The following is a 72,089-nucleotide window of genomic DNA, read 5'->3' as shown; positions in this document are numbered from 1 at the left end:
ATTGTATTACTATGGTTTTGGCTCGTGGTATTGAGGAGGGCCTAATGATATATAAGGAGAAGAAGATCATTAGGCTAGGGCATCTGAAATGTCTTGAATATCTGAGGAAGTATTAGATCCAGTATGCAGGTTATTGGTTGATGATGCATTGCTTGATTTGAGCTAAGGAGGGATCTCACCGGAACAAGATCTAAGGAGAGATCGGGATCAAATGGTTTGAAATGAACTATCTTTATGATGCTTATTCTAGATCTACATACTGACGCATGTATTGTTCTATAAGTGTTATGAGTATGAATGATGTCTGGTACAGCTGCAAGTTATGAGAAATTATTTTTAGATCTGTACGCGGGTTGTCTTTGGCAAAAGCGCATATACACGCGGGTTTGATTCATCGAAGTAGCGTATACATTGTAAAGTTTGATATTTGAAGTTGCAGATGGGTCTGATGGTTATTACAGAGTTCTGTGTCTTCTCTGTGTTCTGGTGACGGTGTTGTTAACAGGGTTTCAGTGATTCAGAGTTTGATGATTGTTTTGAGCTTCAATGATAGTTATGGGTCCAGTATGAAAATTGGATGAAAAGTGGCCTTTCAGATTATGTGTTGTGCTTCAGTGTATCCAGTCTGAAAATTGATGAAACGTGGTACCTGGAGGAGAGAAGATTGTAGGCAAGCACCTACGTACTAGTATCTAAGCTAGTACAAAAGCTAAGGGAGATCTTTGGAGCATGGTAGCAGGTAGCAGCCTGTGTACTAGTAAATGGATCGGCTAGTACAAGAGCAAAGGGGGTTGTAGCTCCCGTACTGGTATAAGACTGCACCAGTACAAATATTGTAAAACGATTTTCTTATTAAGAAGAAGATTGAGATGAATTGCAGCAGGTGGTTTTCACCCACATTGGGTTTCCACCTTATATCTTTGTGTTCATGTGTGTGGCTTTTGTGTGATGATCTGTTCTGTTATACTGCACCGGTTTACTGTTAATATGGTTAATAATGTTCTGATGCATTTACTGAAGATAAGCTAACTGAATCATAAGATTTCTGGATATACGCTAGTTGCTTTAGACACAGCAGCGTGTACATGCAGGTTCACTTAACTGAAGTAGCGTATATGTTTTTGAGCATTGAAAAGGTTTTAATGATCTGATAATACTGATTCACCCCCCCCTCTCAGTATTATTTCCAAGAATTGGTATCAGAGCAGGTCCTTTGGTAGAAGCTTGATCGCTTGAAGGAGATCCGTGGAACAATGGGAAAGAAGCTTAAGAAGAAAGCTCATAAGAAGAAGAAGACATCTCAGAAGATCTATGACAGTGGGAAAGTCGATTGGGGATTAGGTATAAGAAGTTCTTCGGATTCAGAATCAGATTCAGAATCATTATCAGGTATGAATGTGTTATCCTCTGATGTTCCTGCTATATTTCCTTGTGAAAGTGATGGAAGTGATAGTGAAACTACTGAACATGCTTTTATGGGTGAGCAAGAAAAGTATCAAATAGAGGCAGTATTTAGAAGGCTTGCAGACAAAGTTAAAGATCAACAAGATCTATTGAACAAAAGGGAATGTGCTTTCAAAGAAGAAGTTACCAAACTAAAGGCCCAACTAGAAGAAGGAAACAAGGTAAGAAAGCTTCTCAAGGACAAGGAAGACCAATGTCAAAATTTGCAGCATGAAGTGACATCATTAAGAAAAGAAGTCAACGAAAGAAGCACAACCATCAAGAAACTCAAAGATAGATCCAGCTACTATGAAAATCTTGAAGCTACAATCCTCGCACTAAAAGGAGATCTTGAAGAATCAAAGAAGAAGAATACAGATCTACTCCAAGCTATTGCAATACAAGAAAACGAAGCCACCAGCTTAAAATCTCAACTAGAATGTGCCTTCCGAGTTTGTCAAATGCAGCAGGATCTGAATGAAGAACAAGAAAAGGAGATTCTCAAACTAAGGGAACAAATGGAAGAAGGAAGGAAAGATGAAGAAGATTTGAAAAAGCAATCTCTTGAAAAGGAAGAACAGCTTCAGATTGAGGTAAATATCTTGAAAGGTAAACTAGAAGAAAAAGATAAGCTTTTACGATTTCAAGATAGTTCTAAAGTCTTGGATGATATTCTTAGTAGTCAAAGGTCTCCTGCTATCAAGACTGGTCTTGGTTTTCATGAATCTGTTGAAGGTGAATCTAGTTCACAAGGTGAGGCAAGGAACTCTAAAGAGAAATCTAAAATGATCAACAAGGATATGAAAGGTCAACCCCATCAACAATCAAGGAAAAAGACTCCTCAAAGAAAATCTTTTACTCCTCCTATGAATAATGTTGAATGTTATGTATGTCATAATCTTGGACATGTTGCAGCTAGATGTAGAAGAAGAAGGGTTCAAGACCATCATGCAGAAAGATCATCACACTCAAGGTACTTTAATGGATATTGCTTTGCTTGCAATATGTTTGGTCACAAAGCTGCTGATTGCTACAGGAGGAATATGAAACATGTAAGATGTTATGCATGTAACAAGCTTGGACATATAGCAAAGGAATGCAGGAACAAAGGATGGACATCACACCAAAAGGAGAAAACCTCATCACACTTGAAGATATGGAAGAAGAAGGAAGTACAGTCAGCACAATGTACTGAGACACAGCACAGCACAGACATATTAGACTCAGGGGGAGCTGAAAGTGTAAAACTTCAGCGTTCTGAATCTCATACGCAAGTTCCTTAAAGGGAAGTCGCGTACATACGCGAGTTAGACACTGCAAAGTCGCGTATATGTCAGTCTGAGGAAAAGCAGTGGGGTCAGGATCAGAAAAAGGATCTGATATGATTCAGTCTATTATTTGCTCTATTGGTTACAGTCTGCTGAGGATGTGTGGAAATGTTTTGTTACTTGTATGATTCCTAGAAGTGTTTTGATCCTAACTTGAGGATGATGATGTTTTGATGCCTATTTCTGATATATGCATGATCAGATCTAACAGATGGCACTGGTTGAGGGGGAGCATATGCCTTTAGTAATTCATTGTTGGCATTATGGTTAATAATCCTTGGTGATGATTCTTATATGGCTAAATGATATATCTTGTTGTGATATGATGTTGTGAGTTGTCTATGATAAACTCTCATATGATTCTTGAAGTTACATAGTAGATGTTCAGACCAGATTGATGATGCTTACATGGTGATCTTCATAAGGATAAGGAGAAGTACAAAGCTTGAATACACATCTTCCTCACTTGATGATGAGTCACTCATATACATAAAGATCATACAGTTATGATGCAGGCACTCTTGTGGATAAGGATTGTTGCTGTTGATGACATCAAGAAGTTTTGTCAAATGAGCTTGAGCTCAAGATACATAGTGCTGATACATAGATGACTACTCAAAGTTTCTTTGTTGGAGACATGGTGATGAGTTCTTATCTATATGATGATAGGTTGATACTTACATATGTTGATTGATGCAGATGTTCCCAAGTAATGATACTTGGATCATGTAGATCTTGACGTTGATGTAATGGCTATGGTGTTTTCACATGTAATTTGAATGATTTCATGATGATGTTTAAAAGGAGGAGTTGACATCTATGTTCAGACATACCTTGCTGCAGGACATTTACAGGTTTCTGATATGAAAATGGTTGTACGCGAGTTTCATAAGGCCTCTCCGCGTATATATGCTTGTTTATGTGGATGCAGACGCGTATATGGAGTTTTTGAAGGAAATCAGCAGGGACAGATGTTGGTTGCAGAAAGTCTGATATGGGTCCGACAGAGATCATCAGGCACAGGTTCAGGGGGAGCAGATAATCTTCCAATGATGCATTGTTGGCATTATCTTAAAGCTTTTGGTTCTAGTTCACATTTGTTGTTGGTTTCATGTGGAAGAAAGGCGAAAGGAGAAGAGAAGGATCTCTTGGTTGCTGATCTGAGTGGTGATTATCAGATGCTACTGGTGACTTTCATAAGTCTTGGTCTAGTTCTTTCGTCTCTATGTCATATATCTCTTTTGTGGTATCTCTTTCATGGTGTCAAGGTCATGTAACGGCCTATTTTGGTTTCCCCACTATGCCTGGGATGATTGATGCAATATGATTGGTTGTCATATGTAAACTTTTGATGTATCCCCACTTGGTTCGGTGGATGAGTCAATTTTTGTATATCGTCACTTAGTTGAGAGATGGATGTATGTATGAGTCTTTGGTGATAGGAAGGTCGTTTATGATGTATAGAGTCATGTTCTTCTTGAAGAACATCTTTTGCAGATCTTGCCTACAGTCAGGAAGAGCATGAAAGCACACTTCAGCAGTACAGAGACTTGGCATGTACTCAAGGGGAGCATTGATAGATTGGTACACCTTGGCATATACAAAGGGGGAGATCATTCAGAGATTTTAACAGATACTCAGGGGGAGTATGGACAGTGAAATGTTCAGCGAAGGAAGAGAAAATCCTGGTCCACCCTTTGCCCTTGATGTCAAAGGGGGAGAGTGATTTGGTGTTGTTGCCATCAAGTCCAAAGGGGGAGATTGTTGGCATTATGATGCATGTGTTGTACTTGATGGCAACCCTCTCATAGAAGAATATATCACTTATGTATAACTGGATGAATCTTCGGAAGAGATATCAGATGTGACTGATGGAGGACAGCTCAAAGGAATCAGATGATAGTTCTAAGTGTGACAAGTTAGCTTTGCCATCAAGTCCAAAGGGGGAGATTGTTGGCATTATGAGATAAGTGTTGTCCTTGATGGCAAACCACACTGATGACAAATCATAGTGCAGAAGGTCAGCAGCAAGGAATTGATGATCAGACTATAAGAAGAAGAGAAAGTTCATACACGCAGGTTCATTAAGCCCAAGTCGCGTATACAAGCAGGTTCACTGTATACCAAGTCGGGTATACGCAGGTTCGCTATATACCAAGTCGTGTGTACACGCAGGTTGGCTTCAGTAAAAGCGCGTGTATGTGGAAAACTTATCTTTGGTCCACGACGGTTATTCCTTGGAAGTTGTGCCTATGGTTTTGGACCTTGGTGTCTCGACGGACGTGTTGATCCCTAGTTTTGAAGTTGATGGTATTGTATTACTATGGTTTTGGCTCGTGGTATTGAGGAGGGCCTAATGCTATATAAGGAGAAGAAGATCATTAGGCTAGGGTATCTGAAATGTCTTGAATATCTGAGGAAGTATTAGATCCAGTATGCAGGTTATTGGTTGATGATGCATTGCTTGATTTGAGCTAAGGAGGGATCTCACCGGAACAAGATCTAAGGAGAGATCGGGATCAAATGGTTTGAAATGAACTATCTTTATGATGCTTATTCTAGATCTACATACTGACGCATGTATTGTTCTATAAGTGTTATGAGTATGAATGATGTCTGGTACAGGTGCAAGTTATGAGAAATTATTTTTAGATCTGTACGCGGGTTGTCTTTGGCAAAAGCGCGTATACACGCGGGTTTGATTCATCGAAGTAGCGTATACATTGTAAAGCTTGATATTTGAAGTTGCAGATGGGTCTGATGGTTATTACAGAGTTCTGTGTCTTCTCTGTGTTCTGGTGACGGTGTTGTTAACAGGGTTTCAGTGATTCAGAGTTTGATGATTGTTTTGAGCTTCAATGATAGTTATGGGTCCAGTATGAAAATTGGATGAAAAGTGGCCTTTCAGACTATGTGTTGTGCTTCAGTGTATCCAGTCTGAAAATTAATGAAACGTGGTACCTGGAGGAGAGAAGATTGTAGGCAAGCACCTACGTACTAGTATCTAAGCTAGTACAAAAGCTAAGGGAGATATTTGGAGCATGGTAGCAGGTAGCAGCCTGTGTACTAGTAAATGGATCGGCTAGTACAAGAGCAAAGGGGGTTGTAGCTCCCGTACTGGTATAAGACTGCACCAGTACAAATATTGTAAAAGGATTTTCTTATTAAGAAGAAGATTGAGATGAATTGCAGCAGGTGGTTTTCACCCACATTGGGTTTCCACCTTATATCTTTATGTTCATGTGTGTGGCTTTTGTGTGATGATCTGTTCTGTTATACTGCACCTGTTTACTGTTAATATGGTTAATAATGTTCTGATGCATTTACTGAAGATAAGCTAACTGAATCATAAGATTTCTGGATATACGCTAGTTGCTTTAGACACAGTAGCGTGTACACGCGGGTTCACTTAACTGAAGTAGCGTATATGTTTTTGAGCATTGAAAAGGTTTTAATGATCTGATAATACTGATTCACCCCCCCCTCTCAGTATTATTTCCAACATTAACAAATAAAAAAAGTGAAGAAAGACAAGGATGAAGGGAAACGAATTATAACTATGAAGGTAAGAAAATTTTTCAGGTAAGTAGAATATCCCCTCTCATACCACAGTAACCCTACAAGGATATTTACTTTAACCAGCAAAGGATTTTCCATGAATCACACCAACAGTGAATGAACGACCTTTAACTAGTTCACCATAGATGGGTGTAGCATTATTGTTTCGTGGAGAAACTAGAGTGAGCCAGCGAACAGTTGAATGGTTATGGTGGTGATCAAGACAAAGGCCACCTTGCAAAATTTCAACACCTTGGCCTAGACAAGATTGATACCGAGCAAATGAGGAATAGTGGAGTGTAGATATATTTAGGGTTGTGAGGGTATAGCACTCCATCATTGATTGAAATCAATGTGATCATAACCATTGATTCAAGACGAGTACCCAAGTTGCTAGATATACCAAGGAGGAGCACAGGAAATCACATGCGAAAGGCATCATGGAGACCCCTAGTTGGGGTTCAGTTCCTAGTGCTTCACACTTGGCACATTATCGCAAAACCCAAGCTTTAGCAATGAATGCAAGTGTGGTGCATAGTAGTTTAAGTAATGCTTCAAAGGTACAATAGGACGAATTAATTAAATGACGCTAATAAGGTGGTCATTAAGAAATTTTCCAGCTGCAATTAACATATTTACATATATATTGAACCATGATATAACATCTAAAACCTCAATGCACTCAAGTCATCACATAGGGTGAGATTAGATCGGCCAATACCTTGGCTATGGAAAGAATATATTTATGCCGAATGTCTAGTTCATACCCAAACATTAATACAAAATATTAATACTTGGTGAGTAATCTAGATATAGGTAAAGTGGGTGAAAGATCAAAGGCTAGTGATAAGAGAACTTAATTTATTAACGAATTTGATATATATATATATATATATATATATATATATATATATATATATATATATATATATATATATATATATATATATAATGAAATGTTATGTGGACCCTGGGCATTTGTTACAACATGGATACTATTCTACAAGGTCAATGGAAAACAAAATGTAAAGGAATTCAACTCATGAGATCAATTTTGGTGGTGTAAATTGAATAGTCTAGAAGACTTTTTGGGATTTTGTGCATATGGGTTCATGTTAAGGGATATGTTTATTCTCTAATTCATTCCCATTTAATTTCAAGGTACATGCTTGGTCCCTTGCGATAAGACTCGAAGGGTACGCTACCCCTAGGGTAAATACATCACTATGATGATAGATCCTTTTAAAGGCTTGATCACGGGCCTTGCCCAAATTAATCCAATTAGTTACCAATTCACCATGATTTAAAGAAATGTAGTGAGTAGTAAGGTATATATAGTACTATAGGTTAGTTTTATTATGATAAAGTTTTTAAGGTGAGGTGTAAATGTACTTTATCAATGATGTAATTTTGTTGGAGAGCATGTTCAGTGGATCTTCTAGTGCTTGTCAGATATAGTTAAACATTTATGACATCTTCAATTTCTCAAGGTAAGGTGCTACATAGATAGTTTTCTAATGTTAGATTGCAAGGGAAGGTTTTAGCATCTCATGGAAATGGGATTGATCTTAATGTTTCAAGCTCATGTTTGTTGAGACATAAATCCCTAGCAAGGGAGTATAAATTATTCAAAATATTGGTTTAACATTTGGTGAAGTTGATTTTCGGAATAGTTTAGGTGTTAGGGTTGGTTGCTTTAGTTAAATTTGAAGGAGATATTGGACTTAAATGATTTAGAGGTGGCTTCTACCTACAAAATGGATTATGCAACACAAATTTATGAAAGGTTGGATAATAATTAAAGTGTATAGGCTTTTTTGACAAGAATTAATTTTGCAAAAGGCAGGCCAACACGAGACTTAGATACCAAGAAACAGTTTAGAAAATTTCTTTTATGTAGTGACTATGAATTAATTTCACACCGCACTAAATCTTTTTTAAGCACTATGAAATGATTTTTCAGTGATCAGTTCCAATTTTGTAGGCAATACAAAATGTTTTCAAGGTTCTCTTTAAAAACTTTCTACTTTTAGTTTTAAAAAGGTCAAACAAATCAAATCATTTCAAAATCAACTTTCCATGGTCTTAACCTGCTTCCTAACTAGGGGAATGATCCCACTAGCCTTTCCTCGTTGAGGATTTCACAATAGCTCAAAGCCAATGGCTAGAGATTGAATCTAAAGGACATGACATCATTCAAAATAGAAATGTTCTGCCTCAATGCTCAGTTCACTATAACTACCTCATGTTCCCACTCCTAAACATTGTGGCACATTTCTCTATGGTTTATGATACCATTTCAACAAGGATACACAAAATATATGAACCAATCAGAACAACTAAGGATTCAATGATCAAATTCTTAATGTAATTTGAGTGAATAAGCACATACCTTTAAAGATAAACAATGCACAGGAATAAGTTTATGATTAACCATAGTTCATAAGAAGACAACAATTTTCTTCAAACATTGGATTTCGATTCAATTCAAAACCACATCAACTTACAATCCCATTGACCATTGAATTGTGCCATTCACATAGAAAAACACTTCCCTATTCACATAAAAGGAAAGTACAATTCTTTGCAAGCTACAGGACTACAATTTCACAAGGAAAAATGAGTCCTCTCTTCTCATCTTTCTCTCTTTTCTTCCATTCATTCATTCTCTTTAAAAATAAAGCTAACATGGGACAACCAAGAGTCACAAGAGATGAATCATTTCATCTTCTATAGAAACAGAGAAAACTAAAAGCCATATTTACAATGGAAAATGTCTCTTCTACTTATTAAGGAAAAACAAAAAATATTCCGAAATTAAATATTTACAACTTAATAACAAGTATCCCCCCTATAGCATTTCCATGTGACCATCCCATCACATTGGCAAGATTTTTTCCAGTCCTCATCAAATTTTGTGCTCGATCTATGCACCTTCATTAGCGTTTTGAAGAAAGAAAATTTTATGAGCTCTAATTCATAAGGTATTGAACATAATATTATGATTTTTTATAGCTGCAACATTCATCCAAGGAGAATCTTCAACAAGTTGACCTTTCCACTACACCAAGCATTCGATATATTCTTGTCCTCTAGCCTTCTTCACAACCTTTGTGTCCAAAATAATTTTAGCTTCGAACTTTTTTCCATAGGAATTTGTTTTACCCACTACTACTCATTGGATTCACCACTATATGTGTTTGTTGTAGATGAGTCGTTTTCACTAGCTAGACAAGGATAGAAATCACTTACATTGAAAATTATTGAAATAACTATGCATGTAGGTGACCCAGATTCATAAATTTGTAGAAATATTGTGAAGTATCTTGCAAGAACCTATCTTATTCATCTTAAATTTAATATAATCCCTTGTTGCAAACCTCCTCTTTCTCAGGTGATACAAGGCCATGTCACCCACCTCAAATTTCACTTCTCTTCTCTTTCAATTTGCTTTTCTATTGTATTTGCAGATGTTTTCTTGTAATCTATGATTTGCTTTCTCATGTAACTCACTCATTGTTGCTACAAACTCTTCTCCTTCAAAACTTCTTCATTCCATTATGCCCAAATATCGCATCTCACAAAGTTCCCTAGGATGAATTCCATACAAAATATGAAATAGAATTTTCCCTATGCCCCTATTTGGTAAATCATTATATGTGAACTCTGCTTGAGCTAACACATGATCCCACTTCTTGGGATGATCACCCGCAAGGCTTCTCAATTTATTCCCAATATTTTTGTTCACCACTTTGGTCCATCCATTAGACTTGTGTTCACCATTGGAATCATATCCTACTTGGAAAAGGTGATTGAATTTAGGCAACTTCAACACTTGTTTCTCAGGTATCTTCTTCTTCAATAGCTATAAAATCTCCTTTGTTACTCTTTTCCAACAAAATGGCTGAGCCTCCATCCTTATTTATTCATTTTCCTTGGGTGTCATTTGAAATGGAACCTTATTTGGAAGGATTTCTCTAGGTATCAAATGTATATGGTGGTTGATACTTCTTCTAGGTGGAAACACACTTGGAAAATAATCTACTATAATATCATTAAATTCATGCAACATTTCCTAAATTTAAATATGTAAATATGCGATTTTAGTGAGCGAAAGTATTACCTTTTGTTTGCAGATTACCACATAGTTGACCTCCTCTTTCTCCATTTTTAGTAGAAATTATTTACGACTGAATGACAGTTCTTTTGGGGATGCTTTTCTTAGCTACACTTTCTTCCTTAAACATTACAAGAGTATGTTTGATGCAATTTCTCTCTCCATCATGTATCACTTTTGTGTCGAATTTCCATGGTCCACCCAAAATGATGTGGCAAACATCCATTGGCATCGTATCACAAATTACCTTATCCTTATATCTACCTATCTGGAACTCAACTTCACTTTGTTCATTCACTAACAATTGGTCTCCCTATTGCATCCATGATACTTTGTATGGTGTTCTGTGTTTAATCCTCTCCAATTCTAGTTTTTCCACCTTTTCTAAGAAACAAGATTCTCAGTGATTTCACTATCAATCACTACCTTCAAACACTTCTCTTTTTCTTTACACATAGTGATAAACAAGAAAATTCATTGGGTTGGTTCAACAATTTCTTTGGCTAGCCTCAATAAGATAATATTCATCATAAATGTATCATTGGTTTCTAGCATATTTTCTGCCTTAATTGGTTGTTCTTCCATTACTTGTGGATGAACTATATGTCCACCATGTTGTACCACATTCTAATTCTCTAGACACTTAAAATATTTGTGGCCCAATTTTCCACATCTGTAGCACTGGTAAACAATCTCTCTACCTCTTCCTCTACCTCTCTGGTAATGTCTTCCTCCTTTTGTCCCACCTTCTTTTTCTAGATGCCCCTTCTATTTTGAGGTTCCTCCGTCATTCTTATGAGCTAGAAGCTTTCCTTCTCTAGCTGATTATCTGTTTCCTCTAGAAAAACTTCATGCTCTACTGGAGTTTCGCTTCCTTTCTATTTTTTCTTCTTCCTTCAAGGAATATTGGTATGCCTCTTCAATGGTCCTTGGAGAAAATATGGTGATTTCATCGTAGATATACATTCTTAAGTTGTTAATATTCCTTGTTGTGTTTCTTGGGATGTCTTCCACGTAACCTGCTCTCAAGTTAACACTGTAAAATTCTTCAGTGTATTCTTTTAGTGCCTGTGACCTTTTCTTGATACTTTTCATCTTCCTGTAAAGCGTTAACTGGTAATATTTTTGGAATAATTTATTTTTCATATTTTCCACCATTTTGTCCCAAATTTTGATCAACGGCTTATTTGTCTTCCTCTTTTCAGCATGCGCATTGTCTCACCATACTACAATGTGACCCTTCAACCTTGTTACTACAAACTTCACCCTTTTCTCATCATCGCACTCTTCATCTTCAAAATACCTGTCTAACTCACTGATTCAATAAAAAAAATTCTCAATTGTCACACTGCCATCATAAGTAGCGAATTCACGTTTTGGTATTGAAATTGAGTCTAACAATGATCTCACCAACTTGACTTTTGGAGATTCCTTAGTAGGTGTTTCTCCTTCTTTGTCAACCTCTTCTTCAAGTTTTCTGATATCTCCAGTCTCATAATATCGTTGTCTCCATACCTCCGTGGCCTTTATATGAGCTTTCAACCTTCTTATCTCTTCTCTAAGTTCATAATTACCCATAGGCCTACCTCCTCAATCTCATTCTCTTCTCACTCGCATAGCCATCTTGTTTCTTTGACACCACAAATTGGTGCAACAACAGGAAAAAAGGAGACTTAGATACAAGGACATAGCCTAGAAAATTTTGGTTTTTGTAGTCACTACAAAGTAATTTTGCAACACACTAAAAATGATGTAGGAGCTATGAAATGATTTCATAGTGCTCGTTTCCAAATTTTTAGGAGCTACAAAATGATTTCATAATGCTCTTTAAAAACATTGTATTATGTATTCCTAGAAGTTGAAATGACTTGACGCTCTATAAAATCGACTTTCCATGGCCTTGACTCACTTCTCAATTTAGGGAATGATACGACTAGCCTTTCCTCATCTAAGATTACACACTATCCCAAATATGATGGTTATAAATCCATTCTAAAGGACTTGACATCATTCAAAATAGGGGTACTCTGATTCAAATCTCAATTCAATATAACTATCTCACGTTCCCACTCATAAACAATGTGAAACATTTCCTGCATGTTGTGAGACAATTTCAACAAGGATACATAAAATATATGAACCAATCACAACAACTAAGGATTCAATGATCAAATTCTTAATGTAATTTGGTGGAATAATCACAAACTTTTAAAATAAGCAATGCACATGAATAAATTTACGATTAACCATCTCTCATAAGAAGACATTGAATTTCTTAAAAAAATAGATTGTGATTCACTGAAAAGCCACATCAAGTTGCAGTCCCATTGGCCATTCAATTGTACCATTCACAGAGAAAAGACACTTCCATGTTCACATAAAAGTAAATTACACCACTTTGCAACCTATAGGACCACAATTTCACAGAGAACAATCAACCCTCTCTTCTCCTCATCTCTTTTCTTCCAAGCACACATTGTCTTTAAAAAAAGATAATATGGGACAAGAAAGAGTCAGAAGAGATTAATCATTTCATATTCTCTACAAACAAGGAAACAAATCCATATTTACAACCGAAAATAACTCCTCTACTTATTAAAAGAGATCAAAACTAATCCTAAATTAAATATTTTCAGTTTCTTAACAAATATTTCCCCCTAGCATTATCATGTGATCATCCCAATATGTTGGAAAGATTTTGTCCAGTCTTCATTGAATATTGTGCTCCATTTATGCACCTCCATCAGGTGATAATGGTAGATGTGAACACGATTTAGATCTTTAGGTGATTGGTTGTGGAAGTAATAATGAAGTCTAGGCAGAAGAAAAAGAATGAACTATGTAAAGAGAAATACTTTTCCTATCAAATTATTTCCAGAAGAATAAATATATTAAAGACATGAAGTGTTAGGATGGTCTCCTAAACACTTGTTGATTGATACCATGGTTGAAAAGTGAGAGACTAGAGAGGCCTCCTAGAGTGTGGGCTTAAAGGATGAGTAGAATTTTGGAGGATAAGGACAAGTGGCCTCCTTGGTTAGGGTACAGTCGAAAATTATTCATTTTATCAAGAGAATGGTTAAGGTTTCTACTCAAATATCAAGATGTTGTGAAGAAGGTTATTATTTTTCACTAATAATGGGATTGAAGTCCACTTACACTCAAACAATCGAATCCTTTCTTTCAATCTTGCTTTAAAAGGTATGACATTATTGTTGTTTCAATGAACTTCCCGAAAATTCCTTTGGACATATGGCCAATGGGGGTTTTAAGGTATTATGGAACCTTCTAAGGGTGGTGTAATACCCCTTTGTTACGATGTAAAGATATTTTTGTTTTTAAGATTGAACTACTTTTAGATGTGACGGCTAGAAGGCCATGATGGATTTGAAATAAAGGAAACAATAAAGTGTGATGATGTAATAAATGAATTTTATTAATAAAAAATAAATCTGAAAATTACTTGGGAATGAAACACTTGAGTTAAGAGATTCTTGATAAGAGTTGGAAGATGGTGTTAGTGGATGAGATCACAATCATCTTCCTTTAAATAACTCCTAAAAATCCCTACGTGTTGATCAATAATATTTAATATGATGGGAGAGAAAATATACTAATTCACTCATTTGTAGAAGAACATTGAGTAAGGGTGCAATAAAGCATCGCAGGAGAAAAAACTGGCTTTAAAGAAAAAGGAGGAAGCTCATTTTTTGAAAAAAATAAAAGCCCAGGCCAGGGGGTTTGTAGACCCATGAAAAGTAGGATGCCACTAAGGAAAAATATGCTAGGGAAGTAATGTATAAAATACATTATCTAGAATCAGAAGATGTTATTGATTCGAGAAGAAAGTTCATATCAACTCAGGGGGAACTGGTGGAATCCGATTCATTTTCGGGAGGAAGTGTGATCTTCCAAAGTAGATTACTAGCAACTGATACAGTTAGAAATTTTGAATTTTATCTTGCATTTTGTTAGTATGGTTTAATTTAATATGTTATTTAAATGAGTTTGGTTTGTTATTCCTAGTATAGCTTGAGTAGCAGGTTTTGGTTAGAAAAAATTGATTATGTCGTATGTTTTAGTAATCTAAGAAAGTATTTGGGATAGTTGTTTAACCATGCTTGTTACTCATAAGAGTGAATACATGATAGAAGTATCCAAATGATTTTTGGTTAATAATTAATGAATTTATTAGCTAGATAATATGATTAGGATGATGTTGAGTTCAATCAGTTATCAGGTTACAAATATATTTGTTCAAGCTATAATTTTGTGTGTGGTATTAGATTTTTCTAATTTTTTATAAAATTTCTACGAAATTACTATGATATGAAATAGGAGACATGCGTATAGATATTATTTAAATGTAGTTATTCGGGTCGTTGTAAAAGTAGTTACACATATATATAAAGAAGGAAGTCAAGAGTTGGGATATACTATAACTTCATTGGGTAAATGGATGATAAGGTACACAATGAGTTTAGTTGAGAAAGTAAGCCTGAGTAAATATGGTGAGGAAAGTTAATTGCAGAAACAAAAATTCCCTAGGAGTTAATTAGGTCACGATTGTGTTAGAAATGTATATTAACAAAAGTGAAGTCGAAGACGATTTCGGACAAAAAAAATGAAAATAAATTAGAAGGAAACTTAAAATTCTTAAAAACTGAGCATTTCTAGTTTCGTTGTTGAACCAATGTAGTGCATAAGGAAAAAAAAGAACATAATTAATCATCATACAACATAATTTAAATTACAAGGAATTTAACAACATTTTAAACTGAGTATTTCTAGCTTCATTACAAAACCATCACAGTGGATAAGGAAAATGAAAAGAATAGAAGTAGTCCTTCTACAAAAGTAATTAGAATTCATATATCTAATGACAGAGAACATGGGATAAGCATTCTTTCATCTAACAATAAATAAATTCATACAAGATAAACAACTGGGAAGAACCCTCACAACAATGTGCTCTTATTAGGAAGATAATTCATATATCAAAGAAAAATAAATTAATTGGACCAGTTGAAACACAAAGCAACTTAGTAGCATGTCAAGATTGAAATTCCCATTGGATTCTGAAAAAAAAATCTACATAATATACTTTATGTTAAATAATTGGGTAGTTAAGAGTTGAATGGTTAAATACAAAGATAAACCGAGAGCTTAGAACTCGGAGGGTCGTAGCTGAACTGGAGAATATCCAAGTATATTAATACATATAAATATGACTGAAGGCACCAATCAAATTCCATTACAACTCCTTGCTAATCCATATAGACCTAGAAGTAGAAACAAAAATTTTCTTGCAGATGTCGTAAGCAAGGAAAAAAAACAAATCCAAGATACAACTTGCTAACTTAGAAGGACTAAGAAAGTGTATTGCTCCATATGGTTGAAAAAAAAAATAAAAAAATTCCATAGCAGGGCAAGGTTGTGAGAAAAAAATTGGATAATTGGGGTACTTGAAAAGAAAAACCATGAACCATTATTAGAAGGATTCATGCGACCAAACTTGTTTTAGGGAAGCGAGTGGACGTAGTACTAAGTGTAAATGAAATATTTTTACCTAGACATTTTGGGGTCATGAAAACCCTCTCTGAACCTAGAAAAAAGTAATAGAACAAAGTTTTTACAGTTAGTATTGACCTACGCTATGCTGGAATGGTGCATAAAAGAAAATCCAGGCCAAATTGGTCCACCCATTTTTTATTTTTTTATTTTGAACTATTAACAGGAAAATATAAATTTGAGCCCTATAGATACTCAAGCCCATCTTGCATGTGATTATCTGGATGGAAACCCTGAAAACTGGGTGATGTAAAGGAGAAAGGATAGATAAAAAGAAAATTTTTGTTGATGAACCTAGCAAAAGGAAGATATCCCTTGACGAGGTTCCACAAAGAACTGGAATTTTCATATTCACCTATGAAACATAAGTGATATGGGAAACTATTAGTAAGAATACAAATAAAGAAGTACCATAGACATTAAGTTTCACTTCAACTGCATTAAAAACATAACTTCCATAGAAATGTATTAGCAAACTTAAATAATACAAACATTTGAAAGGGAAATGAAGGGAACACTCACCTTACCTAAGGAAAAGGGGAGGAAGCTCTGATGGTCACAAGTGTTGCATAAAAGTTATGGCTTCTAGAGTGAGTGTGACAAATGCCACGAATCACCCACCAGGTGTAGGGAACTTCACTCCCTCATAATGACACTCTATAGATTGGAAAGTCGAATGGAGTGTAGTATACTATTAAACAAGGGTTAGGGTTTTGGTGTAAATCCCAAGAAGCTAACCAACCATTCGATTGGAAGATCAATTGCTTACCTTCATATGGAGACCAAAAGAACAAGGCGCGTGATGAGCATGTGATTATGTGGGTAGCCTCATATGAGTGCTAGCCATGTTTCACCTTGGTTAAAGTGGAAGGTCGTGACATTGTACTCTGGGCTACACATATCCACCCAATTCAATGGCATCGAAACCCAATCTATTAAAGGAAACCCTTATAGAAGGACAGGTGGACCGGTTTTCATTTTCATAATCATGTGCCAATAAATGATATATGCAATAAGACAAATAATTCCAACAATCATACCTTAGAATATGTGAATATAATATTAAACATGTGTACATTCGCGTTTGGATGCAACATATATAAACATTACTACATGAGCGACATAATGAGTACTTTATTGCTTAAACAAAACAATGGATAGGAAGAGTGCCAAATAAAAAAGCCATAGTGACAAGGAGATAGTTAAATAAATGGAATGAATATATACTATGGACCAATTTAATCTTCAAACCAAAAAAAAAAGATATTGGTACTATACTCTGGTGTGATACTCAAAGAAAAAGACCTAGTATTTGAAAGAATATTTAAAATAGAAAAAAAAATTGTGCTAGGACATAACTCCTTTTATAAATTATTTATGAGATCTTTCGAATTCATGTACACATACTTAGAATAGATAAAAAAAAAATACATTCGTTAGTTAGATATGTGACAGATGGTATCAAAGACAAGTTTCAAAACTTGCCCTGAAAGGACCACCATAGAAATAACTGGAGATATGTAGAACTCAAAGGCTGATTGAAATATTGTTCTATTAATGTTAGGTTTTTCTGTCTATAAGGTATTCAAGTGAAGAAAATGAACCTAAAAAAAAAGAGTGGCTAAGAATCCCTCTCCACCAGGGGTAGAAGTAGAGGAATTGTATATAGAATTGTGGAACGAAAGCACCCTACAAGAAACCTAGTTTATGGATGTTATCAGAAATTTACAGTAGGAATTAGATCACATCAGAAACAACAATGAACGCCTCCTAAGAGCTAGTGAAGAGATGGAAAGAATCATTAGAGAGCTGACTGAAAAATCCAATCATAGAGTAATAGAAACAAAAGCAACAAAAAGGAAGTGTGTGGAGCTAGAATCATAGAATTCTAAAATTGGAGGCGATTTAAATAAGATTTATCCAAGAAAACATAAAGAGAAAAAGAAGAATCTAGAACTACAAGGGGAGTTTAGGAATATAAAACCTCCTACTTTTGATGGAGAGAAGGAAGGGGATGTAGAGGATTGGCTTCTCAATATGAACAAGTATTTCGATGTGTATGAGTATGAGAGAAATTTAAAAGGAAGATTGTTGATTTACCAAATTCAAGGGAAAGATGATGTATTATGGGAAGAGGCCAAAACAGTACATAACTTGGAGGAGAGGATAGTGTCCTAGGAGGAATTCCAAAGATAATTCAAGTCTCAATATCTAAGTGGATGGTATTATGATGATAGGGCTAAGGATTTTCGCAAACTAGGATTGGGACAATTAATAATGGATGATTTGATGCATAAATTTACTAAATTTTTGTAGTATATTCCTTATCTTAAGGAGGAGAAAGCCAAGGTACAACAAATTTTGAACTTCTTACCAGCCCCTTACAAGGAAATGATTGAGTTTTAAAATCCTAAGATAATGGATGAGGGAGTATATTTATTTGAAGAATAGAGGTGAAGGCTTAAAGCCTTGGCAAAGTAAGGACAAAAACAACGTTGTACTGAGTATAAAAAGACAAAAACCCTCTTATCTTAATAATTTTGGGAAAGTCAATAAGCGGAAAAAATTTAGCAAGGGAAAATTAAATCATTCAGCATAGTCTTAAATTGAGTCAAAACCCATGGATATGAACAAGAAAAATATCAATGAGGTTAAGGAGGGAGAATCACTAAAGTGTTGGGGGTGTGGGGAACCACACCTCTTGAGAGATTTCTCACAGAATTCCCAATCCATCCAGATTATTCAAGCATGAAGCAACAACTATGAATGACATTGCTAGAAACATTCCTAGGATCAGTGCATTGCTATTGGACAAAGAAACTAAGCACCAATCTACCATGATTGAGATTGAAGGTACCATTTTAAACCAATCTATTTCTTTTTTAATTGATCCAAGGTCTATTTTACGTTATATTAGTCCCCAGTTTGTGGGAAGATGTAAATTAAAACATGAAATATTGAAAATTGCATGGTTGGTATAGTTAGCAACTCACACTAAAAGAAAGGTAACTAGCCAAGTAACACAATCTCACATAAACTTAAATGGCTATTCCACAATAAATTTAAATATCCTTATTTTAGGGTACTACAATATCTTAATCGACATAGACCAGTTGGAAAAAAATTGAGTTGTTATAAATTGTTTTGAGAAAACAATGAGCTGTGTGAGTCAAGATGGGAAAACGCAGTTAATTAAAGCTATACAAAAATCAATATCAGATAGACAAATTTCAACGTTATAGCTGAAAAGGAGTGCAAGAAAAGGAAGTGACTTATACATGCTGAAGGTAGAAACAAATAAACAACAAACATAAATGGAAAATATGAGACATTACAAATCATTATTAAATTTCAAGATGTTTTTCTAGAGGAAATCCATGGTTTACCTCCTCACAAAGACAGAGATTTCTCCATCGATTCAGTACCAAGTTCCACCCCAGTATCTAGAGCTCCTTACTGAATGAGTATACCAGAGCTATTAGAATTAAAGAAGCAGTTACAAGAAGTACTAGATAAAGGTTACATTAGATTGAGTGTCTCACCATGAGGAGCCCTTGCACTATTTGTCAAGAAAAAATATGGGATATTCTGATTGTGTATCGATTATAAAAAATTGAATAACCTAACCATCATAAATAAATACCACTACCTTGTATTGATGATATGTTCAATCAAGTGAGGGGAGAAACCATATTTTCAAAGACTGATTTAAGGACCAACTATCACCAACTACAAATAAATGATGAATAAATTCATAAGATAACTTTTAGAACCAGATATGTTCACTAAAAATTGGTATTGTTACCCTTTGTTCTTACTAATGCACCAACAAGCTTTATGTTTTTAATAAACAATGTACTTCATCAATACCTCCATAAGTACCTTCATAAATTTTTTCTTGTATTTATAGATGATATTCTAGTGTATTGCAATAATGAAGAAGAGCATAAAGAACATACGAAATCAGCGCTACAAACTTTAAGACAACATCATCAATATGCGAAACTTAGTAAATGTGACTTTTACAAGGGGAAAACAAAGTATTTGGGTCACATCATTTCAAAGGAGGAACAATGTGTTGATTTTGAGAAGGTTAGGACTATTTTAAATTAGCCCATACCTAAGGATGTGTCAGTCGTCCAACTATTTATGGGAATCAAAGGATATTATTGAATATTTATAGAAGGTTTCTCAAAACTAGCTTACCCTATTACTTCTTTACAAAACAAGGGAACAAGGTTTGAATGGACAACCAAATGTCAAGAAAGTTTTAGCAAATTGAAGCAGTTATTGACAATAGCTCCTATACTGAAAATTATAGACCTAAAAAATAAATTCATTATTTTCACTGATGCTTGTTTGGAAGGTCTTGGGGGAGTTTTGATGCAAGAAAATGCAGTAGCCTATGAGTCTAGGAAACTAAAAACACACAAAATAATTATGTTTTGTATGATTTAGAGTTGGTTGTAGTAATACATGCTCTGAATATGTGGAGACACTACCTTTTAGGATAAAAAATACTTTGGTGACAAATCATATCAGCTTGAAATAATTTTTTATCCAATCGAATCTAAATGCTAGATAGGCAAGGTGGTTGTCTTTCCTCAGTGAGCTCATGTGTGAAGCTAAACACATAAAAGGAAAAGAGAATAAAATATTAGATTCCATAAGCAAGCATGCACATGCTTTAATGGGAGTTTATATTAGTAGTATTAGTGCTAATTAGCCCCAAGGGTTAGCTCAACCGATGAAATCAATGCCTCACTGATCGGGAGGTCACACGGTCCATTCTCCCCGAAGCTCTTGTGGTTAGGTCTAGCTATTGGTTGTGGGGCTCAATTCCCTTCAGGGTTGATCAGCCCAGATATTTCCGTGGACGTAACGAACACCCAGTGACTATGGGTGTCCTTGAACCACATCGAAAAAAAAAAGTATTAGTATTAATTTTGTAGAGAAGATTAAAATTCAATACAAATAGATAATAGATACATGGAAATTCAACAAAAATTGCAGGAAATGACATTTCGAGGATATGTTGAAAATTTTAAAAACTACTAAGTTAAAAAAATAGATTGTATGCCCCCAATTTTAGTGCTTTAAAACAAATGATGTTAGATGAATATCCCAAGAAACTATATTTGGGACACCCTGAATATCAAAAGATGATAACAACATTAAGAAAAGAATATTTCTGGCCATGCATAAAAAATGAGGTGGTAGAATATTTGTCAAAATGTTTAGAATGTCGGCAAGTAAAAATAGAATACAAGCACCCTACAGGACTGTTTAACCCACTACCCATTCCTGAATGGAAATGATAAGTGTTTTCATTAGATTTTATTATATTATTGACAAAGAAAAATTGACAACATGACTCCATTATGGTGGTGGTTGGCACCATAAGTAAAGTGGCACATTTGGTACTAATACAATCTACTTAAGGAAGAGCACAAATTTCCAACATTTTTATGAAAGATATTTTGAGACTACATGGAGTATTGAAGATGATAGTGTTTGACCAAGATGCCAAATTTACCTCCAAATTTTAGTGAGACTTATTTGGAGGCATACGAACTCAACTAAATTTCAGCAGTGCATATCACCCTCAAACGGATGGAAAGACAAAGAGAACTAATTAGATTTGGAAGATATCCTGAGAATGTACGTCATGGATATGCCTACCAAATGGGAGGATTTTATGCATTTAGTAGATTTTTCCTACCAAAACAGCTATCAAACTTCAATAAACATGAGTTCTTTTGAAGATTTGTATCGTAGAAAATGTCATACACTGGAGGATAGATTGATATTAAGATCGGATGCCTTGCAGGAAATGGAATATGTGGTACAAAATATTAGAAAGAACATCAAAATGGAACAGGATAAAAGAAAATTAATGCGTACAAGAAAAGAATTCATAAATAATTTAATATTGGAGACCATGTTTACTTAAGAGTAAAACCAGGGAAAAGTACCCCAAGAACCGAGACTTATGCAAAACTGGCACCACGATTTGATGGGCCTTTTGAAATCCTCGATAAAATTGGTCTAATACCATATCAATTGGCTTTGCCAAGCCCTATTAAAGTGCACAATGTTTTTCATGTGTATTTATTTAAAAAATAAATCCATGATAATTCTCATGTAATTGATTGGAATTTGATATAGGTGGAACCTGAAGGAGATTTCCCACTAGAGACACTCCACGTCTTAGATCAAAAATATATCTTGCTCCAGAATAGAGTCGTTGCTTGGGTTAAGGTGAAATGGAGGCACTTTACACCTGAGAAGGCTACTTGGGAGTAAGAGGATACAATGAAGGAAGCTTACCCAACATCCTTTCATGAATTAAGCAGATGAAGAATAAACATAGAGGGTGGTGTTAGTATAAAAAAGGGGGGAAGATGTATTACCCCTTTGTTTCTATGTAAATATCATTTTGTTTTTAAGGCTGAACTACTTTTAGATGTGATGGCTATAAATACATGATGGATTTGAGTTAAAGGAAATAAGAAAGTATGATGATGTAATAAATGAACTTTATTTACAAGAAAAAAAATCTAGAAATTACTTGGGAACGAAACACTTGGGATAAGAGATTCTTTCCAAGATCTTAAAACAAGTGTTGGTGGATGAGATCAAAATAATATTCTCTTAAATAAATCCTAAAAATTTGTAAGATTTGATCAATAAGATTTAATATCATCAGACAAAAAATCTATTAAATCACTCAGTTGTAGAAAACAACTAGGGGTGGAATAAGGTGCCATGGAAGAAAAAGGCAGGCTTTAAATAAAAAGGAGGAAATACTTTTTTTGAAAAAAAAAACCCTAGGCTAGTGGGTTGGCATAACCATGAAAAGAGGTGCACCACTAAGGAAAAATATGCTAGGGAAGTAATGTATAAAATACATTCTCTGGAATCAAAAGAGGTTATTGATTATGGATGAAATTTCGTCTCATCTCAAGGGGAACTGGTGGAATTTGATTAATGGTAGAGAGGAAAGTGTGATCTTGCCAAGTAGATTCCCAACAACAGATATGATTAGAAATTTCAAAATTTAGGCATTTTTTTGTTCTCATTTCATTTAATATGTTGCTTAAATGATTATGTGCGATATTCCTAGTATATCTTCAACATCAACCTTTGGTTAGAAAAATTTGAATATGTTGTATGTTTACTAATCTAAGAAAGTCTTTGGGTTAGCTAGTTAACTATGATTGTTACTAATAAGAGTGAATACATGCTAGCGATATACAAATGCTTTCTGGTTAATAATTCTAATGAATTTCTTAGCCAGATAATATGATTAGGATCATGTTGACTTTAGTCAATTATCAGGTTTAAAATATAATTGTTCAAGCTATAACTATGTGTGCACGGTATCCGAGTTTTCTAATCTGTTATAAAATTCCTCCTAAATCATTGTAGTATGATTAAGGAGAGACCCATATAGGTCCTCTTTAAAATAAGGTATACAAGTTCATTGTAAAAGTCATTATATATATATATATATATATATATATATATATATATATATATATATATATATATATATATATATATATATAGAAGCTGTTATAAAACTTCTCCTAACTTACTATATTATGAAAAAGGAGACATGCATACAAATCTGATTTAAAGGGAGTTATAAAAGTCCACTGTAAAATTAGTTATATATTATATAGGGAAGTCCTGAGTTAGGATGGGCTATACCTTCCTTGGGTAAATGGAAAATAAGGTACACAACCCGCTTAGTTGACAATGTAAGGCTGAGTAAATATGGTGAGGAAAGCCAATTGCATAAATCAAAATTGCTTAGGAGTTAACTAAGCGACGATTGTGCTAGAAAGGTTTATTAACCAAACTACAGTTGGAGGCAAATTCTGACCAAAAAAAAATGAAATAAATTACAAGGAAGCTTAAAATGTTTAAAAATTTAGCATTTCTAGTTTCATTGTCGAATTAGCGCACTGCATAAGGAAAATGAAAAGAACAAAATTAATCATCATACAACAAAATTTCAATTACAAGGAATTTTACAACATTGTAAACTGAGTATTTCTAGCTTCATTTGACAAACCATCCTAGTTCATGAGGAAAACGAAAAGAAAAGAATTAATCCTTCTACAACATAAATTAGAATTTGTATATATCATGATAAAGAACATTGGATAACCATTATTTCATTTAATATAAATAAATTCATATAAAATAAATGACTGGTAGAACCCTCACAACAATGTTCTCTTACCATGAAGAGAATTTGTATATAAAAGAAAGAAATTGGACCATTCGAAACATAGAGTATCTCAATAGCATGTAAAAATTGAAATTTTGATTGGAGTCTAAAAACAATTGTACATAATATGTTGTATGTTATACAACCGGGTAGCTAAGAGTTGGATGGTTAAACATAAAGATAAAACCAGAGCTTAGACCTCGAAGGGTTGTAGCTAAACTAGGGAATATCCAATTTTGTTAATACAAAAAAAATATTACTGAGGCCACGAGTCAAATTCCATTGAATGTCCTTGCCAATCCATACAAAACTAAAAGTGGAAAAAACAATTTTTTGACAGATGCTATAAGCAAGGAAAAGAACAAGTCCAAAATAAAATTTTTCGACCTGAAAGGAATAAGATACACATTAATCCCAAGGCTTGAAAACAAAAATGAACTCCATACGATCGCAAGGTCATGAGCCAAAAATTATATAATTTGGGTACCTGGAAAAAAAATCCATCAACCAATATTAGAAAGATCCTCACAACCTTGTAACAACGCTGATTAGAAATCCATGTAAAATTATATAAGGCCATGGTCATGGGACACATATTCCAATTTGAATGGTGGGTAAAAAATCATAGTGGGTGTTCATTCAATTTATTAGGGTTAAATAAATTGGCAAAGGCAATGGAATAGGCTTTGGAAAGGCAAGAGGGATTATTGACATTTTATTTATGAAAATAATGGAAATTAGGAGAAAATGAAGGTTAAAGGTCACAAGTTTCATGTGAGGATGAAAATGAAGAATATAGAGGTCTTATTAATAAAAATTCTTCCACGGATCAGTGGGCAGGCTTAGTTAGTGTAACTTGCTCAGGTAAGTTTTGGTGGAGCTCTCTTCTATTATCTCTCTCTCTCTTACTATTGGGGACTTAGAATTTTGTTGGAGCACTTTTGGAGAGTGTGGCATACTTGGAGATTTGGAGCAAGAAGAGAAAAGTATGAGCATGGAAGCGCAAGAGGACATTGGGATGAACAACTACAATAGGATTGTTAGGATATTCCGACACATAGGAAATAGTTAAGTTCAACTTGGTCTAGTATAGAGTTAGGTATAGAGTTAGGTAAAGTGTGTTTCTTTACCGTTGTACATTTTGTAACTTACAATCCGACGGTCATGATATGTAGTGATCCGACGGTTCACTCTCTCCTCGGTATTACCGACACTTGATCCGTGGCTTGACACCCGATTGGTCCATGAGTTCTATTTAAAGTGCATGGATGGTCATTGTTCGGGTAATCCGTCTATGAGAGAAAGCTTATGTAAATTTTCATTCTTTGATTAATAAATTGCCTGAAGTGGCCACGTTGGCTCAGGCCGTGGACTGTTTCCCTCTTTGAGGGTTTTAACCATGTCAAAAATATTGGTGTATTGATTTGAGACCTGGTTGTGAGTGGTGTCATTTTGGTGTTCTTTCTGAGGAACTTACCCTGTAAATTCCTACATGGTATCAGAGCTATTTGAGGGCCGCATCTGTTGGTGATCCAAATCTGAAGCCGGTAGAACTGCATGTGGCTGTCGTTTCCTAGATCTACTGTTTCTGACTACTTTCAGGCCGAGAGGACTGCTCTGTTGTGTTCATAGCATTTCTTCCAGTGAGGAACCCCTTTCGTTTCACGCGAAAAGGTTTCCGGTAGCCCTATCTGCGTCATTTTTAAGATCTGGAGGTATACAGTGTTTATCTGCAGTTTACTGTTATTTTCTCTCTGGTTATTTCGGTTTCTGTTTATTTAGCCTTTTTTTTACCGGATCTATACCTTTCATTTCTGCGTATGCTCTTTGCCCTGCGACTCTGTGCAATCTGAGCAAATCAGAAACAGAAATGAAGTTTTTTTTCTCATGCCTATGCTCTTTTCCCTGCACCTTAGTGTGATCTTGGAAAATCAGAAACATTGAGAAAAATATTTAGTTTCCGGCTAAAGCTAACTTCGAGCTGTAAGCTTCGTTTTTCTTTGCATATTCGTGTTGGGTTTTCTGTTTTTGTTTTGTAGGAAAGAAGAGCTTTCTCAAGGCAAGCACGCAACCCAAGCCCCCCCCCCCCCCCCCCCCCCCCCCCCTCTCTCTCTCTCTCTCTCTCTCTCTCTATAAAATTTTTTGTATAGCTCAATTGGTTCAAAGCTATTTTAAGAGAGTAGAGGTCTTGGGTTCAAATCTCCATTTTGTGGGGGCATTTTTTTTTCATTCCCGCACATTCGCGCACTTTGCCGGCAACTTCAACAAATTTTTTTCAAAAAGCCATAACTTCTTCATCCGGAAGCCTTTTTCAGAGCCATTTTTTTTTAAAACAGCCTAATTTTTCGAGATCTATCCATTGGAACACTTACTTTCAGCATCTTCAGCTTCATTTTTTTTTTTTTAAATGGAAAGTCCATGCCAAGTCATTCTTGACAGCACTAACTACTTCCAATGAATATCCTACATGGAAGATTTACTTAGAAGTAAAGGTCTCTACAGAATAGCCATAGGCCAAGAGAAGAAACCAAAAGATGAAGACAAGGCTGCAAAATGGGAAAATAGACAATATCAAGCACGTGGTTTGATAGGGATGTCTATTTCTCCTGATCTTAGATTCCATATTGCAGAACTTGATAGTCCTCATGAAACATTGGAACAAATCACTAAAGTTTTTGGGATTAAAAATGAAATGTGAGCCCATCAACTTGAAAATGAGTTGCTTACATTGGATCCTAATAATTTTTCTTGCATTGAAGATTTCTTGTCCAAATTCAAGACCCTTAGATATCTCTTGGAAGGTGTTAAGGTTAAGAAAGAAGATAGTAACCTTATTTATTCCATCCTTACTAAGTTGGGACCAGCCTACTCTGTATTTGTTTCCACCTTCCATTCTACAAGGGAAGCTTTCATTTGTCAAGGAAAAGACTACAAGGCCCCTTCCTTTGACTCTTTTTGTGATTCTTTAATAAGAGAACAAGAAAAACTCTTACACCTTGGTCTTCTTAATCTTGGAAACTCTTCCAAGAAAGCGTTAGCCGCCCAACAGCAACCAAATTCAAAGAATCCTAAGAAGTCATATCCTAAAAAGAATGGTCCTAAACCAAACAAGGGTCCTAAGCAAACTCAGCCTCAAAATGAAAGATCATTTCAGCAAAATGATAAGACCAATAAAAAGAAATGGAAGAAGACTGATAGACATTGTAACTTTTGTAATCGAGATGGCCACTTAGAATCTAAATGCTTTAAGAAGATGGAAGCCTTGGAAGCCGCAATGAAGAAACATAACATCCATGTGGAGCATTCTTCAACTTCATCTTCAGGAATGGCACTTTCTACATGTCGTTGTCAATCATCTCAGTCTGGTTATGCATTAAATGTATCTTCTTCTTCTCATTCTCATGAGTGGCTCATTGATTCTGGAGCCTCTTATCACATGGCCAAAAACAAAGCCATGTTTTCTTCTTTAAATGATTGTAACACCAAAAATATATATGTTGGTGATGATATATCTCTTAATGTTGTAGGGACTGGAACTGTTCATCTAGACAATGGTCAGTTTAATGATGTATTATGTGTTCCAACCTTATCCTGCAACCTTTTATCTGTATATCAGATAACTCATTCAGGTGAAGGTAAAATTGTTGAATTTTCACCTCATGATGTTGTAATCAAGGATCTAAGAGATCCTAAACAGATTCTAGCTACTGGTATTGCTGATGATTCCACAAGGTTGTATAAGTTTCACAACTTTGGGTCATCAAATCTTCCCTCAGTATTTGTTGCTCATAATGATGAAGTGAGCAAACTTTGGCATGAGCGATTTGGTCACTTAAACTATCGCTCCCTTCAGCATCTATGTAAAGAAAATATGGTGACAGGTCTTCCTATGGTATCTTGCAGAGATGGTGTTTGTTCCGGATGTGTACTCGGAAAACATCATCGGGACAGTTTTGAAAAACGTGCCTCTTGGCACGCCTCAGCCCCTTTACAGCTTGTGCACAGTGATTTATGTGGTCCACTTCGTGTTGCTTCATTCTCTGGCTGAAAGTATTTCTTAACTTTCATTGATGATTTCTCCAGACGCACTTGGGTATACTTCTTAAAACTCAAGAGCGAAGTATTTAACACATTTTTGGCCTTCAAAGCCTTTGTTGAAAAACAATCTGGACAACAAATTCTTAAGCTAAGAAATGATAATGGTGGAGAATATGTTAAAAACACATTCATCAACTTTTGCACCGAAAATGGAATTCAAATGCAACATACTGTTCCATACACTCCACAACAAAATGGTGTAGCTGAAAGGAAAAATCGCACCTTAAAGGAAATGGCTAATTGTATGCTGCAATCTAAAGGACTCAGTCTTAGTTTTTGGGCCGAAGCAATTAATTGTGCAAATTATATAATCAATCTCACTCCTACTAAGGTTCTAAAGAATATCACTCCAGAAGAAGCTTGGAGTTCCATTAAACCAGATGTAAGTCACTTTCGTGTTTTTGGAAGTGAAGCATGGGCCCATATTCCAGATCAAAAGCATAAAACTTTAGAACCTAGGAGTGAGAAATGTACTTTTGTTGGATATTTTGAAGATGTAAAAGGTTATAGACTTATTCCATTTAAGTCCAAAAATGTTATCATTAGAAGAGATGTAAAATTTGATGAAAATAAATCGGCCTGCGAGCCTAGTCCGGCGGATGTGCCACCTCTTCCTATCTCTTCTACTTTTGAAAACATTTCTTCTTCAGATGATGAAAGTGAGGATGACAATCCTCCCCCACCTTCTCAGGATCCTCAACTTCCAAGATGGGTCTGTGCTAATCGGGATGCAGCAGGTGATCTTGCCGATGATCCTACAGATCAGCAACGTACACGTTCTCAGTTTGAAAGAGCCTCTTCTTTACTGGCTCAAGCTCCAGTAAATCATGATCTCGACACTTTTGCAGAAGCTTCAGGACATCCACATTGGAAAGCAGCTATGAATGAAGAATATCATTCATTGTTGGTAAATGATACATGGGATCTTGTTCCTCTACCAAAGGGACGCAAACTTGTTAGATGTAAATGGGTTTACAGAACCAAGTATGGACCAGATGGGAAAGTTGATAAACATAAAGCTCGTCTTGTTGCTAAGGGCTTTTCACAGGTTGAAGGCATTGACTACAATGAAACTTTCTCCCCTGTTGCCAAAATGAACTTTATCCGCCTTGTTCTTTCCCTTGCTGCCTCTTTAAAATGGGAAGTCCATCAGATGGATGTTAAATCTGCCTTCTTGCATGGGGACTTGCATGAAGAAATCTATATGGAACAACCCATTGGCTTCATCCAAACAGACTCTAGCCTTGTATGTCGACTTAAGAAATCTCTTTATGGTCTCAAGCAAGCTCCTCGGGCTTGGTATGCCAAAATGGATAGCTTTCTTTTAGAATCTGGCTTTTCTAGGTGTTATTCTGACAATACTGTCTACACCAAGAAAGTGGGCAACTCTATTATCATCCTTGTTCTTTATGTTGATGATCTTATTCTTACTGGTAGTGATCCCAACCTTATAAACCATGTGAATTCCAGCCTTAAGAAGAAATTTTAAATGACAGACTTAGGACACTTACACTATTTTCTCGGTCTTCAAGTCTTGCAATCCAAGGAGAGTATTTCCCTTTCCCAGTCCAAGTATGCTTGTGATATTCTTCATCATTTTCACATGGAAGACAGTAAGCCAACCCCTTCTCCCTTTCATTCTGGAGTCAAAATTTCAGTCTCTTGTACTTCTCCTGAAGTTGATGCTACCTTATACCATCAACTTGTAGGAAAACTCTTGTATTTAACCCATACTCGTCCTGACCTTTCCTTTGCTATTGGCCTTGTTGCTCGTTTTATGCAAAACCCCCATGAAAGTCATTGGAAAGCAACTAAAAGAATACTTCATTATGTTCGAGGTACAGTATAGTTTGGGATTCATTACAGTGCCAAAGTAGCTCGTCTATTAGTTGGTTTCACTGATTCTTATTGGGCTGGTGACCCTGATGATCGGAAGTCTACTGCCGGTTATGTCTTCATTCTTGGTTCAGGACCTATTACACGGGCTTGTAAGAAACAGGCTGCCATTTCTCTTTCGTCAGCAAAAGCATAGTATCGTGGTGCCGCGGAAGCTAGTAAGGAAGCCTTGTGGCTTCGTCAGATCCTATCAGAGTTTGGCTTTGAGCAGCAGCATCCAACCACACTTTGGTGTGATAATCAAAGTGCCATTCAGCTATGCAAAGATCCAGTCCAGCATCAGCGCAGCAAACACATTGAACTACACATGCACTTCATCAGAAAGCTCATTCATGACCATGTTCTTGAAGTGCAATATTGTTCAATAGATGATCAGGTTGCAGACATCTTCACAAAGGCTCTCACAGAGGCGAAGTTCACTAAACTTCGATATATGCTTGGAGTTCAGGAAGTTGTCACTAAGGGGGGATAGGCTCTAGTGCCTCCTTCCTTCTCCTATTGTGTCATATTTGTAAATCCTTCAATCCTATCCCAAGTTGTTCTTAAGGGGGGGGTTAGGATATTCCGACACATAGGAAATAGTTAAGTTCAACTTGGTCTAGTATAGAGTTAGGTATAGAGTTAGGTAAAGTGTGTTTCTTTACCGTTGTACATTTTGTAACTTACAATCCAACGGTCACAATATGTAGTGATCTGACGGTTCCCTCTCTCCTCGGTATTACCGACACTTGATCCGTGGCTTGACACCCGATTGGTCCATGAGTTCTATTTAAAGCGCATGGAGGGTCATTGTTCGGGTAATCTGTCTATGAGAGAAAGCTTATGTAAATTTTCATTCTTTGATTAATAAATTGCCTGAAGTGACCACGTTGGCTCAGGCCGTGGACTGTTTCCCTCTTTGAGGGTTTTAACCACGTCAAAAATACTGGTGTATTGATTTGAGATCTGGTTGTGAGCGGTGTCCTTTTGGTGTTCTTTCTGAGGAACTTACCCTGTAAATTCCTACAAGGATTTTTTTGCAGGTACAAAGCCACATGTATATTTTATTCACTAGTTCTGGCATGCATGGCATATGAATGTTGTTTCTTGGTTATGATCTATCATTGGCATGGAGGATTGCGTGGCTTGATAGTGGATTTACCTAGCCTTATCATTTTCAGATAGCCATGGTGCTCTGGGTTCATTTTTTTGTTTTTTTGGTTGGTTCTCATGTTTCCTTTAGCTTGGGTTGAATTATTAGTTCATGGAGCCTTGGTTGGAAAAATGCTCTCGAAGCCCCATAACAACTTGGGTTCAGTTATTAGTCATGGAGAATTAGTTGGAAAAATGCTCTGGAAGCCTGATAACAACTTAGGTTGAGTTACTACTCCTAGAGCCTTGGTTGGAAAAACACTTTGGAACCCTTTTTGGGGTGAGTTGTTGTTCCTGGAGCCTTGGTTGGAAAAATGCTCTGGAGCCCACTAAAAATTGTGGGTTGAGTTACTACTCCTAAGCCTTGGTTGGACAAATGCTTTGGAGACCAAAAACGGTCATGGGTTGCATTACTAGTCCTAGAAGCTGAGTTGGAACAAACGATCTGGAGCCCTAGAAGGCTTGGGTAGAGATGAATCTGATGATGGCTTTGTGATGTTCGACCATGAGGTGGAATCATTGTTTGATGGGTTAACGTGGATGGCCCGTAGAAGCCTTGGAAGGTTTTGGATTGTTTTGCTCTATGAGATCCCACATTCATGCTTGGAATATGGCATGAGGGTGAATGGCTGAAGAGATATTTGGTTGAGCCATTCTACGGTCAGGTGGAACGTGGTAGCCCCATACCAGTTTGGCATTTGCATCATCAATATGAGGTTATTTCTCCTTTTATTTCTATGAGTCTGTTACTGGTTGATATGTGGATTATATGAGTGTGATTTCCTTAGTATTTCTGTTGTTATTATGTTGGTTATGTATATGTTTTATGGCAGTAGCTATATATGGATCTCATCATGTTTTTACGTATAAATTGATGGAAAATGTATCAATGACCTAATGGATGAAATTGCAGCTAAAGTGATAAGGAAACAATGCCTCATAGAGAATCTCAGATAAGTATGAGACCCCTATACTTAGATTTGTAATTTACAACTGTATATTGCATTGATGCCAAGTGTTTGACAAAATTCCAGTCCCCATTGGGGATGGTCAAGCCTAGTCATGGAGTTAGTTTTTGGTTTATTAGTCTTGCCACAATGTGTTTAATGGATTCCAAAAGTTTCAACATGTTCAAGCCAGTGGCTGAAATTCTAGGCTCGAAAAGTTCCTTACATTCCCCAGAATGTGGCACAAGTATACTGGAAATAGTCCCTAAATGCAAGCATGCAGGTTTGTGGGAGCGTCTAGAGCTCTCTACATGCTGGCATGGACATAACATGGGAGCATCTAGAGGTTTAATAGCTTAAATACTGAGTGGGACTCAGGTTCCAGTTAGCAAAAATGTTAGGATGGTTCTTAAGGGTCGTATTGTTGATGTTGAATGTTTGTATGGTGTGTTTCCATTGGTTCCACTTCGTTAACGTGACTTAGGAGGTTGAATCATATCATAGTAAATTCTAGTCACATGTTTACCTCAGTTGGTTGATTACTTGGGTAGATGTGGGAGGAGGGTGTTATAGAGTGGTATCACAACATGGTTCACCCCTCAGACTAGATGGGTGATGTGTTGGTCATGCATTCATGTCAGTTTCATAAGTGTTTCTTATAATTGTAGTCCATGTTCCTGTTTCATTTTCATGGCATTGATCATGGTTGTAGTGATATCACCATGTGAAGGTTGAGGGTATTTTTGTGGAATGTGTCATCATGGGTATATGGTTGTATATGCATTTGTTATGCATGTCAGTGTCTATATGTTGTTATGCATGCATTGTCATGGTTATGGTTATGAATGTATGGTATGTTAGACATGCATTGTGAGGTCATTGCATGCAATTAGGTCATCGTGATGGCATTGGTATATTATGATGCCAATGTGTTGGTTGAGATAGATAAGGAGATGTAGGTCATCAAAGTGAAGTTGCAGCATTAGACCTTGAGGCAAGAGCATGTCACCATACATGTTTATATGTTGGGCATGCAGGTATGTAGGTTAAGGATTTTTATGTGCATTAGAGTTATATTCATTAGGTTTATGGACATGTATATTGATGTTATGGTTATGTTGATGGTGCTAGACCCACCAACATTCAGGGGATCACCCGAGTATGAAGTCCCAACTAGACCTCACACCGTTTAGTGTGGGAGTCCCATCCAGTATGACGGCTCGGTTTCCATTGCCTTAAGTATTTGCCTCAACTCTTGCGTGTTAGCACAGGAGAGTGGTTCGCTTTGTCTTAGAGAATTGAGGTTTGTGTTCTTGGTCAGTGTAAGTTTCACTTATGTAAATGGTTCCTTCACAGTCAAGGGTGAGAGTGAGTTCCAGGTCGATTGGGAGCAATCCCAACACTGCTAAGAACACAGAACACAAAATGACATGCATAGCTTCCAGTGGAGCAGTCCACACAGATGCAGTAGTCACAACATATATTTTAAGATACCATGTATAGCACTCACGGATCAGTCCGAACGAGTGCAACGACTATTACAACAAGCTTCATATGAAAGGTCCGTCTGATGTCCGGGAGAGTAGTCTACATGGGATAGACAACATTAATAGCATATACAACACATTTCCATTAATATATTATGCATTACAATAAATGAATCAGTTCAGATGTAGAACACAGGTTCAAGCAACATGCATTACACATGTTAAAGATCAGACTTACAACAGATACAATACATGTGTGAAATCATGTTGGCCTATTAGCAGGCTTCTAAATTAAGCAAAAGTTCCAAGACACATCGTTACACCATACCTCACTAACCCCAAGTGTGGGGCTTTGGAGCCACTACATACTCCTCAAAGAAAATATTATAGACTCTCTTGGCTACGTGGGGGAAGCTGAGGTGAAAATAGTCCTTTGCATGCACAAAGGATGGTGTATTTATAGCCAAGGGTGGAACTGACCCTTGTGGTTTCGGTTACCCTCATAACCATTTGACTTCCATGACTTTCTGACTTACATGACTCTTTGTTCAACAAGTGGGTCTCTTGGACTTCCACGTTACATCACATTGATTGACAACATAGCCCATAGTGGAGATGTGGGTGAAACAACTCATGACATGACTCGACATGACTTGACATGACAGTCCTGGTACGTTTCTGCTGCTGCTAGAGTGCATGTCGAGTTACAGCGCTGGTGGATGATGGATGTCTTCATGGTCTATCATAGCCTCACCTCCGCATGTGGAAGTGTGCAAAGTCTTCAATGGTCCTTGGTTCACTTGATGAAGCTTTTGCATGTTGTTCATTGCTTTCATGTTGGGAGGCTTAACAGGCTCATCTATTTGCGAAGGTGCATGTTTATCGTGTTCATCCATTTCACATGCATCATTTATTCATTCGTTGGTGAACCTATCCTTCTACATGTGCTCCCTTCCTTCATCCCATTCGTCGTCTTGCCATGTTTATTGGTGTACCTATACCTACAGTCACTCCTGACGAGACGACATCAAATCCAAAACCTTCTAGTCTACCATGACACATGATCATTTCGGATGCAAGTGGCCGGGAGAGGCGGAAAGTTTGCAAAGCGGGATGGTGGCTTTAGGAACTGTTGATGAAAATTTTGCAAGATTCATTGAGTGATGAAGACGGGCAATCTAAGTCGATAATGACTGTCTACAAGGTCTAGCTAGGTTGGGAGACAAAATTGTGCAAATTTTGGGAGGGACAATCCAGGCTATAGGAAGGCAAGGCAGGGATCCTCTACACATTTTTTTGGAATGAACGGGAATCAGGGGCTGGACATCCAAATTTGCGCAATTTTCCATAGGAACGGGCTGGGCTGCATGAAGGGTTAGAGGGTAGAAACTACGCAATTTTTGTGACAAACTACCCGGGAGATTGGTATCCAAAACTGTGCAGTTCCCGGATGGAGCTAGCAGTTGGCTGTTGGGGCCATTGGTAGACAAAACTACCTGTTACCTAAAACTATGCAATTCCCAGAGGGAATTGACAATTGGTTGCTCAGTCACTGGAAACAGAAACTGCCCATTTCCTAGAGGGAATTGGCAGTCTCCTGCTAGGGTTGCTAGCAAGGGAAACTACACTAAGACCAGGATGACGACTTGCTAATCATCTCTGCCCAATTTCTAAGCTGAGTTTACTGATGGGCAACAGAATTCCTGCTCATGAACATTGCACAATTTCTGAGATGAACAGCCAGTCGACTGTCGGGACGACTGACTAGGAAAACTGCACAATTTTGTGAGGGAGTTAGGGACTGGCACTTGGTGTTTGTCTGACCTTTCTACACAATTTCCTTAGTCAGCTGAGCGAGTAAGGTTAGTGACCTCTGTGCAATTTTTGAGGGGAGTAAGTCTTTGGTTACTACTGGTTTCAACTATCTACCTGGCCAGAATGAGGGTTGATTGAATTACTTGCGTGCAATGCAGCTTGAAATTACTAGCTTGGTGCTTCTACGTTGTTCTAGTTGACAATCGATTGAGTCCAAAGCAGGGTGATGGTATGGCTGTCAAAGGGGAGTATGGTCGTGAGAACTTCAAAAAAATTGAATAAGTGTGTGAATGATCAAAATATGCATAGGTGATCATAGGGACACACATTTACATGACTCGATGACGAAATGACCCAAACCATCCAGACACACATGTTCAACATGACTCATCGACAGTGCAAGTTGTAGGAATTTACAGGGTAAGTTCCTCAGATAGAACACCAAAAGGACACCGCTCACAACCAGATCGCAGATCAATACACCAGTATTTTGACGTGGTCAAAACCCTCAAAGAGCGAAACAGTCCACGACCTGAGCCAACGCAGCCACTTCATGCAATTTATTAATAAAAGAATGAAAATTTACATATGTTTCTCTCATGCACAGATTTGCCTACAAATGACCCTCCATGCGCTTTAAATAGAATTCATGGACCAATCGGGTGTCAAGCCACGGATCAAGTTTCGGTAATACCGAGGAGAGAATGAACCGTCGGATCACTACATATCGTGACCATCGGATTGTAAGTTACAAAATGTACAACGGTAAAGAAGCACACTTTACCTAACTCTATACCTAACTCTACACTAGACCAAGTTGTACTTAACTATTTCCTATGTGTCGGAATATCCTAACATCCCCCCTTAAGAAAAACTTGGGATAGGATTGAAGGATTTATAAATATGACACAATAGAAGAAGGAAGGAGGCACTAGAGACTATCCCCCCTTAGTGACAACTTCCTGAACTCCAACCAGAAATCGAATTTTTGTGAACTTCGCCTCTGTGAGAGCCTTTCTAAAGATGTTTGCCACTTGATCATCTGTTGAACAATATTGCACTTCAAGAACATGGTCATGAATGAGCTTTCTGATGAAGTGCATGTGCAGTTCAATGTGTTTGTTGCGCTGATGTTGGACTGGATCTTTGCATAGCTGAATGGCACTTTGATTATCACACCAAAGTGTAGTCGGATGTTGTTGCTGAAAGCCAAACTCTGACAGGATCTAACGAAGCTACAAGGCTTCCTTACTAGCTTCTACAACACCACGATACTCTGCTTCTCCTGATGAAAGAGAAATGGCAGCTTGTTTCTTACAAGCCCATCTAATAGGTCCTGAACCAAGAGTGAAGACATAACCGGCAGTAGACTTCTGATCATCAGGGTCACCAGCCCAATCGGAATCAGTGAAACCAACCAATAGAGGAGTTGCTTCGGCACTGTAATGAATCCCAAACTGAATTGTACCTCGAATATAAACAAGTATTCTTTTAGCTGCTTTCCAATGACTTTCACGGGGGTTTTTCATGAACCGAGCAACAAGGCCAACAGCAAAGGAAAGGTCAGGACGAGTATGTGTTAGATACAAAAGTTTTCCTACAAGTTGACGATATAAGGTAGCATCAACTTCAAGAGAATTACAAGTGACTGAAAGTTTGACTCCAGACTAAAAGGGAGAAGTGGCTGGCTTACAGTCTTCCATGTGAAAATGACGTAGAATATCACAAGCATACTTGGACTGGGAAAGGGAAATACCCTCCTTGGATTGCAAGACTTGAAGACCGAGAAAATAGTGTAAGTGTCCTAAGTCTGTCATTTCAAATTTCCTTTTAAGGCTAGACTTCACATGGTTTATAAGGTTCGGATCACTACCAGTAAGGATAAGATCATCAACATAAAGAACAAGGATGATAAGAGAGCTGCCCACTTTCTTAGTGTAGACAGTATTGTCAGAATGACACCTAGAAAAGCCAGATTCTAAAAGAAAGCTATCCATTTTGGCATACCAAGCCCAAGGAGCTTGCTTGAGACCATAAAGGGATTTCTTAAGTTGACATACAAGGCTGGAGTTTGTTTGTATGAAGCCAATAGGTTGTTCCATATAGATTTCTTCATGCAAGTCTCCATGCAAGAAGGCAGATTTAACATCCATCTGATGGACTTCCCATTTGAAAGAGGCAGCAAGGGAAAGAACAAGGCGGATAGAGTTCATTTTGGCAACAGGGGAGAAGGTTTCAATGTAGTCAATGCCTTCAACCTGTGAAAAACCCTTAGCAACAAGACGAGCTTTATGTTTATCAACTTTCCCATCTAGTCCATACTTGGTTCTGTAAACCCATTTGCATCTAACAAGTTTTCGTCCCTTTGGTAGAGGAACAAGATCCCACGTATCATTTGCCAACAATGAATGATATTCTTCACTCATAGCTGCTTCCCAATCTGGATGGCCTGAAGCTTATGCAAAGGTGTCAGGATCATAATTTACTGGAGCTTGAGCCAGTAAAGAAGAGGCTCTCTCGAACTGAGAATGTGTACGTCGCTAATCTGTAGGATCACCGGCAAGATCACCTGCTGCATCTCGAGTAGCACGAACCCATTTTGGAAGCTCAGGAGCTGAAGGAGGATCCTGAGATGGTGGCGGAGGATTTTCATCCTCACTTTCATCATCTGAAGAAGAAATGTTTTCAAAGGTAGAAGAGATAAGGAGAGGTGGCACATCCGCCGGACTAGGCTCGCAGGCCGATATATTTTCTTCAAATTTTACATCTCTTCTAATGATAACATTTTTGGACTTAAATGGAATAAGTCTATAGCCTTTGACATCTTCAGAATATCCAACAAAAGTACATTTTTCACTCTTAGGTTCTAAAGCTTTATGCTTATCATCTGGAATATGGGCCCATGCTTCACCTCCAAAAGCACGAAAGTGACTTACATCTAGTTTGATTGAGCTCCATGCTTCTTCTGGAGTGATATTCTTTAAAGCCTTAGTAGGAATGTGATTTATTATGTAATTTTCACAGTTAATTGCTTCTGCCCAAAAACTAAGACCAAGTCCTTTAGATTGTAGCATACAATTAGCCATTTCCTTTAATGTGCGATTCTTCCTTTCAGCTACACCATTTTGTTGTGGAGTATATGGAATAGTATGTTGCATTTGAATTTCATTCTCAGTGCAATAGTTGAAGAATGTGTTTTTAGCACATTCTCCGCCATTATCAGATCTTAACTTAAGAATTTGATGTCCAGATTGCTTTTCAACAAAGGCCTTGAAGGCCAAAAAAGTGTTAAATACTTCACTCTTGAGTTTTAAGAAGTATACCCAAGTGCGTCTCGAGAAATCATCAATGAAAGTTAAGAAATACTTGCAGCCAGAGAATGACACAACTAGAAGTGGACCACATAAATCACTATGCACAAGCTTTAAAGGGGCTGAGGCGTGCCAAGAGGCACGTTTTTCAAAACTGTCCCGATGATGTTTTCCGAGTACACATCCAGAACAAACACCATCTCTGCAAGATACCATAGGAAGACCTGTCACCAAATTTTCTTTACATAGATGCTGAAGGGAGCAATAGTTTAAGTGACCAAATCGCTCATGCCAAAGTTTTCTCACTTCATCGTTATGAGCAACAAATACTGAGGGAAGATTTGATGACCCAAAGTTTTGAAACTTATACAACCTTATAGAATCATCAGCAATGCCAGTAGCCAAAATCTGTTTAAGATCTATTAAGTCCTTGATTACAACATCATGAGGTGAAAATTCAACGATTTTACGTTCACCTGAATGAGTTATCTGATATACAGATAGAAGGTTGCAGGATAAGCTTGGAACACATAATACATCATTAAACTGACCATTGTCTAGATGAATAGTTCCAGTCCCTACAACATTAAGAGATCTATCATCACCAACATATATATTTTTGGTGTTACAATCATTTAAAGAAGAAAACATGGCTTTGTTTTTGGCCTTGTGATAAGAAGCTCCAGAATCAATGAGCCACTCATGAGAATGAGAAGAAGAAGATACATTTAATGCATAGCCAGACCGAGATGCTTGACAACCACATGCAGAAAGTGCCATTCCTGAAGATGAAGTTGAAGTTGAAGATTGCCCCAAATGGATGTTATGCTTCTTCATTGCTGCTTCCAAGGCTTCCATCTTCTTAAAGCATTTTGATTCTAAGTGGCCATCTTGATTACAAAAATTGCAATGTCTATCAGTCTTCTTCCCTTTGTTTTTATTTGTCTTATCATTTTGTTCAAATGATTTTTCATTTTGGGGCTGAAATTGCTTAGGACCCTTGTTTGGTTTAGGACCATTCTTTTTAGGATATGACTTCTTAGGATTCTTTGAATTTGGTTGTTGTTGGGCGGCTAACGCTTTCTTGGAAGAGTTTCCAAGATTAAGAAGACCAAGGTGTAAGAGTTTTTCTTGTTCTCTTATTAAAGAATCACAAAAAGAGTCAAAGGAAGGGGACTTGTAGTCTATTCCTTGAGAAATGAAGGCTTCTCTTGTAGAATGGAAGGTGGAAACAAACACAGAGTAGGCTGGTCCCAACTTTGTAAGAATGGAATAGATAAGGTTACTATCTCTTTATTAACTTTAACACCTTCCAAAAGATATCTAAGGGTCTTGGACTTGGACAAGAAATCTTCAATGCAAGAAAAACTATTAGGGTCCAATGTAAGCAACTCATTTTCAAGTTGATGGGCTCTAATTTCATTTTTAATCCCAAAAAATTTATTGATTTGTTTCATTGCTTCATCAGGAGTATCAATTTCTGCAATATGGAATCTAAGATGTAGAAAAATAGACATCCCTATCAATCCACGTGCTTGATCTTGCCTATTTTCCCATTTAGCAGCCTTATCTTCATCCTTCGGTTTCTTTTCTTGGCCTGAGGCTATTCTGTAGAGACCTTTACTTCTAAGTAAATCCTCAATGTAAGCCAACCATTGGAAGTAGTTGGTGCTGTCAAGGGTAACTTGGTATTGACTTTCCATTTCAATGGAAACTGAAGCTACAGATTGTGAAAATAAGTGTTCCAATGGATAGATCTCGAAAAATTAGGCTGGTTTTAAAAAATGGCTCTGAAAACGGCTTCCGGATGAAGAAGTTATGGCTTTTTGAAAAAAAGTTGTTGAAGTTGCCGACGAAGTGCGGGAATGTGCGGAAATGAAAAAGTCCGCCCCCACAAAATGGAGACTTGAACCCAAGACCTCTACTCTCTTAAAATAGCTTTGAAGCAACTGATCTATACAAAAAATTTGAGAGAGAGAGAGAGGGGGGGGCACTTTGGGTTGCGTGCTTGCTTTGAGAAAGCTCTTTTTCCCTACAAAACAAAAAACACAAAACCCAACACGGACATGCAAAGAAAACGAACCTTATGGCTTGAAGTTAGCTTTAGCCGAAAAACTAAATATTTTCAAAAATGAACCTTGCGGCTCAAAGTTAGCTTTGGCCGGAAACTAAATATTTTCCTCAATGTTTCTGATTTTCCAAGATCACCCTAAGGCGCAGGGAAAAGAGCATACGCATGAGAAAAATCCTTCCTTTCTGTTTCTGATTTGCCTAGATCGCACAAAGTTGCGGGGAAAAGAACATACGCAGGAATGAAAGGTGTAGATCCGGTAATAAAAAAAAAGCTAAATAAACCGAAACCGAAATAAACAGAGAGAAAATAACAGTAAACTGCAAATAAACACTGTATACCTCCAGATCTTAAAAATGACGCATCTAGGGCTACCAGAAACCTTTTCGGGTGAAACGAAAGGGGTTCCTCACTGGAAAAGATGCTCCCAACACAGAAAAGTAGTCCAATCGGCCTGAAAGCAGTCAGAAACTGCAGATCTAGGAAACGACAGTCGGATGCAGTTCTACCGGCTTCAGATTTGGATCATCAACGGATGTGGCCCTCAAATAGCTCTGATACCATGTAGGAATTTACAGGGTAAGTTCCTCAGATAGAACACCAAAAGGACACCGCTCACAACGAGATCGCAGATCAATACACCAGTATTTTGACATGGTTAAAACCCTCAAAGAGGGAAACAATCCACGGCCAGAGCCAACGCGGCCACTTCAGGCAATTTATTAATAAAAGAATGAAAATTTACATATGTTTCTCTCATGCACAGATTTCCCTACAAATAACCCTCCATGCGCTTTAAATAGAATTCATGGACCAATCGGGTGTCAAGCCACGGATCAAGTGTCGGTAATACCGAGGAGAGAATGAACCGTCAGATCACTACATATCGTGACCGTCGGATTGTATGTTACAAAATGTACAACAGTAAAGAAACACACTTTACCTAACTCTATACCTAACTCTACATTAGACCAAGTTGTACTTAACTATTTCCTATGTGTCAGAATATCCTAACACAAGTAACAAACGTGACGCTCATGCTTGACCATTCATTGATCGAAATGACGCTTGCATGATAGTGAATGTGACTTCGTGTGTGAGTGCGACAGATGCTTTCATAGCGAACACAACAAGCACATATGAAGTGAATACTTTGAGCATAACCAAAGCATGGTGTCAAGCATGACTTAGACACTAGCATGCAGAAACTTGAATGAAATGAACAAGCAAGGCAGATGCAAGGAATCACACAACCTCACGAAGTGAACCCTAGTGTGTGCAGTCATCAAGTGAAACTGATCCAGGTGGATTTTGGTGGCCACCCACCAACCCATTTGGACCCCCACAACTGTCTCTTTCAGTCTTTTCAGTTTCCTAAATTGTAGCACAGTTTACTATTTTTAGCAGTTTTTCAGGTCCTGAACTTCCGAAGCCGTTTTGAGGCCCTAAACGACGTTTTTTTTGGGATTCTGGGGCAACATGGGTCCATGGACTGATGTTGCCTCCCAAAGTGGTAGTACTCGGATAGATCTTTCTAACGAGCTATCGTACGCGTCAAACGGAGATCGTATGCCAAAGTTACGACCCCGGGAAATTGATGTACCAATTTACCCAAACGGGGCCCACAATTTGGCGTTTCATCTTCTAGGGTTAGGTTTCGGGATGTGAAGGGTTTTCCATTGTTTCTCAACAATAAATAGGCCTTCGAGCCTCATTGTAATACAGTTCGGAACAGTTCAGAGGCATGTAGCCGCCACATCTCTTCTCAGAGATAAGCTACCATCGCCCTAGCTGGTTTCTTTCCATTTCTGTTTGTAAGCATATTTCAGTATTTTCCATTAATGAAATGAAGTATTATTTCCGCTGCATCTCTGTATTTATGGTTATCGCATCTCTGCGTTTATGGTTATCTCTGTAATCTATTGCGTTCCTGTTTAAATCCGGATCAGTGGTATCAGAGCGGTCTGCTTTTTCTCTGTTTTTCTTTGCATGTCCCCAACGAGGTCGGGATATAAGGAGTTAGGGCTTGAATGGTCGAACCTTTGCAAGACCAGCCTCAAAAATCCCGACGGCCTCCCATGGCGGATGAGAAGAAAGACGAGGGGGCAGGAGATCCTATCAAAATCTTGCTCGAAGAAGCGCTCGAGCGGCAAAGGAACGCGATGATGCATAGCTTTGCGCAGATCCTTCAGCGGCTACCCAGAGGCGACGCATCGGCTTCCAACAGCGACTCTGGAAATGCCACACCGTTTAAGGTACAAGTTAAATTTGAAATCCCAATATTCGAGGGTCAGATAGACGCAGATGCCGTAGATAAATGGTTAAATCTGCTAGATGGGTATTTTTTTGTTCATGAATTTTCAAGTCGGGAAAAGATTGTTTTCGCTCTTCTCAAAGCAACCCCCCACGTCAAGGACTGGTGGGAAACCTACTGTGAGCAGAAGGATGAAAGTACAGGCTCACTATTTTCGGCCGCACCCACTTAGAATGACTTTCGGGATGCCATCAAGGAGCAGTACTACCCTGTCGGAAGCTATGAGGACAAATACATCAAATGGACCACACTGCGGCAGGGACGAGACCAAGATGTGCCGGAGTTCACAAACATTTTTCATACCCTTCGCACACAGTTGGGTATCAAAGATTCTGAGCTGCATCTGGTACTCAAATACCGTGGCTGCCTGCACAAATACATCCAGGAAGAGATGGTGTTCTTGAACATCCCCTCACTCGGCACAGCATACCGATACGCTGTCAAAATCGAGCAAAAGTTCAAACAGAAGAAGCGAGACTTTGGATCTGCAAATCCGAAGCCCAAAGGACAAAGCCAAGGCGGGGTGACCCAAGACAACCCGTCGAAGCCACAAGAAAAGAACAACACCACGAAGCCGAAGAAGGACACAGGAAAGTGGTGTGAGTTCCACAAGAGTCCCACTCATAACACAAGTGAGTGTCGGACCAAGCAGTCGTTGGTGGCTGAGTTGAAGGCTTCCGAATCAGATGCATGTTCCGATCCTAAGCCAGAACCCGACAAGGGGAATGGCAAAGGGAAGCAGATCATTGATGCAGATCCTAGCGCCACGGTTGCCACCGCCAAGACCCAGAAAGATGAGCCCAAAAATCTAGAGGAAGGGGAGCGTCTTTTCCACTCATAGATGTGGCTGAAGGGTTCGCCGCTGCAATTCATTGTCGACAGTGGCAGCCAAAAGAACCTGGTTTCAGCGGAGGTCGTGAAGCGGTTGGGCCTACCGACTACACCACACCCACAGCCATACAGTATCGGGTGGCTTCATGAAGGACGAGATCTGAAAGTTCGCCAGCAGTGCCGCCTCCCCTACAGCATCAAACCCTTCACAGACGAGGTATTGTGTGATGTTACACCTCTGGATGTTTGTGATGTACTATTAGGCCAGCCATACTTGTGGAGGCGACATGCTGTGTATGAGTCAAGGCCTCATGCTGTCATTATTTCTTTGAATAATTCATTATACAGGATACCGGAGGTAGCCCCGCCTACCGCCACATCTTTGATTACTACCAAGAAAGGCAGCAAGCTCATATCACAGACCAGGAAATTCATTTGTCTGGTTCACTCCCAAAGTAAGGGGAAGATCGTTGCTACATCCATGACCCCTGCAAAGGGTTCCTCCACGCAGCAGCAACAACAGAGGGATACGGTCATGACAAAACACAGGAAAAACTTCTCCTCACCCACAGGGGTACCACATAAGTTTCAGGTGGGCAACAAAGTTTGGTTACATCTGCAGAAAGAACGCCTTACAAGAGCCCATCAGAAGCTCCGATCACTCCGACATGGTCCTCACAACAGTACCAGGGCTATGGGCAACAATGCTTTGAAGCACAACATTCCTCCATTCCTTCGCTTGCACCGAGTATTCAATGTGGACCATCATCGACCATGCTTCCCACCATCACTGGACACATCAGACATTGCAGGACAAGTTCAGCAGATGGAGGAACTCAACGCAATGGGGACCATTGCTTCCTAAGGGGGGAGGAATGATCCAGGTGGATTTTGGTGGCCACCCACCAACCCATTTGGACCCCCACCACTGTCTCTTTCAGTCTTTTCAGTTTCCTAAATTGTAGCACAGTTTACTATTTTTAGCAGTTTTTCAGGTCCTGAACTTCCGGAGCCGTTTTGAGGCCCTAAACGACGTTTTTTTTGGGATTCTGGGGCAACATCGGTCCATGGACCGATGTTGCCTCCCAAAGTGGTAGTACTCGGATAGATCTTTCTAACGAGCTATCGTACGCGTCAAACGGAGATCGTATGCCAAAGTTACGACCCCGGGAAATTGATGTACCAATTTACCCAAACGGGGCCCACAATTTGGCGTTTCATCTTCTAGGGTTAGGTTTCGGGATGTGAAGGGTTTTCCATTGTTTCTCAACAATAAATAGGCCTTCGACCCTCATTGTAATACAGTTCAGAACAGTTCAGAGGCATGTAGCCACCACATCTCTTCTCAGAGATAAGCTACCATCGCCCTAGCTGGTTTCTTTCCATTTCTGTTTGTAAGCATATTTCAGTATTTTCCATTAATGAAATGAAGTATTATTTCGGCTGCATCTCTGTATTTATGGTTATCGCATCTCTGCGTTTATGGTTATCTCTGTAATCTATTGCGTTCCTGTTTAAATCCGGATCAGAAACTCTCAAGGGAGGCTCCAAAATTGGGTGTACGCCAAAATTTTGGAGGGTGGTTGTAGCTGCTACAACAGGTTACATACATGATAGATGCTAGTTGATCAGTGTAGTCATTTTCACCTATGTCAAATAGTTATGAATGATAGTAACTTGTGGTTGTATGCGTTGCTATTTTTGTTTTATGTTAAATAACTTGAGGATTATGTTATATGTTGTTGAGTATGATATAGGTTAACTATATATATATATATATATATATATATAGTTTGATGATTAGGATATATGTTGTTGATGTGCATGATATAAAACTACTTGTTGTTATATGCTAGTAAATTGATGATTAGGGCTATTACATTAAGATATTAATGTTATATGTATCATGCTAAATTGGATTGTCCTATGTATATGGTTAGGGAAATGAAATTTAGGTATGAGATTTCTTATGTCATCTACTTTAATCTTGAATGTTCTATTATCTCATCAATTTGGTTCTTGAGTGTTTGGTGTCTATTATGTCATCTACATGTTGTTGAATGTTTGATTAATCGCATGATATGAGTATGTCTATGTAATATTGCATGGAGAAATGATCTTCTTTTAAGATAATTGTATTAATACATAGGTGTTAAGACAATTGATATGTACTTGAGTGTAAGTAGTTGATAGTTGTAGCATTTAATATTATGATTTATGAATGTGTGTTGATTGTTGAGTATGACACGGTTGTTAGACTTGGTAAAGGTTGATTTCAAATTAATATACATGATCTCTTGATCTGTGCAACGTGATACATCTAACACGTGTGAGAAGTTTTGGGGAAACATGCCTAGTATTTTCTTGACAAGGTGATAGTTGATGTGTTTATATAACTAATAGTTGGGTGTTGTGACAATGTATAGTAAGACTCAATTGTAGCAAGGAAAAGATAAAAGAAAGGAATTGGATGAAAATTCAGTTGGCTATGTTTGGAAACCGCAATTCCAAACAAATGAGTGCTTTGCATGCAGGGGATCTTCTTAACCTTGAATATGCCTAACATTATGAGGATATGTGTTCCATTAATAAATATCTATTTGACAAGTGTAACAACTAGTTCTAGTTATGGCTAGTTTCGTCAAAGGATTGGAGTCCCTTGAGAAATCATGTGGATGTGCTTAGTTTCAAGCAATGTGCTTGCCACAACAAGGTATGGTAACTGATGTATTTTTATGTTTATTTATGCACTGATAGATATGTGTTTATGGCAATATGATGTAGGGGATATGATGGCAAAGAGACTGCCATGAAATTATGAAGAAGGCTTAGGTTGGTATTTTCTTTGGAAGCACCGAGGACCATGGGGATTGAGTCACGATGTCTGTTGAGAGTCTTGTGATTTTGATTCTTTCTAATTTTTTTGAGATTGATTTGTGGTTTTGTTTATGATTGGTGCAAGGCCTTTCCACTTTGTTCGTGGTGTCATAATGTTATTGGTTTACTTCTTGTTTGTGTTTTTTCTTGCCTTTTATGTCTTGAGGGTCTTTGAAATTAGTTAGGGAAGGAAGAAGTTAATGGAGCTCAGGGAGAGTTGTGTGCTACCCAATAGGTAAGGTAAGACCTGGATGAAGCTCGATGCATGAGTAAAGGGAAGTTGAAGGAAAGAGTATGAAAGCTAGTTGGATTAGTTGGGTCCATTTGTTAGGTACCTATACTACTAGCGTAACCCCTTATTGTTATTAGTGAAACCCCCTTATTATATTGTTGTGCCCATGTAGTCCCCATATTGTTATTATTGAGCCCCATAGAAGCCCACTATTGTAATTGTTGTTCCCTTACATTATTATTTCTATGTTGGCTCTGATTACATTATGACCCCTCAAACTCCTATATATAGAAAGGAGGTCTTGTCATTTGTATCATCCAAGAATTGTTCATTTGTGTAAAGTAAAGGAGGTTTTCCCCTCGAGGAGGCTTATTTTGAAGTCATCGATACATATTTTCTATCTTTTTATGAGCTGGTTTCATAACATTTGGTATTAGAGCTTGGATTCTAGGGTTTCGGTGCTCCAAACATGTCTTCGTGGAATTTTCGCTAAAACTTTTTTCTGTGATGTTTCAGAAGATAAAAATAAAAATAAAAATAAACAAAAAAAACCATTTGATTTGAAATCATTCTGAACCTCGTGTCTAAATTTGAATCTTGTCTCGCTATATTTTCAGAGATATGATCTAAGGAAGTTAGGGTTTTTGCAAGATCCATAATTCTATCTCAAATAGGTCATTGTGGAATTTTCACTATAATTTTTTCTATGAATTTTTAGATTCTGAAATTAAAACCCATTTGAGCGAAAAGAGTGGTGAAGCTCGGGTCTAAGTTTTAGATCTTCTTGCACTATATTTTAAGATATACAGTCCAAGACATTTAGGGTTTGTGCAGGCCCCCAAATTACATTCCAAACAGGTGAACTTGGGAAAATCATCATAACCCTCTATCGGAGCATCTTATTCAACTTCCATAAAAAGTGACAGAAAGAAGAGGGATTTTAGTTTTTTGGGTATCAATTTCAGAACCTAAGGTTGAAACAGTGACATGTGGCACGCCGTACGAATTCGCTCTACTGAACTAGTCTATAATTAGGTCATTGCGGGAGATGGGACATAACTCTTTCTTCGGGAGTCCAATTGTGATCAGAATTGTGGGGTTAGAAAGAGGACGCAAAAGAATACTGCACGTCACAATTTCAGAATTTGGAGATTTCAAACTAAAGAGTTATATTCGTTTCAAGATCAAGCTCTTAAAATCAAGAAAAAGCGATATGAGGAAGTTTGATGGCAATGATCCGATAAATTGGATATTACAGGTGGAGAAATATTTTGATCTACATGGTGTACAACTGTTACAAAAGGTCCATATTGCATCTTTGTATTTTGAACCGAATCAGTTTTTATGGTATAAAGGGATTTTTTCTTGTCAACCACTTGTCACTTGGTCAATTTTCATGGAGGAAATGATAGCACATAATGAGGATACAAAGAGAAATACCTTCTTTAGCCAATTGATAAATCTCAAACAAAAGGGTTCAATGGTAGAGCACACTGAGGAATTCCAAAAATTGAATATAAGGGTAAATGATATTCTAGAGAAGCAAAGAATTGATGTCTTAATGGGGACTTTAAAGGATAACATTCAACATGAGGTTCGTCTTTGGGAACCTGATTCATTAGAGAATGAATTTAAGTTTGCAAGAAAAATTGAAAGCGGAATTATGGATCCTGATACTGATTTTTTAGTTAAGATTTTCCTTACCTCTACTTTCTTTAGTTAGAGGGTGAATTTTATGAACAAACCTGTGGTGTTGCTATGGCTTCACCCCTTTCTCCCATGGTTTCCAATCTCTTTATGGAATTCTTTGAATTTAAAGCCTTGTCATCTGCTCTTTTCCAGCCCAAGTTGTGGAAAAGGTTTGTGGATGACACTTGTGCCATCTGCTCTCATGGGAAAGAGAAGTTGGAGTTGTTATTCCATCATCTTAATAATCAATCAAATTCCATAAAGTTCACCATAGAAATTGAGGTTGATGGCAGCCTGCCTTTCCTTGACATTCTCATTTCAAAAAAGAACGATGGTTCTTGCTCTCATCAGGTTTTTCGAAAGAAAACTCACACAGAGAAATATCTTCATGCTAATTCCCATCATTTCCCTACCCAAAAACTAGGTGTTCTCAACACATCCACTCGGGCATTGCGAGTTTCTGATGAAAATCACATTGATGAAGAAAACACCCACCTCCCTAAGGTCTTTAATAAGAATGGTTATAGAGAGTCCCAGGTTTTGAGAGCTTTCCTTAATGCAGAAAGAGGTCCTAAGAAGAGAACTGATTTTATGGAGTTCATCTTCCTTTTATTCAGGCTACCATAGATAAAATTGTGAGGATCTTGAAAAAGCATAATATTCCTTCTTCCTTTATACCCCTTTGCACTATTAGAATTTCTCTTTGTTTGGTCAAGGACCTGGTTAGGCCCAAGGATGTAAAGGGGGTTTATATTATTCCTTGTTCCTGTGGGACTCCTTATATTGGTGAGACTAGTTGATCAATAAATCAAAGGATCTGTGAGCATGTTGTAGACATCAAGAATGGGAGGTCTCGCTCCTCTGCTTTGGCAGAACATGCAGAAAAGATCAATCATCACATCTCCATAGAAGAGGCTAGAGTCATAGCAAGGATTGACCATTTTCGTCATCGTAAATTTAGAGAGGCCTTAGAAATTGAAAAAAGGCCCATCAATTTAAACAGAGACGATGGATGGAGTATCAGCAGATGTTGGATCACTGCCCTTTATTCCTAAATTTTCTCTCATTTTCGTGCTTTTCTTCCTACCATTTTTCCGATATATTTTTATATTTATTTATTTATTTATTCATTTATTTAATCGCTTCATTAGGTATTTAACAACTTAACAACTCAGTTTTATTATTAGTTATTAAAATACTAATCCTTAATAGTATCTCCATAGTAATATTATTATCTTCTAAAAACCTGATTTTTATTGTAATATAAATATTATTTACTTTAATGTTATTTAAAATTCTTGTTTCCAAAAGTTTTTTTGAATAATTTAATTATTATTATAATATTATAACTTAAATTGATTTTATTTATTATATAAATAAAAAATATAGCTTATTTCAAAAATATTAATTAAAATTCTTTTCGATTCGGGGTCAAAAAAAATAAAAAAAAATAAATAAATATTTTTAGTCAAACTAGCTATTATTTTCTAATGACTAGTTAGGTGCTCTCTTCATCTATGTATTTCATTTCCTAGATATGATTCATCATCTTGTCCTGAAGATGAACCACACTGGTTGGTTTGAAACATGTCGACGAGATTATCTCCTATGTGGTTTTTTCAAACAATATTGTTGGAACTTGACGAGGAAGGGAAAATCATATTGGAGTCTGAAGCAATCATGGAAATAAGAACCTGACAGCTATGAAACCAATAAATTTCAGAGTATTTCATCAAGTGGAAGAACTTATGCGCTGAAAATTCCACATGGGAGGACGAGAATTTTATACAAAAAAATCTATAACTACTCAAGCATTGAGGACAACACTTTGTGAAGGAAAGGGGCATGCTAGGTCCCTATACTACTAGTGTAACCCCTTATTGTTATTAGTGTAGCCCCCTTATTATATTGTTGTGCCCATGTAGTACCCATATTGTTATTATTGTGCCCCATAGAAGCCCACTATTGCTATTTTTGTCCCCTTACATTATTATTGTTATGCCAGCTCTAATTACATTATGACCCCTTAGACTCCTATATATAGAAAGGAGGTATTGTCATTTGTATCATCCAATAATTGTTCATTTGTGTAATGTAAAGGAGGTTTCCCCCTCGAAGAGGCTTAATTTGAAGTCGTTGATCTATCTTTTCTATCTTTTTGTGACATGGTTTCATAAAACCATCAGTGTAAATGAACGATGGTAGGACAGACATGGGAAAGGTAATCAAGAAAGGTAAGGTGAATCGAGTTGAGGCATCATATGCCATGGCTATCTTAGGAAAGATTGTTCTCAATGTTGTGCATGGTGTGCACAAATAAAGGGATTTCTCTTAAACTTGGCCTTATGCTATGTGGTAATTATCTTGTGATCACGATTATGTTTATGTATATATGTGTATAGATGTATGTATGTAATGTCTAACAGGGTTATCGTGGATCATGATTATTTTATGCTAATGCTTATATGTACATATGTATGTATGCATGTCATTTTTTAACTACATCATTATTGTTTTATGTTGATGTTTATATGTGTATATGTGTATGTATGCATATCATTCTCTGACAGGGTCATGATTGTTTAAATGTTTATGTATATGTATGTATGTATCCATGTAGCTATGTCATTGTCTGACAGGGTCATCAATGATTATTATTTTTGAAGAATGATTTCTTATGTAGGGGAATGGCATGAAGATGTTCCTAGTGTTATGAGGAATCAAATGGGAGGAGTAGTGCTGACAAAACTATGAGGTCAGTATCATGTGGTTATGAGTTGATATTATGTTTATGGTATGGGCAGGATATGACCCACAATACATCATCAAAATGAAAGCATTGTGGTCTGCGACATGCTCGGACAAGCACAAATAAGACACTGAAAATAAGGTTGCTTGGTAGAGGCAATGTGGTTTTGAATGTGTGGTACTATTGTTATGCATAGGTTGTATATGTTGAATATGTGATACTATGCGCATGCGGTGTTGTGTACAATACTATGTGCATGATGGATATGCGGTGTTTTGTGCATATGGTGTTGTGCGCATGTTGGATATGTAGTGTTGTGCACATAGGCTGCTATGTACATGTTGTATATGAAGTGCTATTTACATATGGTGTTGTGTGCATGTTGTACATATGGTGTTATGTACATATGGTGTTGTGTGCATGATTGTACAAGTGGTCCTATGAGCATGTGGTGCCGTGTACATGTTTTACATGTAGAGTTGTGTGCATGTGGTGTTGTGTACATGTCATGCATGTGATGTTGTGTACATGTGGTGTCATGTACATGTCGTGCATGTGGTACCATGTACATATGGTATTGTCTACACATTGTACAGGTGGTGTGGTGTACACATTGTGCGGGTGGTGCCATGTATATGTAGCATTGTGCACACATTGTGCAAGTGGTGCAGTGTGCATGTGGTACTATCTACATGTTGTATATATGGTACTCGTATATGTGTGATATTGTGTACATGTCATACATGTTTTGTTGCTCGCATGCGGTACTATGCACGGGCATTGTGTAGATGTGGTAGCATGACATGTGTACTCATTGTGTTGTATTATGTGTAGTACATGTATTATGTTGTGTTGTCTGTTAGGTGTAGGTGCATTTATTATGTGGTGTTGTACATGGGTATAGATGTAGTGTGTTGTGTTGTGCACTAGGTGTAGGTACATGTATTGTGTGGCATTGTACATCAGTTATAAATGTATGTATTGTGTTCTAAATCGAGTGTAGGTGTGCATTATGTTGTGGTGTACACTGGATGTAGCAGTATGTGTTGTGTTGTGTTGTGACCTAGGTGTACACAGATGTATTGTGTTCTGTTGTACACTGGGTGTAGGTGTATATGTTTTTTTTAGGTATAAATGCATGTATTTCCTGGTGTTGTGTGTTGTTTGTTGTGTGTGGTTGTATGTGTGTGATGCACACTCTGTGTATGTGCACATGGTTGAGGAGAAGGCACTGGGTGTTTGTCAGGTGTGGAAATTGATCCGGTGTGCATATAGAATAAGGAAAAAAATAGAAGTTAAAGATTGATTAAAGTATAAATATTTTATTTCATTTTTATTATGCTTGAGATTTGGATTTTGGTCTATGATGATTACATGTGATCTATGATTCTAGTTTATGATGGTTACATGTGATTTATGATTTTGATTTATGATGGTTGTGTTTTGAGCTAACCTGATGTGATATGTTTATACATGATGGTTGGTCAAAGATGATAGTTTGACTTGTCGTGATATGAACTAAACACGATTACATGTGTACCTTATTGACAAGCTACCAATGAGGTACAATGTGAATTTATTTCAAATTGTATTAAATATAACAGAATGTATGTACTTGGTAAAGGAATGCATGAAATTCCCAGTTGGGTGGTTGAAATCAACTACAAGAATTAACAGCAATAGTGAAAGGAATTGGAAAATGAAACGATATGTTGCTAAAGTATTCAGGAGCAAGGAAATTTTGGGACACTAGTACCCAATAATGTACATTGATTGCCATGAGCATGCTATGACCAGTATGATGGTTTTAAGGCGAGAATATGCCTTTTTTTTGTATCATCCGATGCAAGGAAACCTTGCCAAGGGATGCACTACCTGGTATGGGGGTGCCAGCAGAACTTGGAAGGTGAGTGGCTGCACAAGAAGGGGTGACTAGATTTCTCGAGGGACTTGTTTGTTCTTTCCCATTCCTAGATGGAATCAAATGTGCATTAGGAGTGTTCCCTGGAACAATGAGCCGATAGATGTTCACTAAGGCACAAGATTGTAGCGCTAGACATTGGACGAAACTTTGACTTTGATAGTGGATGTTGGACTTCCTAGGAAGGAGGTGAATCTTGGTACTACTTTTGAGGGTGGAGGTGTGAGCCTCCTGATTCCCTTTATGTCGATGCAAGCATCCTATCCTTTTATTTGTTGGTTGAGAAAATGTCCATATATGTATATGTGTATTTTATTGTAAATCTTGTATTAAGCTAGATTTATAAAGCTCCACAGATTGTATGGTTATTATTGGGTGAAGAAAATGCGTATGTGTATATGTGGTTATTGTAAATACTGTGATGAGTTATGTTATAAAGATCTAGTAATCAATATGTTTGTCATGTTTTAGCAGATGGTCATTTTAAATAATGCAAATGAGTTGTGTTATAAAGCTCCATGGGTAGTATGTTTTGTTTTCAACAGTCTTGTTGGTTAGAGGTGTCATTGAACACTAAGGACGGTTTTCCCCAAAGGGGGAGTGATCTATAACATCCCTGGTTATAAATACATGTAAAATATATATAAGGCCATGGTCATGGAACACTATTCCAAGATGAATGGTGGGAAAAACATCCTAATGGGTGTTAATTTGATTTATTGTGGATAAGTAAATTGGAAAAGGAAATGGAAAAGGATTTGGAAAGGTAAGAGGCATAAATTGGAATTTTATTTATGAAAATAATGGAAATTAGGAGAAAGGGAAGGTGAAAAGTCACATGTTGCATGTGAGGAGGAAAATTAAGGAAAATAATCAAAAATGAAGAAAATAGAGGCCTCATTATTAAAAAGGCTTCTGAGGGTCACTGGGCAGGCTTGGTCAATGTAAGCTTGGTCAGTTCAGTTTTGGTGGGGCTCTATTCTATTCTCTCTCTCTCATACTCTTGGTCACTTAGATTTTTCTTGTAGCACTCATGGAGAGTGTGGAATACTTGGATGTTTGGATAAATAAGGAAAAGGAAGAGAAGGAAAGTGTAAGAGAACATCAGGATCAGCAACTACAACAGTTTTTTCTTATAGGTACTGAGTTGTATGTATGTTTTCTTCACTAGATTAGACATGCATGGAATATGCATGTGGTTTATTGGCTATGACCTGTCAATGGAATTGAGGATTTCCTAGTTTGATATTAGATTTTCCTAGCCTTTTCATATCCATATATCCATGGTGTTGTGGGTTCATTTCTTCGTTTTTATGGTTAGTTCTCATGTTTCCTTTAGCTTCAGCTGACTTATTAGTTCTTGGATCCTTGGCTAGAAAAATTCTCTCGAAGCCTTGTAACATCTTGGGTTGAGTTATTAGTCTTGGAGCCTTGGTTGGACAAATTATATGGAAGCCTTGTAACAATTTGGGTTGAGTTACTAATCCTAGAGCCTTGGTTGGAAAAACACTCTGTTGCTTGACAACATTGTGGTTTGATTTAATAGTTCTAGAGCCTTGGTTGGACAAACACTCTAGATCCCGGTAGTAGCCATGGGTTGAGTTACTAGTCTTGGAGGCTGGGTTGGAACAAATGAGATAGAGCCTTGAAAGGTTTGGGTAGAGATGAATCTAACGATGGTTTTGTGATTTCTGACCATGAGGTGGAATCACTCTTTAATTGGTTGAGGTAGATGGCTTCTAGAATCCATAGATTGTTTTGGATTGATTTTTTCCATGAGATCACACATTTATGCTTGGAATATGGCCTGGGGGTGAATGGGGGAGGAGAGATTTGGCTTAGCCATTCTACGGTCGGGTGAAACGGGGTAGTCCCATACTGGGTTGGACTTTTCATCATCAATATGAGGTTATGCATCCTTTTATTTTTATTAGTATTATATTTGTTTATATGCGGTTTATATGGCTATGATATCGTTGGTATTTATGTTTCTATTATGCTGGTTATGTATATGTTTTATGACAATAGCTATGTATGGCTCTCATCATGTTTTTACTTGTGAATGGATGAATAATGTATCTATGACCTAATGACTGAACCTATAGCCAAAGTGATAAGGAAGCAATTCCTCATAGTGAATCTCAGATAAGTATGATACCACTCTGCTTAGATCTTTCATTTACACCTACAAATTTCATGGATGCCAAGTGTTTGAAAATATTTCATTCACGGTAGGGGATGGTCAAGCCTAGGCCTGGAGTTATTTTTTGGTGTATTAGCATTTTCATCATGTGTTTAATGGATTCTAGAAGTTACAACAAGTTTGGGGCGATGGCCAAAATTCTATGCTTGAAAAGTACCCTAAATTCCCCGGACTCTGGCACAGGTCCACTAGAAATAGTCCCTGGACTCAGGCATGTAGGCTTGTGGGAGCATACATATATCTCTGGATCTTGGCATGCACATAACTTCGGATTGTCTAGAGTTTTAATAGCTTAAAGAATCAATGTGACTTAGGGGTTATTGTGTAGAAATGTTGGGATGATTCCGAGGGGTCCTATTGCTGATGTTGAAGGTTTGTATGGTGTTTTTCCATGGGTTTCACTTCCTTAAGGTGACTTAGGATGTCAAATCATATCATAGTAACTTCTCGTCACATGTTTTCCTCGGTTGTTTGGTTACTTGGGTAGATGTGGGAGGAGGATGTTACATACCCAAATTGTCTTAGGGAAGTGAGTGGAAATAGTAGCAAGTGTCAATGAAGTTTTTTTACCTAGAGATGTCATGATCGTGAAAACCCCCTCTTGACATAGAAAAATGGAATAGAACAACACTATTATAGTTACTACCAACCTACACTATGTCGGAATGGCACATAAAAGAAAAACTAGGCCAAATTGGTCCACCCAGTTTTTAAAAAAAGTTGGAAATGTTAACATGAAAATACAACGTCGAGCCTTGTAGGCACTCAAGCCCATATTACAGGTGATTATTTGGATGAAACCATGGAAACTAGGTGATGCAAATGAGAAAGGATAGATAAAAAGAAAAATTTACCTGCTGAACCTGGAAAAGGCAGATATCCCTTAACAAGGTTCCACACATAACTCAGATTTCCATATATGCTTGTGAAACATAAGCGAGATGGGAAAGTAATATTAAGAATATAAATAAATAATTACCATAGACATTAAGGTTCACTTCAACTACATTAAAAACATAACTCGCAAAGAAATGTATTATCAAACTAAAATAATACACACATTCGAAAGAGAAATTAAGGGAACAGTCACCTTACCTCAGGAAGAGGTGAGGAAGCTCTAACAGTCAAAAGTATTGCAACAGAGGTATGGCTCCTAGAGACACTGTGATGAATGCCATGAATCACCCACGAGGTGTAGGGAACCTCACTCACTTAGAAAGAAACTCTATAGAATGGGAAGCTGAATTGAGTGGAGTATACTGTTGAACAAGGGTTAGGGTTTTAGTGTAAATCCCAATAACCTAACCATCCATTGGATGGGAAGCTCTATTGCTTACCTTCAGATGGAAAACAACAGAAAAAGGTGTGTGACAAGCATGTGATGATGGGGGGAAACTTGTATGAGGGCTATCCACATTGCGCCTTTGTTAAAGTGGAATTTCGTGAAATTAGGGTCAGGGCACTCTGGGTTACATATGTCCATCCAAATTAAAGGCATCGAAACAGAACCTGTGAAAGGAAACCCTTGCAAAGTGACCGATGGAGTGGCTGTCATTTTCATAAACATGCTCTAATAAATGACATATGCAATAAGTCAAATAATTCCAACAATTATACCTTCGAATATGTTAATATAATAATAAACATTTGTATGTTCACGTTTGGATAGAGTATATATAAAATTACTACATGAGTGGTATAGTGAGCACTTTAGTGCTTAAACAAAAGAAAGGAGAGGAAGAGTGCTAAATAAAAAACCCATAGTGATGAGGGGATGGATAAATAAATGGAATGAATATACGTTATGGACTATTGTAATATTTAAACCAAAAAAAAAAAAATATTGGTATTATACTCTAGTTTGATACTCAAAGGAATAAACCTAGTTTTTGAAAAAATATTTAAAACAGAAAAAAATTGTGTGTTAGGACATATACCCCTTTCTAAATTATTTATGTGATTGTTGGAATTCATGTACACATAGACTATAAAAAATAAAAAATAAAAAATAAAAAATAAAAAAAATAAAAAAAAAATAAAAAAAAAATTCATTGGTTTGTTACATATGTGACAAGTGGACATGATTGTCATGTAGATAAACATAATTTTTATAGAACAAATTAGGAAAATAATTTGTAGCCAAACTATCTTTGTAGAAAGGATATCGCAAGTTTTTGTACCTTATAGAGAACTCAAGGGTTCCTTTAAGTTGAAATTGGTGTTAGAGATATGGCCACATAGCTTATGACCATGAACTACTTTTTTCATAAAAGAATTTAGACTTGAAAATACCAACTAGCTAGTAGGTAAAAAGGTTAATCAACACCAAGGGCTTCAAAATTTGATGCTTTATATTTAGAAGCCAAATGATTTGGGGTCTTAAAATGAGGTACCTTTTGTAGGAATTTACATGGTAAGTTCCTCAGAAAGAACACCAAAAGGACACTGCTCACAACCAGATCACAGATCAATACACCAGTATTTTTGACGTGGTTAAAACCCTCAAAGAGGGAAACAGTCCACGGCCTGTGCCAATGTGGCTACTACAGGCAATTTATTAATAAAAGAATGAAAATTTACATAAGCTTCTCTCAGGCACGGATTACCCGAACAATGACCCTCCATGCGCTTTAAATAGAACTCATGGACCAATCGGGTGTCAAGCCATAGATCAAGTGTCGGTAATACCGAGGAGAGAGTGAACCGTCGGATCACTACATATCGTGACCGTCAGATTGTAAGTTACAAAATGTACAACGATAAAGAAACACACTTTACCTAACTCTATACCTAACTCTATACTAGACCAAGTTGAACTTAACTATTTCCTATGTGTCGGAATATCCTAACATCCCCCCTTAAGAACAACTTGGGATAGGATTGAAGGATTTACAAATATGACACAATAGGAGAAGGAAGGAGGCACTAGAGCCTATCCCCCCTAGTGACAACTTCCTGAACTCCAAGCATATATCGAAGTTTAGTGAACTTCGCCTCTGTGAGAGCCTTTGTGAAAATGTCTGCAACCTGATCATCTGTTGAACAATATTGCACTTCAAGAACATGGTCATGAATGAGTTTTCTGATGAAGTGCATGTGTAGTTCAATGTGTTTGTTGCGCTGATGCTGGACTGGATCTTTGCATAGCTGAATGGCACTTTGATTATCACACCAAAGTGTGGTTGGATGCTACTGCTCAAAGCCAAACTCTGATAGGATCTGACGAAGCCACAAGGCTTCCTTACTAGCTTCCATGACACCACGATACTCTACTTCTGCTGACGAAAGAGAAATGGCAGCCTGTTTCTTACAAGCCCATGTAATAGGTCCTGAACCAAGAGTGAAGACATAACCGGCAGTAGACTTTCGATCATCAGGGTCACCAGCCCAATCAGAATCAGTGAAACCAACTAATAGAGGAGCTGCTTTGGCACTGTAATGAATTCCAAACTGTATTGTACCTCGAACATAACGAAGTATTCTTTTAGCTGCTTTCCAATGACTTTCACGGGGGTTTTGCATAAAATGAGCAACAAGGCCAACAGCAAAGGAAAGGTCAGGACGAGTATGGGTTAAATACAAGAGTTTTCCTACAAGTTGACGGTATAAGGTAGCATCAACTTCAGGAGAAGTACAAGAGACTGAAAGTTTGACTCCAGACTGAAAGGGAGAAGGGGCTGGCTTACAGTCTTCCATGTGAAAATGACGAAGAATACCCTCCATGGGAAATACCCTCCTTGGATTGCAAGACTTGAAGACCGAGAAAATAGTGTAAGTGTCCTAAGTCTGTCATTTCAAATTTCTTTTTAAGGCTGGACTTCACATGGTTTATAAGGTTGGGATCACTACCAGTAAAAATAATATCATCAACATAAAGAACAAGGATGATAAGAGAGTTGCCCACTTTCTTGGTGTAGACAGTATTGCCAGAATAACACCTAGAAAAGCCAGATTCTAAAAGAAAGCTATCCATTTTGGCATACCAAGCCTGAGGAGCTTGCTTGAGACCATAAAGAGATTTCTTAAGTCGACATACAAGGCTGGAGTCTGTTTGAATGAAGCCAATGGGTTGTTCCATATAGATTTCTTCATGCAAGTCCCCATGCAAGAAGGCAGATTTAACATCCATCTGATGAACTTCCCATTTTAAAGAGGCAGCAAGGGAAAGAACAAGGCAGATAGAGTTAATTTTGGCAACAGGGGAGAAGGTTTCAGTGTAGTCAATGCCTTCAACCTGTGAAAATCCCTTAGCAACAAGACGAGCTTTATGTTTATCAACTTTCCCATGTGGTCCATACTTGGTTCTGTAAACCCATTTACATCTAACAAGTTTGCGTCCCTTTGGTAGAGGAACAAGATCCCATGTATCATTTGCCAACAATGAATGATATTCTTCATTCATAGCTGCTTCCCAATGTGGATGGCCTGAAGCTTCTGCACAATTGTCAGGATCAAGATTTACTGGAGCTTGAGCCAGTAAAGAAGAGGCTCTTTCAAACTGAGAACGTGTACGTCGCTGATCTGTAGGATCACCGGCAAGATCACCTGCTGCATCCCAAGTAGCACGGACCCATCTTGGAAGTTGAGGATCCTGAGAAGGTGGGGGAGGATTTTCATCCTCACTTTCATCATCTGAAGAAGAAATGTTTTCAAAAGTAGAAGAGATGAGAAGAGGTGGCACATCCGCCGGACTAGGCTCGCAGGCCGATTTATTTTCATCAAATTTTACATCTCTTCTAATGATAACATTTTTGGACTTAAATGGAATAAGTCTATAACCTTTTACATCTTCAGAATATCCAACAAAAGTACATTTCTCACTCTTAGGTTCTAAAGCTTTATGCTTTTCATCTGGAATATGGGCCCATGCTTCACTTCCAAAAACATGAAAGTGACTTACATCTGGTTTAATGGAACTCCAACCTTCTGCTGGAGTGATATTCTTTAGAACCTTAGTAGGAGTGCGATTTGATTATATAATTTTCACTATTAATTGCTTCGGCCCAAAAACTAAGACTGAGTCCTTTAGATTGCAGCATACAGTTAGCCATTTCCTTTAAGGTGCGATTTTTCCTTTCAGCTACACCATTTTGTTGTGGAGTGTATGGAAGAGTATGTTGCATTTGAATTCCATTTTTGGTGCAAAAGTTGATGAATGTGTTTTTAACATTATCTCCACCATTATCAGTTCTTAGCTTAAGAATTTGATGTCTAGATTGTATTTCAACAATGGCTTTGAAGGCCAAAAAAGTGTTAAATACTTCGCTCTTGAGTTTTAAGAAGTATACCCAAGTGCATCTGGAGAAATCATCAATGAAAGTTAAGAAATACTTGCAGCCAGAGAATGAAGCAACAGGAAGTGGACCACATAAATCACTATGCACAAGCTGTAAAGGGGCTGAGGCGTGCCAAGAGGCACGTTTTTCAAAACTGTCCCGATGATGTTTTCCGAGTACACATCCAGAAAAAACACCATCTCTGCAAGATACCATAGGAAGACCTGTCACCATATTTTCTTTACATAGATGCTGAAGGGAGCGATAGTTTAAGTGACCAAATCGCTCATGCCAAAGTTTGCTCACTTCATCATTATGAGCAACAAATACTGAGGGAAGATTTGATGACCCAAAGTTGTGAAACTTATCCAACCTTGTGGAATCATCAGCAATACCAGTAGCTAGAATCTGTTTAGGATCTCTCAGATCCTTGATTACAACATCATGAGGTGAAAATTCAAAAATTTTACCTTCACCTGAATGAGTTGTTTGATATACACATAGAAGGTTGCAGGATAAGGTTGGAACACATAATACATCATTAAACTGACCATTGTCTAGATGAACAGTTCCAGTCCCTACAACATTAAGATATCTATCATCACCAACATATATATTTTTGGTGTTACAATCATTTAAAGAAGAAAACATATCTTGGTTTTTGGCCATGTGATAAGAGGCTCCAGAATCAATGAGCCACTCATGAGAATGAGAAGAAGAAGATACATTTAAAGCATAACCAGACTGAGATGATTGACAACGACATGCAGAAAGTGCCATTACTGAAGATGAATTTGAAGTTGAGGTTGAAGAATGCTCCACATGGATGTTATGTTTCTTCATTGCGGCTTCCAAGGCTTCCATCTTCTTAAAGCATTTAGATTCTAAGTGGCCATCTCGATTACAAAAGTTACAATGTCTGTCAGTCTTCTTTCATTTGTTTTTATTGGTCTTATCATTTTGCTGAAATGATCTTTCAGTTTGAGGCTGAGTTTGCTTAGGACCCTTGTTTGGTTTAGGACCATTCTTTTTAGGATAGGACTTCTTAGGATTCTTTGAATTTGGTTGCTGCTGGGCGGCTAACGCTTTCTTGGAAGAGTTTCCAAGATTAAGAAGACCAAGGTGTAAGAGTTTTTCTTGTTCTCTTATTAAATAATCACAAAAAGAGTCAAAGGAAGGGGCCTTGTAGTCTTTTCCTTGACAAATGAAAGCTTCCCTTGTAGAATGGAAGGTGGAAACAAATACAGAGTAGGCTGGTCCCAACTTAGTAAGGATGGAATAAATAAGGTTACTATCTTCTTTCTTAACCTTAACACCTTCCAAGAGATATCTAAGGGTCTTGAATTTGGACAAGAAATCTTCAATGCAAGAAAAATTATTAGGATCCAATGTAAGCAACTCATTTTCAAGTTGATGGGCTCTAATTTCATTTTTAATCCCAAAAAATTTAGTGATTTGTTCCAATGCTTCATGAGGAGTATCAAGTTCTGCAATATGGAATCTAAGATCAGGAGAAATAAACATCCCTATCAAACCACGTGCTTGATCTTGTCTATTTTCCCATTTTGCAGCCTTGTCTTCATCTTTTGGTTTCTTCTCTTGGCCTGTGGCTATTCTGTAGAGACCTTTACTTCTAAGTAAATCTTCCATGTAGGATATCCATTGGAAGTAGTTAGTGCTGTCAAGAATGACTTGGCATGGACTTTCCATTAAAAAAAAAAAACTGAAGCTGAAGATGCTAAAAGTAAGTGTTCCAATGGATAGATCTCGAAAAATTAGGTGGTTTTAAAAAAAACGGCTCTGAAAAAGGCTTTCGGATGAAGAAGTTATGGCTTTTTGAAAAAAAATTGTTGAAGTTGCCGGCAAAGTGCGCGAATGAAAAAATCCGCCCCCACAAAATGGAGACTTGAACCCAAGACCTCTACTCTCTTAAAATAGCTTTGAACCAATTGATCTATACAAAAAATTTGAGAGAGAGAGAGAGAGGGGGGGGGGGCCTTGGTTTGCGTGCTTGCCTTGAGAAAGCTCTTTTTCCCTTCAAAACACAAAACACAAAACCCAACACGGACATGCAAAGAAAACGAACCTTATGGCTCGAAGTTAGCTTTAGCCAAAAAACTAGATATTTTCAAAAATGAACCTTGTGGCTCAAAGTTAGCTTTAGCCGAAAAACTAAATATTTTTCTCAATGTTTCTGATTTTCCGAGATCACACTAAGGTGCAGGGAAAAGAGCATACGCATGAGAAAAATCCTTCCTTTCTGTTTCTGATTTGCCCAGATCGCACAGAGTCACAGGGCAAAGAGCATACGCAGAAATGAAAGGTATAGATCCGGTTAAAAAAAAGCTAAATAAACTGAAACCGAAACAAGCAGAGAGAAAATAATAGTAAACTGCAAATAAAGACTGTATACCTCCAGATCTTAAAAATGACGCAACTAGGGCTACCGGAAACCTTTTCGTGTGAAACGAAAGTGGTTCCTCACTGGAACAGATGCTCTGAACACAACAGAGCAGTCCTCTCGGCCCGAAAGCAATCAGAAACAACAGATCTAGGAAACGGCAGTCGAATGCAGTTCTACCGGCTTCAGATTTGGATCACCAACGGACGCGGCCCTCAAATAGCTCTGATACCATGTAGGAATTTACAGGGTAAGTTCCTCAAAAAGAACACCAAAAGGACACCGCTCACAACCAGATCACAGATCAATACACTAGTATTTTTGACGTGGTTAAAACCCTCAAAGAGAGAAACAGTCCATGGCCTATGCCAACGTGGCTACTACAGGCAATTTATTAATAAAAGAATGAAAATTTACATAAGCTTCTCTCATGCATGGATTACCTGAACAATGACCCTCCATGCGCTTTAAATAGAACTCATGGACCAATCGGGTGTCAAGCCATGGATCAAGTGTCAGTAATACCGAGGAGACATGTAGTAATACCGAGATATGTAGTGAACCATCGGATCACTACATATCGTGACCGTCGAATTGTAAGTTACAAAATGTACAACGGTAAAGAAACACACTTTACCTAACTCTATACCTAACTCTATACTAGACCAAGTTGAACTTAACTATTTCCTATGTGTCGGAATATCCTAACACCTATTTCATAGGGTAATTGTAGAGTGGAGGTTCTTATGAAGTATGGTAATAATGTGATGGAATTTCATGAGATTTATTGTTTATTTATAATTTATCAATAATGACAATTCATGATGGCAAGGATTTATAGAAATGGAAATTGATAAGTTTATTAAAGACCCAACCCCATTAAATTTGCAATTTCCTTCTCTTGTTTATAGATAAAATGGGATTATGAATTATGTTGGGGATAGTTTTAGGGTTTATCCTTTCCATTGAAAGGTTTGGTGGGGCTAGGAAAATCTATCATTAAGGATGACACATTTCCTCTTGGAGTAGGGGTTTACTTTGTAGGAGAAGTTTCCAATGGTTCTAAGCTACGCGAAGACAATCATGAGGTTAGTAACCTTAATAGGAAGGAATCTATTGTTGAAGGTAACAAATATCATTTAAGGTTTAGGAAAGGTTTAAAGTGATGTCGAAGACCTAGTTATAAGGATATTTGAGTTGTTTTCAGAGGAATTGGAAATAGGGGTTTTATACAAATACAAGATATAACATTTGCATTAGTTAATAAAGCACACTTTATGAAGTTTTTGTTTGAAAGTGACATTGTATTTTCATAAATATTTGAGAAAATATTTCCCAATAAGGATTTCTTGATGATTTATGTCTCCTTTAATGTAAAATATTAGGTATACTCATTAAAAAAATCAAAGAAACACACTAAGTCTCAAAACCCTTATATTATGTTACTTCAAGAGATTTCTGTTGAAGGTCGTAAACTTATTTTTCAATTGGAGTAATGTTCTGGGTATAAGATTCATTTACATAGATGCTTGGGGGAAGTTATGAGGTTTGATAATTGGATGGAGGGATATTCTTTTATCCTATTCCAACTTCAAATATTTTTCATTTGGGATTGGGAGTAGATTTTTAGTCCTAGATAATGACGTCGTTGTTGTGAACATTATCGAGAATTTTGATAATAAAGTAAATTATTGGGTTAACATTTTCAAGATGATGTATGTTATATAGAAAAATTATATTACTACAGTTATAATAAATTATGTATAGCTCTACTGCCCAAGTTAATCCTTTGTTTGAATTCTTCTTGAAGTTATTGAAGGAAGTGGGATTTTGTTATATTAAACTAAAAGGCTAAGACATTTTGAATATTTTGTGGTGATCCTTAGGTTGTTGAGATGTCTCAAACAATATATAGTAATCATACTTTCACAAAAGTTTTAAAGAGTATAGAAATGATAACTAGAATTGGTGCATGTGCATCTCAATATTGCTTAAGAATGCCAATGGAACTTGAGACCGTATGTGCGTAGTAGAAACCAAATTCCTAGTCACACAAGATCACTATTTCAATCATAGGGCTAGAGAGGCTTAAGCTATGTGGACATTTTTATTATTGAGGTTATATTAACTTTTCTATGATCACTCTGCCCACGATAATCCTTTTCTTGTTTGTTCTTGAAGTCATTGAAGGAAGTTTTTTTTTATGATATTAAACCTAAAATTCTAAGACATTTTGAAAATTTTGTAGTGATCCTTAGGTTGTTGAGATAATTTAGAGAATCTATAGTAGTCATATTTTCACAAAAGTATTAAAACGTAGAGAAATGATATTGAGAATGGGATCACATGCATTTAAACATTGGATAAGCATGCCAATGGAACTAGAGACCATATGTGCATAGAAGTAACCAAATTCCTAGCTAAATATGATCATTATTTCAAGCATAGATCTAGACAAGCTTTAGAAATCATAAATCACCTTAATAATTTTAATAGAGATGGACAATTGTAGAGATGTAAGCTAGTTTCCATAGATCCATAGTAAAATAGTAAAACAATATTAATAAGTTTACGTTCATATTATCCTTCTCTCCTTATGTTTTGTTGATCTATTATATATATTTGTCGTTGTTTTTGTCTTGTTGAGCCTAACCCTAAGTAAATGGATGAGAATTGTCCTCCTGGCCTCTCATTAGTGAGGTGCTTTATCAGTAAGACCTCAACTAATCGAAATAACCCTACAAGCTAATTATTTATCTTTATATTTTTATTATGCTAAATTTAATTTTGTATTGTTTAACTTATTAGAATATTTAATCATATCCAATGTTCTCTTTCTTGTAATTTGGTTTACATTTTTGTTTTGATTCATGTTATAATATTATTTATAAATTATATGTATGTTATATTATTATAGTAGAGCTTAATATTTTATTATCATCTTTTATAATATTATTAGTAAAAAATATTTATGTATGTTATTACTGCAAAGCTTAATATTGTGTTGTGATAGTTTATAATAATTCATATTATAGTGTTTTTATAATCTTATTTTTAATTTTTATTAATATTTAATATTTTTTTGGAATTTTGTAGAAGTTATTTTTATGTTTTATATTTCTTGTAATTTAGTTTTTAATTTATTATTTATTTAATATCTATATCTATATATATATAAAAGCTCGAAAGTGATGGTTATCTCTATTGCTGTTCTTTGCAATCTTTTAGCATTTTGTTTTAAATGGATGTACTTTTCTCATATTATATTTTTTTTCCTAAAGGTGGATTTAATTATACATTTTCATTATAGTCATTATCTATTCCCTCAACTTTCTCAATAAGCACAAAAGAAAAATATGGAGGGAGACGATGGCATTTCAAAAATATGAAATAGATTCATGATGTTAGAAGCTCTAATTAATGAACAAATGAGGTAAGACAATGTGTTGAAATAGGGGAGATTGAGAGAACTTTCTTATTTCCCTTGAAATAGAAATAATAAGGAGAAAATATTGGAGTCAATTTAAATTTAATTCTAATTGATTGGAGGAGGAATATGTTGTTCAAATTATTAAGAAAATGTGGGTCCCATATAATGGATCCTTTAATGTATTAATTTTTTTTTACAATTGAAAGAAAATTGAAAGAACTTTACGTAAGGATGCTTGAATTGGGCTTGTGAGAAAAAAGGATAAGGGATGAGCAAGTGATTCTATAGCTAGAGTCAAATTTAGAAGTTTCATACCATAAGAGGTGGCTAAACAATCCAATCAAGAGTATAAGTATAAGGTTTACCATTTAAAGGAAGAAAAAGGATTATTTTGGTAGATAAAGATATACTTGGAAACAAAAGATAGAGCCATTTGGTTAACAAAAAGGTGATGAGAATACAAATTTATTTCATCAATGTGAAATTGAATTGAAGCTTGAAAATTCAGTAGGGAAGTGTAAATAAACAAATGGGTATGTGATTTCCAATTATGAGGACATTTCAACAGTAGTTGTAGATGATTTTAATGATATTTATAAGGTTGAGAACATGACTAGTAAACTACTATTGATTGAAATAACTACATTTTTCCTAACTTTGTCAATGATGAACATAATTTAATACGGTTGTTGCCAAGATCTAAAGAGGAGTTATAAATGTTGTTACATTCATTACAAATGGAAAATAGCCTAGGTTCTAATGGCTAGCATATGGAGTTTGTTGTTAAAAAAGAAAAAGACAAAACAAACAAACTCCATATGATAGCCATTAGAACCGAGGCTATTTTCCATTTGGAATGAATGTAACAACATTTATAACTCCTCTTTAGAGCTTGGCAACAATAGTATTAAATTATGTTTATCATTGACAAAGTTGGGAAAAATGTAGTTATTTCAATCAATACTAGTATACTACTCGTGTTATCAACCTTATAAGTATTGTTGAGGAGGATATATCGAGGGTTGTAGGAGATTATTGAAAGCATTAGAATATGATTTTTCCTATCAATGCTATATTCATATCCCTTCTTAAATTTTACTATCCTTGTACACTTGAAGAATTTTGACCCATTTATTTATCTATTGTATGTGTAAGATTGTGGCAAGATTGTAGTTATTAGATTAACATTGTTAATCTCTACGTCCATCTATAAGTTGGTTTATTATTAGTCAAGTCGATTTATGAATATATAAGCATGAAACAAAAGGGGCTATAGTTTATAAAAAAAAAATGTTCACAAGCTATGGCTATTAAATTACTCTTAAGAATAGCTTATAATAGAGATAATTAAAGAATAGCTTATAATAGAGATAATTAGTTATATTGGATGAGGATGCTCATTCAATTGGGATTTAGCTTGGTGATAAGTTTTGTCACCTCCATGTCATTTTCTATATTAATAAATGGTTCAACATAAATATTTTTTAAACCATATAGGAGGTTGAGAAAGGGGTGCCCCTTAGAGCCTTTGCTTCTCCTCACAATGGGAAAAAGTGTGTATATGGATTTTTGCAATCAAAACCATAGGTTCTTTCAAAGGGTATTAAAACAGGAAGTTCGTCATATCCTCCCATATGTTATTTTTCAAGGATATTTTACTCATTTGTGATGGTAAAAGAAAAGATGCACATGAATTGAAGTAGATTCTATATTTATATATTTCTTCGATGTCAATAAAAATAAATATGGGTATCTGTATGGTCCCATATTTAGGGGTTGAATATGGAAATATTAGTTATTTCTAAGTTATTTCTTTGTTAATAAACAAATTTTTAGAATGGTATAAAGTATCGAGGGTTTTATATAAAAATGAATGGACATGTTAATATGTTCTAAGATTAGTTAGAAACTAAGGTAAAAAAGAAAACATTTATTATGGTGTAGTGAAATGATACCAAAGGGGAAAACATTATCTTTGCCAAGTAAGTCTTAGAAGCCATTACAATTTATAGATGTGATTGTAATTCATTTTGAAAGTGCTATTGAGACACTTATGACGATAGGATTTAGATTTCAATAGTTTGTTTAAAAATAAAAGCATGTTATTACATGGAAAAAATTGGAAAAAAATTGCAATTCCCAATGAATATGTTATATGGTGGCTTAAAAATATACATCAATTTCCTAAATATTTGGCTGCACAATTTGGGTGGATATTGATTATAGAATGAATATGTTATATGGTGGCTTAAAAATATACATCAATTTCCTAAATATTTGGCTGCACAATTTGGGTGGATATTGATTATAGGTTTTGGATTTGATACTTAGTTGTTATTAAAAAAAATATGTGGCACTTAATAGTGGTGAATATTAGATTGGGATGCCTACAAAATATTTTCATATTCCATCCATTCTATGGAAGATCATTTCTATTGATTGGGAGATGTCTTGCTCGGAATGTGGGTAAGGAAAATGGGCTTATATTAGGTGACAATTCATAGATTTTATGTGGTGAAAATTTTAGTCTTTCGAAATTTTGTTAATTCTTTGTCTCATATGGGACATTTCATTCTTAATCACGTGATAGATTTTGAAGTCATAATATGGAAGCAAGGGTGGAAATTAATAGAAATGAGAGGTTGAGATGGTGAGGATAGGTTTAATTGGGTAAGGTAGATCTCCTTTTTTACCTACTTGTGTTTAGATTCAAGAATTAGAGGATCATCTAATATGGTCAATGAATCCAACTATAGGGTGTTATACTCAAAAACGTATTTATAATGTTCTATGTGAAGCTGAAGCATTGTAAATTTTACTATGGTGGTACAAATATGTGTGAAAATTCAAATTCTCCTCAAGTAAAAATATTTATGTGGTTGGAACATAGGAAGAAGATTATTTCTTGGGATATTTTCTCGAAAAGTAGATATGGACCTAGAAAGTACTAACATTCAAATGCAGATGATGAGGTATTTGTTCATATTCGTTTGTTATATATTAATTTTGTGCAAGTATGGAAATAGGTGAGAATCCTTCAAGGATGAAATGTGTATGGGGTTGTTGTAGGATTGTTTGAGGTCTTGGTATGAGAACATTAAATTCAATAGTTTGAAAGCATTTCCAATTATTATTTTCATGGGTTTTTTTTTATTATTTTGAGAAATCCCAGGTTTCTTGATGACATGTTTATACCAATGCATTTATGTGCCTCTCAAGCACTCAATATTCTTATGTATTTCAAATAAACTAGAAATTTGAAACATCCAAGATAAATTGTAGAAAAAGAATTAGATAGATATAAATATTGGGCTTCTTTAAATGGTGTTAGTTAGGGGGATCCACAAGATAATGGGGCAGATGCAGTTTTCTTTTTGAGGGACTCACATGTATTATAGTGGATATTTGGGTCAGGTAAAGGTTCTAATAATTTTGTAGAACATACAACTATGGAGTTAAGAAATCTGCATATGTTGAAAAAGGTGTTCAAAGTATCAAAATATGTGGTTATTATTTGGTGGAGATCAATGGATGTGAGGGATATATTCTTTAGAATATTTATTTTTAGGCCCTTTATTTAGGGAGTTTGAAAAAATTCTCGGTTTTTTTAATTGAATATATTTTCATCATGTTTATAGGGTAAGGAATAAACTATCAAATGTGATATCTAAGGCCAATATTTTGTTGGGTGTAGGACGTTGGTGCATTTAGGAAAATGAATATGACTAGTCCTCTAAATATGACTATCCTTTCTCTATTTGAAAATTTTCAATCGATATATGCTTTTATGCTTTTGTAGAGTTCTTTGTGGTCAAATTGATCTTATTGTTTATGGACACATGATATATTTTGTATGGAAATTGTGTTCTCATGTCAGCCTAGGATATGGTTATTTAGTTTTATAATAGTATCTTTGGGATTATAATGAGAATTTAGTGGAACATTAATGTGATTTTTTGGGGTTGTAATGTGATATGTTTGGGGGGGACTATGTATTACAAGGAAATTATGTATAGGGTTTTATCTAAATATGAAGGGACAATACTAGTAATATTATATATAAAGATAATATTAAGAATTCTAATGGAGTACATAAGGGTTTTTATACAATGTATAAGTATTGGCATTATGGATAGTGTGTTGGCCTTCATGTCAACCTGGTTTATGATCTTGTTACACTATGTCAACCTTCATCTTATCACAGTATTGTTAGTTGGCATCAGAATTGATTTGCATGATGATTGGTAGAAAAATTGAAGTACATGATGACATATTGATGGTTGTAGAAGAGGGTGGATAGACTCTGAAATGCTTGCGGAAGAGATTGAACAAGTTCTAGGAGGGTTAAAGAAATTTGATTATGTTTTGGGCAAAGGATCTTGGTAACACATTCTCCTAAGAAAGCATAGTGCATTATAATGCACCTTAGATAGCCAATAACATGTGCTATAATGTAATTATTGGATAGAGAGGATGTGTTACTACTCGTAGGTGAAGAAAATACAAATCCATGGGAAAGACTGGCAAATTTCCAGTGGATTCAAGTGTGCAATGTCTACTTGAAGTCATCAAATATTACCATAAAAAAATTCCATCGGTTTTGTCCTAATATTGTAAAGGAAAATGGTTATAAATACCCACGAAGATTGATCAAATAATTGTGTATTTTTCATGATTTATGGTCCATAATATATGATTGTATCAAGTCACAAGGAAGCTCAGGTCTAACTACTTCATTAGAGATCTGAATTCATTTGGTCATATTTCTTTATAGCTTGGTTTTTTATTTGATATGTGATATGATTTGTTTGTAGGGGATAGATACAATAAGGAATTGAGAAATATATAGATTTGATGGTTTGATTTTTGTGCTGGTGAAGTTTTGATAATCATGACATATTGTTTCACTACATTTTTTATTATGAGATTACATAGACATGATGAATCAAACCAAGAATATGAGATCAAGATGATGTAAGTGCATAGATTTCAAAAGAGAGAATCGATGAGGTTTAGATTATGTATTTCACTTGTTCAATGTAGAAACTATGAATGCTCAGCCATGACTTGTAGGATTGACATGAAGAGATAGAAATTTTATTGCAGAAGGAATTATCCAAGTTTTGCATTATTGTTGATTAGTATTAGTGG

This window comes from Pinus tabuliformis, chromosome X (genome assembly GCF_031772625.1).
Source record: "Pinus tabuliformis cultivar Carrire ecotype Pingquan chromosome X, CPIR1, whole genome shotgun sequence".
Classification (NCBI taxonomy): Eukaryota; Viridiplantae; Streptophyta; class Pinopsida; order Pinales; family Pinaceae; genus Pinus; species Pinus tabuliformis.
Note: the sequence above shows the minus strand (reverse complement) of the source record.